This window comes from Dioscorea cayenensis, chromosome 6, assembly GCF_009730915.1.
Source record: "Dioscorea cayenensis subsp. rotundata cultivar TDr96_F1 chromosome 6, TDr96_F1_v2_PseudoChromosome.rev07_lg8_w22 25.fasta, whole genome shotgun sequence".
NCBI lineage: Eukaryota > Viridiplantae > Streptophyta > Magnoliopsida > Dioscoreales > Dioscoreaceae > Dioscorea > Dioscorea cayenensis.
This window is the reverse complement of record NC_052476.1, coordinates 12518757-12590845: the sequence shown is the minus strand read 5'-3', so window position 1 is coordinate 12590845 and position 72089 is coordinate 12518757. Positions and strand designations below refer to the sequence as shown.

The window sequence follows — 72089 nt, the reverse complement described above, 5'->3', positions numbered from 1 at the left end:
CCTAAATTCTGCAAACTTTTGCATCAATTCATGAAGCTTGTCTTAAGCCTTGCTATTGACCCTTATTACCATCTTGTCTTACAGGGAGTCAATAGAAATCTCTCCTACTATCTTCTGTGTGTGTGTGTGTGTGTGTGTGTGTGTGTGTGAGAGAGAGAGACAGAGAGAGAGAGATGAAACCTTTGACCTCCGGCGAACCCGATGATATTGAAGGGTTCTTCAGTGCAGGCCCTCTATGAGCTCCGCAAGAAGACCGTCACACATTCTTTTGCTTCTCCATCCCCCATTGCATCTGATAGCTTGTTGGTTTCTTGATTGCAATGGCTCCTAAGGATGTTGGACTCAAACAAGATAATCAGGAGGATGACAGAGGATAGGTTTTCTTTGGATCAAACCTTTCCAAGATTTTCCTTTTCATGAGCACATGGGATGATGGTTATAAGAAAGATTCTTTAGGGTTCCTTGCATACAATAGCATATGACTGGACTGAACCTCCATGCAACCTTAGTGGTGACCAAAATTTCTTTCCAGTGAAGCTTCTGGCCGGCCTTATACATATTGCCATGATTACCCATTCTCCAGTTTTGGTAGGTATATCAGTACATTTTGATTATCAGTTCCAATTGTATGTGAAGAGTAGAGGATTAAAACTAAGTTGATGAGGTTGCTTGAGGTTGTAAGATAGAAGTACTTTGACCATAGATTTACTACAATTATGAGTAGTGATACTTAATATAGAGACTAGCCTAATTCACCATAGATTTATAAAGTAACCACTTTTTCAGTTCAACCCTTTTAAATCTTGTGATTTTCTTATATCCTTATGTCTAGACTTGGAAGGGTGTTAATTTTCATTTCATGTCTATAGGACCTTTGCTGGAGGATGAAATTGGTGTTCGGATGGACTTTAGAATTTATTTGGTAGCAAGTAATTCACTAAGAACCTTGTATTTTCAGTATTGGGGAAATTATTCTTCGGCAAAATTATTATCTATTATTTGGTGGCACTTTTGCTTATTATTGTTAATTATAAAATCCTTTAATGTTGATTTAATATTTTCTTCTATTTCTAGTTACTTGTTTTTAATTGGTTTTTGAATTAGTACTTTTACTGGCCATTTGATTTTAATTGAATGATTATTGATTCTTTAAAAAAAAATAATAAATCATGGCCGTATTCAGGTGGTGAAATTCTTGGTTATTATTTTATGTTAAGTTATTTTCATTACTTACATATCTATAAAATTGGGTTGCTTTTATTTTGGAAATGTGATTAATATCTATGAATGATTTATTATATCATTTCCTTATTTTTTTATAAATTATTTTGTTTATCTATTTATCTTATCCCTAAAATGGCATCATGAAATTTATCAGTATTTTGGGGTATTTTGTGAACTTGAGAAATTCTGGACTCGTATCCTTGTAAATATTTTTGTATCTAAAAGTTTTGGTCTCCAAATGAGCAATATGCAACCCTGTTAGTGGGGGGTTAAACTCTGACCTTGTCGATAAGAAATTCTGAGAAAATGAGACTGCAGTTTCGCATCGTGCCGTTCGGTTAAATAATTAACGGCCACCTTATATTGAGTCTAGGGTCACCGAGGGTAAATAAATGACTTCTGTTATTCTGGCTCGGGTCACCGAGGATAAGCTAATGACCTCTGGCATCTACAGTGAATTTGGAGACATGCATTGGAATCTGTTAATTAATTTTTGTTTTATCCTTTTGATTCTGATTTTCTGCAAAAACACAAACTTTTTGTCCTGCCTTGAAGTTTTGTATTTCTGATATCACTTTTCTGGTTTTAATTTTTTTGGTGAATGACATACTTGGAAATATTCTTTTATTAGAACATTACACTCTATATATTGTTAAATTATGATTTCGGAGACTTGTATTATTTTGAAAATACGGTATATTTGAAAACACACTTTTATAAATTCTGGTTTAGCTAACTATGGTTTGGAGACTTATGCTCATAATTAGAAAATCTCTATATTTCTAATCAACTGTTATGAAATATGGTATTTTTTTATTTCAGTATTCTGGAATAGTGGTATTACTTGAGAACTATACCTCTATTCAATCATTTATTTTGTATTTGTTTAAACTATGTTTAAACTTTGAATTATTCTTAATGTCTGAAATCAAAGATTTATAAACTCTGTTGTTTTAAATCAATTTATGGATTACTTACTGGGCTAGTGAGCTGATCGATTTGTTTTGAATCCTTTTCAGATCACGAGTGATAGACCAGTGTGGACCTTGAAAGAATGTCTGTAGATGTTGTCTTGTTCTGTTGTAAAATTTGAATTCCTATCATTGTCTGTCCCGGTGTTCCTATATTTTGTATTTTAGACTTCTTGCATCCCCATATTATGGGCGATGTAGAGTCTGCAACCCAGTGACTAAGTTGGTTTGTTATAAGTTATCTGCTCTGAATCAGGTTCCGAGGCCTTGCAGGCTTATGGGGTTTACGCCCTGTGGGTTTGCGGCCGTTTGTTCGCGCACCCGGTCCGACCGGGCCGGGTTCGGGGCATGACAATTAAAGTGGTATCCGAGAGATTCGGTCCTTTTTTTATTTAGTGATCTTAGTGCATTAGATTGAAATGTTAAACATGAAGTGTTTTTTAGAACTTGAACCTATATCGAGTGAATGACATTGGAAATGGGTTTTGATCACTTGTTGATTCTATATTGTCACCTCACTTTCATATTTGCTCTCAATAGAGCGTCTTGAGTCTTAGTCTAGTTTACATGCCTTATATAGCTTTGATTTATATGCCCGATCCTCCAGCTTAAATGCACCTTTTGTTCTTAATGATTGCTTTGATTTTGGCCTTTTAAGATTAATCACTTTCTCCATCAGTCATTTGCATCGCCCATGATTGTGTAGCTTGAGCATTAATTACTTGTATGTTCAAATTTTCTAAATGTAAAGGAGAATCTTGTATATTATTTGATTCTTTGAGAAAGAGATGCTTCCTTTCTGTCCTAAAGCAGGTATGGTGCCATGTCAAATGATGTGAGTGATATCCCTCTTTTAGAAACTCCCTTAACGTGTCATTTTGCTTCTCGTATTTCATATGGCTCATGTGCTATACTATTAGTTCATTACCATCCTTTTAAATATCCATTTCACTAATTACCGATATGACATTGAGCTATGTACAATGTTATCCTCTTATGGGCATCATTTGTACATTTAAATCCATTTTCTTCAATGTTCTAAATTCTAAAAGGTTGCCTCTTGTACACTACTTTTAAGTCAAGTCTGTTTTATTGACATCTCTGGATACCAAAATAGCTTGTGAAGTTAAATTGTGCTTGTCCTTGCCACTTGTTTAAATTGGTTGTAGTATTGATATAAGCTTTGGGTGGCATGATTTGCTTTAGAAATTTTGAGGAACAACATTTTTATAGTTTGATGATGTTCTAATCCTACTTGAAACTGAGAATAATTTGGACTGCCATTTTGTTGCAATGTCTTCAGTTAATAATTGACAATTATTGGATAATCATCTTGGGAAGGTAAATTGAGCCTTATTAATACTATAGTGTTTCATCCAGATTATGAGAGGATTCCTGCCGATGATATTCAAGTGATTTCATTAATCTTATGCAATCATTGATGTATAGTTTAGAACATTTGGTTGTGGATAATTCAAGAAAATTTTAATTTCGGTGGATACTTGGTGATCATCAAGGTAATTATTATATTATTGCAATAATGGTGCTTTTAGGTAGGGAAATTTGTGTTTGTTAAGGCTTGAGCTCGATGTATGGCAGATACTATAACTTGTTTTAATTCGAAGAATAGTTTCTCCCTTGATTTTAGCGAAGTAATTGAGTAATGGTTTTGGCTAATTAAAAATATAGTTTTCAATTGATGAAGGATTTGAGACTGTTTTAATATTTTTGGGCTTCTTTGGTTTTGTTGATCCATAGTAATAATTTTGATGATTTCTACTATGTTCATGAGATGCGATCAGTGATATCACTTAAATGAGTGATCTATATTTTATATCCAGGTCAACATTTTGATGAGGTTATCTTATTATGCTTAAGAATTGCATAATTGGATCTTAGGTTTTCAAAATGATGATGATAATTATGATGATATATAAATGGGGATAGAAAGTTTGAGGATTAAATTTGACTATGATGACGAATTTAAAGGGTGATACCATTTCCAAAAAAAAAATTATATACTTGAACTTTGTATGGGACTTTTTGATTAATTTCTTACTAATTATTGAACAATTATTGGACATGGGTTTTGTAGTTAATGAGGAATACAAAGAGACAGATGTTTAACTCCTTTTTGGTGTAATTTTTATAAGAGGCAATATCCAGTTATGTCTTCTTCTCTTGGTGGTCATTAGTTGCCCTTATAACTTGTCAATAATTTGGATTTTGTTTAACCACCTCAGTTTGAAAGGTAGCCATTTCTTTTTCCATGGTCAAGTGTGAGTTTAGAGGTCTAAACTCTTTTAAAGGAGGGAAGGATTGTGGGCCCCGGCTTATTTGTCCCATTCATTTGGAAAAACCATGCAAGCCCTGGACTCCTGGCCTAAATTCTGCAAACTTTTGCAGCAATTCATGAAGCTTGTCTTAAGCCTTGCTGTTGACCCTTATTGCCATCTTGTCTTATAGGGAGTTAATAGAAATCTCTCCTACTATCTTCTGTGTGTGTGTGTGTGTGTGTGAGAGAGAGAGAGAGAGAGAGAGAGAGAGAGATGAAACCTTTGACCTCCGGCGAACCTCCGATGATGGTGAAGGGTTCTTCAGTCCATGCCCTCTATGAGCTCTGGAAGAAGACCGTCACACATTCTTCTGCTTCTCCGTCCCCCATTGCCATCTGATAGCTTGTTGGTTTCTTGATTGCAATGGCTCCTAAGGATGTTGGACTCAAACAAGATAATCTGGAGGATGACAGAGGATAGGTTTTCTTTGGATCAAACCTTTCCAAGATTTTCCTTTTCAAGAGCACATGGGATGATGGTTCTAAGCAAGATTCTTTAGGGTTCCTTGCATGCAAAAGCATATGATTGGACTTAACCTCCATGCAACCTTAGTGGTGCCCAAAATTTCTTTCCAGTGAAGCTTCTGGCCGGCCATATACATATTTCCATGATTACCCATTCCCCAATTTTGGTAGGCATATCAGTATATTTTGCTTGTCAGTTCCAATTCTATGTCAAGAGTAGAGGATTAAAATTAAGTTGATGAGCTTGCTTAGGGTTGTAAGGTAGAAGAACTTTGAACAAATGGATGTTACAAGAGAGGATAATGGCTTATGTTATACTGCAATTATGAGCAATGATGCTTAATATAGAGACTAGCCTAATTCACCATTAATTTAGAAAGTAATTACTTTTTCAGTTCAACCCTTTTAAATCTTGTGATTTTTTTATATCCTTAAGTCTAGACTTGGTAGAGTGTTAATTCTCATTTCATGTCTATAGGACCTTTTTTGGAGGATGAAATTGGTGTTCGGATGGAATTCAGAATTTATTTGGTAGCAAGTAAGTAATCCACTAAGAACCTCGTATTTTCAGTATTGGGGAAATTACTCTTAAGCAAAATTATTATCTATTATTTGGTGGCACTTTTGCTTATTATTGTTAATTATAAAATCATTTAATCTTGATTTAATATTTTCTTCTATTTCTAGTTACTTGTTCCTAATTGGTTTTTGAATTAGTACTTTTACTGCCCATTTGATTTTAATTGAATGATTATTCAATCTTTTAAAAAAAAATTTAAATCATGCCTGTATTCAGTGGTGAAATGTTTGGTTATTATTTTATGTTAAGTTATTTTCATTACTTACATATCTATATAATTGGGTTGCTTTTATTTTTGGAAATGTGATTAATATCTATGAATTATTTATTATATCATTTCCTTATTTTTTTATAAATTATTTTGTTTATCTATTTATCTTTTCCCTAAAATGGCATCATGAAATTTATTGGTATTTGATGTATTTTGTGAACTTGAGAAATTCTGAACTCGTATCCTTGTAAATATTTTTGTATCTAAAAGTTTTGGTCTCCAAATGAGCGATATGCAACCATGTCAGTGGGGGCTTAAACTCTGACCTTGTCTACAAGAAATTCTGAGAAAATGAGACTACAGTTTCGCACCGTGTCCGTTCGGTGAAATAATTAACGCCCACCTTATATTGAGTCTCCGGTCCTCGAGGGTAAATAAATGACTTATGTTATTCTTGCTTGAGTCACCGAAGGTAAACAAATGACCTCTGGCATCTACAGTGAATTTGGAGACATACACTGGAATCTGTTAATTAATTTTTGTTTTATCATTTTGATTCTTATTTTCTGCAAAAACACAAACTTTTTGTCCTCCCTTGAAGTTTTGTATTTCTGATATCGCGTTTTTGGTTTTAATTTTTTTGGTGAATGACATACTTGGAAATATTCTTTTATTAGAACATTACACTCTATATTTTGTTAAATTATGATTTCGGAGACATGTATTATTCTGAAAATCCGGTATATTTGAAAACACACTTTTGTAAATTCTGGTTTAGTCTAACTATGGTTTGGAGACTTATGCTCATAATTAGAAAAACTCTATATTTCTAATCTACTGTTCTGAAATATGGTATTTTTTTATTTCAGTATTTTGGAATAGTGGTATTACTTGAGAACTATACCTCTATTCAATCATTTATTTTGTATTTGTTTAAACTATGTTTAAACTTTGAATTATTCTTAATGTCTGAAATCAAGATTTATAAACTCTGTTGTTTTAAATCAATTTATGGATTACTTATTGGGCTAGTGAGCTGATCGATTTGTTTTGAATCCTTTTCAGATCACGAGTGATAGACCAGTGTGGACCTTGAAAGAATGTCTGTAGATGTTGTCTTGTTCTGTTGTAAAATTTGAATTCCTGTCATTGTCTGTCCCGGTGTTCCTATATTTTGTATTTTAGACTTCTTGCATCCCCATATTATGCGCTCTGTAGAGTCTGCAACCCAGTGACTCAGTTGGTTTGTTATAAGTTATCTGCTCTGAATCAGGTTCCAAGGCCTTGCAGGCTTATGGGGTTTACGCCTTGAAGGTTTGTGGTCATTTGTTCATGTACCGGGTCCGGCCGGGTTGGGTTCGGGGTGTGACATCTAACTATCAATGTTCTTGACCAATAAACCCACTGCTTGCTGCTGATCAAGTGGTTGTTCACATTTAATTCTCAAGTTCCTCCATCTCATAATCTAATTGACCACTTTTTCATATTTATTTTAGCGAGTAGCTGCAAGGTCAGCAATTTTGATTTTGTCACTTATTCCCCCGAACCCTACTCGGAAGGCATCTTTCAGCTACTGCCATGTTTGGATTAACTCAAGTTGCAGATTCACATGCCATTCAAATGCTACTCCTGTAAGACTTACAGAAAACTGTCTGAGGAGGATTGATGGCTTCGCACTTGTATCTTCATAGGCTGTCACAAAAGGAGCTAGATGTTTGTCAGGATTGCCAATCCCAGTAAATTACTTGAATTTAGGGATATTATATCCCTTGCGGTAGGGCACCAGTCATGGTAGCTGGGATAGGGCTTGTCTCTATCAACCCTTGTCTCAATTCCTTTGGATTAATTTAATTCAGCAACTACTATGCATGCGTTGTATCTCTTCTTGAGCAATTACAGCTAATTGTTCCCGAACAAGAACATAAGAGGTTCCCCCATGTTCTACCAGCCTGAAGGTCTTCTTTCGATGAGGTGTTGAACTTCTTCATCTCTACACATTCTCCATAGGAAACCGTGGGGTTACCCTTTGCTCAACTAGCCTAAGGGCTTCTTTCGGCTGTCTTATTGGACTCCTCAATCTTTCTACTTTGTTCGGGTCAATTTTCCATCAGGGTTTTGATTTGTTTCTACATTTTTAACATTGACCCCATCAACATTGCCATGTTGTCATTGAGTCTTTGATATTCAGCATCACGATGTCCCTTTTGAGGAACAAAAACGGGTTCATCCTCTTCATCTTCATTTAGAGGATGTACTTCTTTATGTTTCCTTGGCATATGGAGTGGTGGAAGGCTGGTCCCTATTCCTTGCTCCTCATGTGGTGGCACATGGCTAGAACCTTCTTCTCCATTCAGGGAATCTGCAGCTTTTCTGCAGGATCTTTAATAGGTCCCGGTTATTCTTGTTGGGGTGCAGAATATCCTCTTACTTCAGTGACCATCTGACAAGTGTGTATTTTCACATGTGCATCTGAAATTTCTTCATCTTTCATTTCCCTTCTCCATTGAAATTTAGACCGGGAAATCTTGGGTTGAGTTCTTGTAGGAGCTAAATGTTCAAAAACCGTCTTCTACGCTATTGAAATCAATTGTTTCTTCTTTTGATAAAATTCTCTTGTCCTTATTTTCTCTGACTGCAGATTCTTTGATGTTGTATAAGTCTTGTAAAGATTTTGACCAAACGAATTCTTGTGATAGGACTTTGGAGGTCTACCAACCTTCTTTTCATTTAGCTAGGGACGCAAATCTGCAGTGGTTGCATTCTTTTTCACTAGCTTAAGAGGTTCAAATGAATTGCTGGAGGTACCAATTTGATTATTTTTGTGTCCTTGGAATGTCACAAAATCTAACCTTTGTTTTGGAATTTTTACTTTCCTTTGTGTGAGCCTTGAAAACACGCTTTTCTTCTTTGTCGTGTCTTCATCAGATGAATGGAAAATTCCACTTTCCTACCCCTTTGTTGTAATGGTAAAGGTGGGTTCATCATCATCATCATTCATAGGAATTACCCTTTTAGGGTGGGATAAGCTTTTGAATGTAGATACTCTTGGTGACTCCCTGACAGCAACGTCTTCTCCAGTTGCAGGAACAATCACATTCGGGCAATGACCTTTAGATGGAAGCCGCGGAACTATCAGGTTCTCCTCCAAAGGTTCAGGTCTCCTTATGAATTACACTGACTCTGATATCCTACCAAAGGTAAGCTTAGCTCCTGCAACTCCCATGTTGAATGTGCAGTTGGGCAATTGAACCTCAGTTCCTTCGCCAAGGAAAATCATGAGTTTTTGGCTTCCAGACATGGTTGAGTTCTTGAGTGCCATTTCTTCTTCTTTTCCTACAAAATAAAAAGAAACATTATTAGATTCCTTTCACATGTTGTAGGAACAATGACTTTACCTATACTTTTGCCTCAAAAATGGTAGGAGAAATGGTGTACCCACCAGGCATGCCAGAATTTGTGGGATCGAAGATTCGCGTCTGCATCATGAAAAAGACACAAGATGGTACATTGAAGCACAAATATCATATTTGTTTCGTGAGTTTTTCCATTTCTAATAGAGGCAAGCCTCTATTATTAATTATCCCAGATTAGAAATCTTAGGAACCTCCAATTAAGGGCAAAAGGACAAGTAAAAGCAAGAAGATTTACAGACTATAAATCCTGTTAATTTTATTATATAAACACATTTATTACATCATTGATATATAAATATATACACATATTTTTTTATCATTGTCGCTGCCTGTGCCTTGTCACCGCGTTGCCTGCCTTGTTGCCATTTTGAGATGTATATGTCCTTATCGCCTTGAAATTCACCACTGCCTATGTTTTTTCATCACCGCATTGTTTTGCCATTTTGAAATATATCTCATTTTTTTATCTTTCATATATTTTCTAAAATCTGTCATATCGTTGATCATTCTTGTTATTGCTTCAAGTAATCTTGTTGTTGCTTGGTTTTTTTATTTGATGCATACCCCTTAGTCCTCTTCATAATTCGTAACATTGTAATCAGCATCACCAGCCTCTTTGCTGTTGCTAAACCTTATGCTAGTTTATATGCTGAAGCTCTTTTTTTTTATAAATGCAAGTGAGTATATATGCATTTTATTTATTCCTGATCATGCATATCTCACCATCTGTTATGCCATCAACTTTGAGGGTGCCGAAGACTTGTCTCACAGACTGGACATCTATGTAACGGCTTCCATATTTGGAATGCTTTATTGAATAATTTGGATAATTTTTATCACACAATCCCTTGGATGATACAGGAGGGTGGTCTTAGGTTCCTTTCAACACCTTCGCATCAGTATGCAAAGGTGGGGCCCACTTTTTTTTCTTTATTTATTTATTTTGCATGTCTCAAGACTACATGCTTTCCATCATTTTTTATATGTATTTTCCATTCCCATACACGTATGCATGCTTCTCTATTTTTTTATTTTTATTTTTTTTTTTTTTTACTTATGCATTATTAAAAAGATGTAAACAATTTTAGCTCCATGTATTTTCATGCATGTGGGCATCATGTAATGTTAGTTGTATTCCCAATGTTTCTCTTCTTTTATTTATTTATTTATTATTTTATTTTTTTGGAAATATGTCTGTGCTCCTCATTTTGAAAAAAATCCCACGTGCATGGTTCTCATTTCATTAATTTTTTTTTTACTTTATTATCAATATTTTAATGTCATGCATGCATGCCCCCCTTTTCCTTGTATACTTCTCATTATTTCATTCTCATGCTTGTCAATTTTATATCACAAGCATGCATATAATGAAGAAAAGATCTCAGTGCCTGACTTATTCTCTCAGGCTTCTCATTTTTATTTATTTATTTATTTATTTATTATTGCCCTTTTTTATTATGCGCATGTGCATGCTTTTCACTTTTTCCCCTTATTATTATTATTATTATTATTATTATTTAGCATCATCAAATTTTATTCCACCATCACATCAACCTATTAATTCAGCTGATCTGAAAGCTTCTAATACAAAGACTATAGAAAAAAATATTATTGACCAATAACCAGACATAATATTGTGCTTTGGTTAATGTCATTGTCTGTGATGATTTTATTTCTAAAGAAACAAATATTGAAGCCAGTGTTCTTCCTCATCTCCTCACGCAACCTTGCTGGTGACTCTCCGGCATGGATCCCAACATTGTACGTGGAGTAACTCTCCATATCAGGAGCATTAGGTGATATGGTTTCCAAGGAGTTTGATCAATACTTGTAATGCTTGTACTTTGGGTCATCTAAATTATCAGTAATACCATATGAAAAATGAGCACTTCCACGCGCGCTGCATTATCTTTGGAGCAACAAACAAGGAATCACCAGTGTATACATTGTAATCAGAAATTGCCTGGATTCCACCCCCTCCCATGTCATGGTATCCCTCCAAACATGACCAAAAAAAAAATTGAATGAGCAAGGTTGTTACCCTTGACTGCATCCTAGAAAATTATCATTTTAATCTGTGATAAAGGGGCCTCTGTCACATCTCTTCCAAAAGATATTATTCTCCTTGACATCTTGAGAAACAATAGAATCATTACTTCTTCTCCTTTTACTAATACAGTTGTAGCATTCGCAAAGATTGTAAGCCAAGAAAATCATAATCTAAGACACCAGGTGTAATGGCTCTGGCAATAGCAACATCTTTGGCCTCAGTAGAGAAAAGTCCAGTAACTTGTCGATCAGGTCTCTTGCATCACTAATTATAGACACGGATCTTGAGATCATTTTCTGACTCTAACTTTTGTGTTCTATTGAATATGATCTCCGTCAAGTCTGAAACATCCATTTCGTAGTATTAAGTCTCTCCAAATTAACGGAACATCTTCTTAAGAAATCAATGGTAATCCTTTTCACTGTTCATCATTTTGAGTCTCTCCTCCTCCCATGGCACTGATCATGTCTTCATAGTGAGAAAAAAGAAGGAAAGAAGGATGAGAGAGAGAGAGAGAGAGCGAGATACAGAGTAACACAAGCCAGTATGAAACTCTTGGTGATCTCAGCATCGAGGTCCGAGAGACTAGAGATGAACCCGTCTCATTCTTCTCAAACGGCACTGAAGACGAAGAAGAAGCAGCAGGCACTGGAGGTAGTAGCGGCGAGCGGCAGACAACGGCGATGAGCAACAGGTGATAGAGGTACCATGGTGATAATCGACATCCGGCATGATCGGTGGCATTATCTTGGCCACTCAATCAAGCCGGTAGCATCAATGATGAACACGGCGACAGAAACTGTACAATAACGGTGATTAGCAGGTGATAGAGGCACCATGGCGATAATCGACATCCGGCATGATTGGCATCATTAACTTAGCATCTCAATCACGCCTGCGCTATCAACGATGAACACGACGAGCAGCGGTCACGATTATATATATATTTTTATGTAAAATGTAAAAAGAGAAAAGACCTTGTTTTTTTCTTTGCTTTTCTACACTCTTTTTCTTGCTTCTTTCTTTTTCTCTGAAATTTTTTCCTCCCCCTTTTCCTCTTTGCCAGTCCTTCCCCCTTTTCAAAAAAACAACATGCATCTTATCTTTTCAACCAACCCCTCCTTCAAATCATAATGAAGTGATGAGAATAAACCCCAAACAAAAATTCAAAATTTAAATTCTTTTTAATATGTGATATCTTTTCAACGAACCCTCCGTCAAATCATAATTGGACCAAATCTAAATTTTTTATTTCTAATTTTTTTATTTCAAATTTGGAATTTTTTTAATTTCAATTTTATTTTTTTATTTTATTATTATTATTATTATTATTATTATTATTATTATTATTTATTAATTTAAAATTTTATTTTATTAATTTTTTTGTATTTTATTTAGTTATTTATTTATTATTAAAAATTCATTTAACCTAATTTGCCTCTAGATATCTGTTTGGGGTAATTCGGGATTTGCACTTTCTCAGGTTGCCTCGAGATCTATTCTCAGGCTATATGAATTTGAGATCGCCTCGAGATGCATATTTGGGCTACCCTAATATTTGAGATTGCCTCGAGATATGTGTTCTCAAGGGTAATCTTGTAATCTGCATTTTACCTCGAGATATGTTCTCAAGGGTATTTTTGTAATTTGCATTTTTTGCTTTGAGATATGTTCTCAATGGTAATCTTGTAATTTGAAGTTTTGCCTCGAGATATGTTCTCAAGGGCAATCATGTAATTTACATTTTTTTCCGCCTCGGGATTTGTATTCTTGTCCAAGACAACCAAATAATTTATTAATATTAAGATTAGGACATTTAAATTTTAAATCTAAATATATCTATGATTAGGATATATTTGAATTTAAATTAAATTGGGATTTGGTTTCCATTAGGAAATCGAGTTTTATTAGGACATGCGTTATATTATTTATATATAAACAAAGAGAAGAATGAGTTTTGCTTGGTTCATACGGCCTCAATGAGGCCACCATTGACCCCCTCATTGACCATGGTATTGACCCCCTCATTGACCTGGTATGGCATGTTTTTGTGGAGTTTTTGGTCTCTTTTGGATGGGACATACGGCCTCTATACGGGAGATATACTTAGGGGTTTATGAGGGCAGAGGGGGGACTTCTGGGGAGAGCTTTTTCTTTGGGGGGCGGGGAGCCAACACTTGGGTGGAGAAGAAGAATGAAGACACCTTTGGAGGGCTTTGGCTTGAAGCTTGGAGGTGATCAAGGGCATTTGGCTAGAGGAAGCGTCATTCGGCCGGCATTGCTCTTCTTCATCATTATTTGGACTAGGGAGTGCCACTTATGCATTTATTTCTTGTTTTTCTTGATCTTGCTATACTTGTTTGCATGATGGCACACTAGACCACCAAGGCCACCTGATGTAAGTGAAGCATTGACTGTTTTCCAGAGAGCACATAGGGGCGTGCGTCTGCCCCTATGGGCTCCCTTGTGGTGTCACATAGGCGTGGGTAATCTCCACACGCCCATGTGGATGTGTAGAAATTTTAAGGCTGCGATTTCCTTTGTAAACCTATCGAGCCCTTTTCATTTTCACACGTCCAAACGCTCAGAGAACACTCTCTCACACTCTCCTGATCTTGCAACGTAGGTTTAGAGAAGTTTCAAGCTAGTTTCCAGCTGATTTACAGATTTTCAACTTCATCTTGTTGGTAAAACTATTTTTCTCTGTTCTCTTCGCCATTTCTTGATTTTCTTTGATTTCTTTGTTTAAATGGGTAAATTTGACTCGTTTTTGTGCTAAAATGGTTGACATTTGTTTCGGACGGGTTTTAAAGCAATTGGGGGATGTATTTATGGATTTTTAGAAAAAGAAGCTTGCGGTTTCCACGCCACGTGGATCGACATAGGCGTGTGGAAATTTCCCCACGCCCATGTGGATTCCTTCAACATTGTTTTGTGAATGATTATGATTGATTTCTTTTCAATGCTGCAGGTATGGGCCCCAGAACAAAGAAAGCAGCTGGTAAGCCTCCTCGGGAGCCTACACCTAAACTGGAAAGCATGAAATTTGCTATTCTTGAACATCAAGCTCGGTTTGAGCAACTGTCGAAGCTCAAGTTCAATCAGACGTGGTCCTAGATTTGATTTCGCTCAGAGAGGTGCAGTTAGCAGATGCCATGGCAGATGAGGTTGAAGAGTTATTGTCGATGGGTAGTTGGCTGAGGCTGTTACTTATCCGTGATCCTGCTATTAGCTTGCTCACATTGGAGGTGCTCACCTCATTTGAGTTTGATCGCTGTTATTCCCATTTCGATAGCGTCGACGCTATTTAGTTTAGAGCTTTTGGACAACATCATAGTATGAGCATCACATAGTTCTCCATCAGAATTAGGTTATATGATGAGGCGCTCACTGAAACAGAAGAGTATGATCAGCTACCGACCGAATTTTCAGGTAGCTTGACCCCCCAGAAAGGTCATAGGATACTATGTGCCCATGGTTGGTATGAGCCGGGAGTGTCCAAGGGTACATGCCTCTCCAGACCTAGCTAAAGATATCTTCATGCCATCCTAAGTAGATCAATGGACGCCGTGGTGACAGTATTGGAGTCATGAGTAGACAGGAACTTCTATACCTATACTCCATGGTGTGAAGCGAGCCGATTCACTTATGACCCATCATAGCAGAGTACTTGAGGCATTAGGGACATTATTCTAGGATTGGAGTCATTTTCTCTGACCCATACATCACTAGACTCCTCATGGGGATGGGATTATGAGACACAATTAGAAGGCCCGAGAAGACGACAGTGCTAGCACCCCTAGGGTTAGAGACGATGAGGCTCATGGGTATGGTCAGGATGTATTTGGACGGGGTTTATGTATTGAAAGTACCCCCACCAGAGCTGTTTGTAAACGAGGGAGTTATAGTAGAGGGTTCTCTGCCATCGCTAGAGGTACAGCTTGAGCAGAATCGGACAGAGGCTTCCCCTACAGCGTATGAGCCCCCATAATTGATTTGACAGGCTCGAGAGCGCGGTAAGGGTATTGTAGGCAGATGTGGCCGAGGTTCGAGGGTGACACCAGAGAGGATTCACAGCCAGTGCTGGAGCTACAAACAGAGCAGGCACATGCAAAGGCCCCCCTACAGAGTAGGAGCCTCCACCAATTCGGCTATTTTCTCCACCTCGACCCCATGATTGATTGGGGAGGCTCGAGAGCGCTGTAGGGGTGCTACAGGCATACTTGGCTAAGGTTCGCGCTGCACACGCCGTGAACCACATGGAGGTGATGGCGCATTTTGATATTTTACAGCAGTTACTCGAGTGGGACACGTTTTCACCCTTCATTGTGAGACTAAAGACCCCTTCGGCTCCTCTAGCATCAGCATCACCAGATCCACCAGCACTATTTGAGCTATTTCCACCAGTAGCAGCAACAGAGCTGACTGTCGATGATACCGACGCTTGAGCCATCTTTTCTTTTGTTTCTTTTATTTCTCGTATTTTATCTTTTGCACTATCTTTTTTACTTGTATACTCAGAAAGGATTTTCCTTCTGGGTTTATCTTTTATTCTTGTCTTGATTTGTATTTCATTACTTCATCTTTGTATACTGATGCGAGATCCGCATGTGCACGGAGTCGTCAAGTAATACGTCTCGTGCGAGCACGAAAGGGTTGTATTCCCTGGGCCCAAGGATCTATCCTTACTTTCTCTTTGTGTATTGTCTAGCCGAAGGATTCAAAGGGTTTCTCTAATCTATTAATTAAAAAGAAAGAACTACAAGTGGAGTCTAAAATAAGGCAAGGATATAAAATCAGGGGAAAGAAATGGTCACGGATGCGGATTCCCTAGGGGTTACTAAAGTGTAAAGGATGCTAAGAGTGTCAAGCAATTAAGGGTTTGGACCTAGAGATTTCCTACATTAGATCAACCCGATGGTCACGGCAACTGACCCCTAATCCGGTATAAGTATTGATACGGAATTTCTTACGATCAAATCCTCATACGATTGCATTAACAAAGGGGGAAATCCCTAATTAGAGCCGGAACACGACTTGGTCTAGCCCTAATGTTGGAGGGGTACAAAATACCCGATGGTCACGGTGTATTCGTACATGAATCCCTTTCAAACTTGGTGTGTCTAGTACAAGGGCGATGGTCATGCTACCAAGTACAACCTAGGAGTTGGTTTACAGAGTTCTCATGTAAGCAACACATCGAATGCACCAAGAATGAATCACAAACACACAACAATTACAATAAACAAAACTAGATCATCCAAACACACAAGTTCACACCAAGGTTCACCGGCATCCGGTGACCTTGGGGTCTACTCGTCCATGCAAACAAATACAAATAATAGATCCATGAAAACAACTACAAATGGCATAAGAAAACTCCCTCAAACAATAGAAGTGAGATGACAAGCCAAGTGAGGTGGAAAGCTTCCACGGACGCCGCGAACGGGGCGGCTTCCCTTGTTGTCTACAAGCTCCCAAAGAAGAGATCGATGAATATCTGGCCAAACCAAGCTTCTGCCTTTGATTCCCCTTCTCCAAAACGTGTAATCTTGCCTCCTTTGAACTGGTGGAAGTCGGCTCCAAGAACTCCCCCCAAAAGCCTCTTCAAAAAACCTCCCCCCTTGCCCTAAAAGTTCAGCCCGAAATATATACCGTCAGGTCCATGCAGCCTCCATGCGGGCGCATGGAGCCAGTGAAGCTCACTGCCGTTTCGCCCAGAAAATATGCCGGTGCTAGAGTGCTAAGCTACAGTACTTTTGCTACAGTGCTGAGGGTTGTGAAATTCCAGCAAACCTCACGGGCACCCATGCGGGCGCATGGAGCCCGTGAAGCTCATAGCCAAATGCCCGCAGCATGAATAGTGATCAGCTACAGTAACACTACAGTGCTGGGACCCCAAAAATGCAGTTTTTGGTGTCGAATTCATCAAATTTGCATTTTTGAACTTCGTTCGGCTCTTTTAAGATCTGCAACACTGAAATAACCAAATTACACATAAACAGGCATCAATTCATTAAAATATACATAAGTAATACAAGATTAATACGTATAAAATACGTACATTTAGGCGTTTATCATATACTCAAGTTGTTATGTTTTTATTGAGCTTCACTGAACCGCCTTTTGTATGCGTGCAGATGGTCTTGTCAGTATCGGAATTGAGAACTAGTCATGGACACGGCCAATGTGGACGGTGTGTGCTTCACAACCCGTTGGAACTTTACTCCGAAGGATTTAGCTCCATCAAACGCAACACTAGGAGTCAGTGGAGTATTGCTTCAATCAGAACTCCCACATATTTGCTTCATTGCTATACTTTCTATTGTGCTTGCATGTGTACATTAAGGGCAATATACATCTTAAGTGTGTGTGTGTGGGTGGGTGGGTGGGTGGGGGGGTTCACTTTACATATGTTCTTTACACAAGTTTTGATTGACATACATGCTCACATAGCCAATGGCGGTTCACCTTAGTTGCATTGTCATATTCTTGAATTTAGGAGAATTTCTAACATTAAATGTTCTCATGCTCTAGTTTTCACTTGAATTTCTAGGAATTTTTGCCCGATTGATATTTATTGCACCACTCACCTTAGTACACCTTAGCAAGATTTCCTCCAAAATCGGTGCATTTTGATCCACATTGGCTTCTTTCCTTCATAATCGGCCTCCCAACCCTACCTGCATAAAAGTAACATAAAAACACACATATTAGTGTAAAAACCCGAGAAAGGTAATGCTTAACATAAGGAAAGAATGCTTCGCATTCATATCGCACAAGCACTTATCAAACTCCCCCACACTTAAGCTTTTGTTTGTACTCAAGCAAAAATTAAACATTTTGTGCATAGATGAAGGAAATATTGGAAGTGCTTAGCGTTAGGCTCACCAAAGTATGCAAAGAGAGCATTCTACAAGTAAGGGAAATTTCAACACTAAGCATAACAAAAATCTAAGCTCTAGCTAAAAACTTGAGTAAAAAAGGACAACAAACCTGAAATTGTGAAAGTGTGTGGACTCACTCAAGTCAACCTAAAGTATACTCCTCGAAGCTCTAAGTACAAGGGACTTAACAAGAAATCAACACCAATTTCAAAGACGCTAGTAGCTTCACATATTCTGTAAGGTATCCCTTTCCCAAGCGGCCGCTAAGGTGGCTTCCACACTTTCGAGGTGGTACCTCTTTCTACCGGAGTGGTAGCTTTCACACATCCTATGAGATAGCTCTTTCTCTCATTAGGGCATAACTAGTATCCGACTTATGAGAGTAGCTTCATACTTCATAGGTGGTAGCTCTTTCCACCCAAAATGCAAAATAAACAAGAAAACTATTTTGTTCCTTCTTTTCATTCATTTTTTTTCTTTTTTTTTTTTTAGAATTTAACACAAGAAACAACTATAACTAGTACCTTTAACATCGAACATGAGTTTCCAAAAGAGTTTAAAGAGTGAGTAGTGCAATGAATGTAAATTGGGCAAAAATTCCTAGAAATTCAAATAAAACTAGATCATGAAGACATTCAATGTTGAAAATTCTTCTAAACTCAAGAATGCAATCAAAGAAACTAAGGTGAACCGCCATTGGCTATGTGAGCATATATATCAATCAAGAACAATAGAAAAGATGTGTGCACTATGAAACTCCCCCCACACTTATGTTGTACATTGTCCCAAATGTACATATGCAAGCTCACTCATGATGTATATAAATCAAGAATATATGTAGGAGAAGCAATCAAAACAATAATACTCCCCTGACTCATAGTGTTGCGTTTGATGAAGCTAAATCCTTGGGAGTAGTGTTCCAACGGGTTGTGAAGCTCACACTGCCAAGTGCCGAAGCACTTTGCCAGTTCCCATGACAAAGTCTCAATTCCCAAGATGACAAGACCATCTGCACGCATACACGAGGGGGTTCAGTGAAGCTCAATAAAAACAAAATAACTCGAGTATATAAAAGATAGAACAATGAATACAACACGAGATGCAAAATGAAAATAAACTCAGAAGGAGAGTCCTTTCTGAGTGAACAAGTCCAAAATAAAGTGCATAAAAGTAAAGAAATGGAAATAAAATCAAATGTCGGAGTCGCGCTCTGGGTCCTCTGCTGGTGGTGGTGGTGAGGAAGTACATGGTAGGTCCACCAGTGCTGGTATAGGTGATTGGGAAGATGCTGGAAATACCAAAGGGGCCTGAGTAGTCCTCGGTTGCAAGACAAATGATGAGGTGACGTCTCGCTCTAAGATCTACTGTAGTGCGTCAAAACGTGCCATGAACTCTGTATACTGAGAAGCCTGCGTGGCCATGATCCTGGCAATCTCTGCTCGGGTCTCAACAACCTCTGTCTATATCACTCCTAAAGCACTCTCGAGCCTCTCAAAGCGATCATGGGCTCGAGATGGTGAAAACATACGTACGAGGGACGCGTCCTCTACTACGGGGGGGTGCCTCAGTCTCCATCAGTGCTGGCTGAGGCTCGGGAGCAGGCTGAGATGCCCTGGCCTCATCACCCTCATCCGTAGTTGTCTCTAGAGTCGGTAGAACTAAGGCGTAAACCCCTGTCCAAACTCTTCGTACCATCCCCATCAATTTCAGTGTTTCCATGCCCAAGGGGGCAGGTATAGTCACCTTCTCAGCCCCTCTAAACATGTCTCATAGACCCATCCCCATGATGAGTCTAGTAATGTATGGACCTGAGAAAATGACACCTAGCCTGGGATACTATCCTTGATGCTTCAGATATTCCGCTAAAATGTGTCCCAGATGGACCGGCTCGTTACATACCATGGAGTATAAATACAGAAGTTCTTGCTTGTTTATGACTCCCGTGCTATCACCGCGACCATTCACTGACCTACTTATGATGGCGTGAAGATATCTGTAACTAGGCCGAGAAAGACATGAAGCCTTAGACACCCTTGTTCATATCACCCCTTATCACATAGCATTTTATACGCCTCCTCGGGGGATAAACCCGACATGTCAATTGGGAGATTCTCGTACTTCTCAGTCTCAGTATACTGCTCATCATACAAAGCAAGTCTAACGGAGAACTGTGTGACGCTCATACTATGATGCTGCCCAAAAGCCTTGAACTGAATGGCGCCGACGCTATTGAAATGAGCATACGAGCTATCAAACTCAAATAAAGCGAGTAACTCCAAAGTGAGTGGGCGGATAGCAGGCTCAAGAATATTCAACAACTTTTGCGAACTACTGACCAATAATAGCTTCTCGACCTCATCAGCCATGTCATGTGCCAGTTGTACCGTCCTGAGTGAACTAACATTTGGAATTCGCATTTTCCAAAACTTAAGCTTCGCTAATCGCTCAAACTGAGCTCGATATGCAGGAAGTATAAATTCCAAGAGTTCCGGCTCAGGGGTAGGCTGTCTAGGACGTTTAACAACTGCTCTTTTCAATCTGGTGGCCATACCTGCATGCATTAGAAAAAGAAAATCAATCAGCCTCATTCAGTTTGTAAAAGAATAAAAACACACGGGCGTGCGAAAATTCCACATGCCTGTGTACATTCACGAGGCGGGGGAAAAACGCACAGCCCTTGTAATCATTCTTCCAGCTACACCTCTATCTCACTTCCAGAACTTATCAAAAATTATTCTAGCAAGAAACCAGTATGCATTATCCATTTTAATCGAAAAGTCAACTAGAATCACAGGAAATCGTTGATGAGAGAAAACAAGGATTTACCGATGGGTTGAAGCTAAAATCCCTTCAATCTGCACAATACTCAATTAATCTTCAAAAACATAGGAAGACGGGAGAATGTCAAAAAGTGTTCTTTGAGTGTTTTAGGGTCAGCTGAGGGACAGGGTCTAACTGATGTATCGGGAGAGAATACACTGTTTTAATTCCTTGAGAACCCCATGGGCGTGCGGCGTTTGCCCACGCCCGTGCGCCCTCACGTGAAGGTCTCACAGGGGCAGATGCACGTCCCTGTGTGCTCTCGGGAACACCTTTAACTATCTCTGAACGCTCTCGCACGGGCGTGCGGAAAATAACCACGCCCGTGCGCCTGTGGGTCAGGGAAAACAGCAGGTCCCTGTTGTTTCTCTAGACATCCGAGAAAATTCCTAAGTGTTCGGCACGCCCGTGTGGAAATGCTGCACGGGCGTGGACATTCACAGGTCCAACTCACAGGGGCAAGTGCACGCCCCTGTGTCTTCTCGGGATCAAGAGAGCTCCTCTACAGAGCTTCACATGGGCGTGCGTAAATTATCCACGCCCGTGTGAAGTTCACAAGGTCGCCTACATGGGCGAGTTCATGCCCCTGTGCGCTCTCGGGATAATCTGCCAAACTCTATAGGAAATCACACGCCCATGCAGAAACTACCCATGGGTGTACGATACTCGCATGGTCATTCACAGGGATAGCCACATGCCCCTGCGTATTCTCTGGATGAGCTTGCAGTGTAAGTCCATGGGCGTGCGGAAATACCACACGCCCGTGCGTTTTCCCCGGATACCTTAGAAAAACCTGCAGGCTCTGCAGAAAATTTCTGAACATGTTTACACACTCAGAGCCTGCCCTATTACGCAATTTTTACCGGTGAAAACATGAAATAAAGCTCAAACAAACCAACTTCGCCAAATCCACATGAAAACACACGATGAATACTCAAAACCTCAAATAAAATCAGAGCATAAGCATCTAAAAATCAAAACACCAACACTTAACAATAAAATTATGTAGACACTATATTATTTGACTATGAAAAATAATAAACACTTGGGTTGCCTCCCAAGAAGCGCTTGTTTAACGTCACTAAGCTTGACGTACCTTGTCTTACCTCACGGGGGCTTATGAAGGAAAAAATACTTCCCTGTCATCATTGCTAATCTCTCCGCCATAGTATGGTTTCAGCCTATGTCCATTAACCTTGAATGTGCCCTTCTCCGGCTGGGTAATCTCAATAGGTCTATGAGGTGAAACTTCAGTTATGGTATAAGGACCATACCACCTAGACTTGAGCTTCCCCGGAAATAACCGTAGATGAGAGTTGAATAGTAATACCTAATCGCCCGCTTTGAAGTCCTTCGGAATCTTAATATGCTTGTCATGCCACTTCCGAATTCTCTCCTTGTATATCCTTGCATTCTCATATGCGTTCATCCTCCATTCGTCTAACTCATTAAGATGTAATATTCGTTGCTCTCCATATTTGCACAAGTCAAAATTCATCACCTTGATTGCCCAATATGCTTTGTGCTCTAATTCCACCGGCAAATGACAAGATTTTCCATACACTGAATTATATGGAGTGGTCCCTATTGGGGTTTTGTATGCTATTCTATGAGCCCAAATTGTGTCATCTAACCTTTCCGACCAATCCTTTTTTCCTTGTTCCACGGATTTGGTTAAGATTCTCTTAAGCTCTCTGTTCGTGACTTCCACTTTCCCACTCGCTTGCAGATTGTAGGGAGTAGCAAGACGATGATGTACTCCATAACGCTTAAGCACTTTCGCCAACTGTGTGTTATAAAAATGGGTCCCCCGATCGCTAATGATGATTCTTGGACTTCACCACAGTTCTTGCATCATTAGTTGGAAGAGCCTGGGCCTCCACCCACTTGGAAACATAATCAACTGCTACCTAAATATATTGTTTGCCATTGGACTTTGGAAATGGTCCCATGAAATCAATTCCCCATACATCAAATACCTCACAGAACTGCATAGGATTCTAAGGCATCTCATCTCTTCGCGATAGGTTTCCAGCCCTTTGATAATGATAAACGTCAAAAAGTATGTATTTTGCATGTATTTGTTCTATATTATTCTTTATATTTATTTGTTGAATTGATGCCTTTTTGGTCTAAATTGTAGTATTTTTTGCATTTCAGGCCCTTTAGCAATTTCACTGTAGCACAGTACTGTAGCGGTGTTACGGTAACAATTCCACTGTAGCAATCACTGTAGCTCATCGCGGGCTTCTCGGCAGAAAACTGAAATTCACGAGGGGTCGGTATACGGCCGGTATACTGACCCATTTACCGGTCGGGATCTGGGCACTTATAAGGTCTTGAAGGGCATTTCTTGGGAATCTTCTTCTTGATTCTTCTTCTTCTTTGGGGGACAAGGCCGGCTTGGGTTGGGAGAATACTTGCACATCACTTGAACCCAAGCTTTAGGTGGACAAAAAGGGAGGAAATCCGAGCATTTTCTCGGCGGGTAGAGCAAGAACGAGGAGGATCTACTTCTAGGGCATCATTGTTTGGAGGTTGAAGACAACGGGAAGCCACCCCTTCGAGTGGCGTCTTCGGAAGGCTTTCTCCGGTGATTCTTGCGTCATTCGACCTTCATCATTTGAGGGAGTGTTCCTCATGTTTACTTTAGTTGTTTGTATGGATTATTTGGCTTTCTTGTTGAACATGAACAACTAAACCCCTAGGTCACCAGATGTAGGTGAAACCTAGGGGGTGAACTTGTGATGTTTTGGATTGTTTGAGTAGTTTATGCATGTTTGGCTTGTTATGATCCTTGTTTGGTGTTCTTGCTTGTTTTGGCACATTTGATTGAGTGATGTATCAAATTCTTGGTAGCACTTTGTAGCATGACCATTGCCTTAGTGCTGGACTCCACCAAACTAGGAAGGGTTCATTGTATAAATATACCGTGACCATCGGGTATTTGTACCCCTCCAATCATAGGGTTGAAAACTACTTGTGTTTCCACCCTAACTTGTGAAAACCGACATTCTCCTTGCAACCGTGTGAGAAGTTGGGCGGAAGAGATTCCGCGCTCAACACTTGCACCGGGTTAGGTGTCAATTGTCGTGACCATCGGGTTGACCTAGGTCTTGGTTTTCTCGGTCCAACTAGCCACGTGCTTTACTACTCAATTTCCTACTCACTATAGTAGCCCCCTTGGGAATCCGCATCCGTGACCGTTTTCCAACCTTGGGCATCTCATGTATTTTACTAGTTTCGTACTTCTTAAGATTTCATTTCGCTTTTCGTTTTGCTTTCTTTTCTTCTTTTCTCTTATCTTGGAATCGGTGAGCTAAACAACAGGTAAGAAGTGAGTAGGGTAGCTCCTCAGGCCCCTTGGGAATACGACCCATTTGCGCGTGCTTGAGTGGTTTATTACTTGACGACCCCGTGCGCTTGCGGGTGTACACACTTCGTGTCGAACAAGTTTTTGGCACCGTTGCTGGGGACCAATCACTGAGGAATATTTGGAAAGCTTTACACTTGTTGATTTAGCCTTTTCATTTTCTTTTGTTTTTGCTCATTTGTTTTGTTTGTCTTTTGTGTTTTTGGTTGTTGAACTTTTGTAATTATTGCATCTTTTTAATTTTCTTTCACACTTTTTACTTTAATCATGTGTATAACTAACAACTATCTTACGACTCCTTGTCTGCAGTATCCCCATCCTTTCTACTCAGACGAACCAATTCAGGGGGATAACATGGACTTCAATTACAATCAATGGAAGGAAGGTTTTTATGAGGACTCACTTTCGCAAATTGTTCGAAATCGAGGAGCTCATTCAGTCTTCAATGACTACCTTAAATCATAATGGGGAAAGAGGATAGAAGACACATTCTTATCCAGTAGTCAGCCCAATTGCATTCATGAAGAACTAGACAATGGACCGGAGGGACCACCCAAGTTAACTTGTTCAATTAATGAGGAGGTCATTCAGCCCACACTTGAAAGCCTAAAAGAGGTGAACTACGCCCTGAGAGATGATTCGAGTGAAGGAATATAGCTCGAGCAGTGATGGTGATTTAGAAGAAATGGGGGAGATAGAGGAACATGATTTTAAAAATTATGAAAGGGTAAAGTTGTCAATAGAAGAACCACCAGAATTAGAATTGAAACCCCTCCCTAAACACTTAGAGTATGCCTTCCTGGGGAAAGAATCGACACTCCATGTTGTCATCGCTTCAGATTTAACAAGGGAACAGAAGGATCAGCTTTTGAGCGTGCTTAGAAGGCATAAAAAGGCTGTTGCGTGGAAGATCACTGATATTAGAGGAATCAACCCATCTTTTTGTACTCATAAAATACTCATGGAGGATAATCACAAACCCACTGCAATTCCCCAATGAATGCTTAACCCCAACATGATAGAGATCGTGAAAAAGGAAGTCATAAAGTTGCTTGATGCGGGCAATATTTACCTGATCTCTGATAGCGCATGGGTGAGCCCAGTGCAAGTGGTGCAAAAGAAAGGAGAGATGACAGTCATCACTAATGAAAAAAATGAGCTTATCCCCACGAGAACCGTCACAGGTTGGAGAGTCTGCATTGACTATTGGAAACTCAATGATGCTACAAGGAAGGATCATTTTCCTTTAAAGTTCATTGACCAGATGCTCGACAGACTTGCAGGACATTCGTATTACTATTTCTTGGATGGATTTTTGGGATACTTTCAGATTCCTATCGCCCCAGAAGACCAAGAGAAGACTACTTTCACTTGCCCCTACGGGACATTTGCGTATCGTCGAATGCCCTTTGGGCTTTGTAATGCACCGGCTACATTCCAGAGATGCATGCTTGCAATCTTCGAGAATATGGTGGAAGATATTATGGAGGTGTTTATGGATGATTTCTCGGTCTTCGGAGATTCATTTGAGTTGTGCCTTAAAAATCTTGAGCGAGTCTTAAAAAGATGTGAGGAGACTAATTTGGTTCTCAATTGGGGGAAATGCCATTTTATGGTCAAGGAGGGCATCGTTCTCGGTCATAAGATTTCAAGGAGAGGAATTGAAGTAGACAGAGCAAAAATTTCCATCATTGAGAAATTGCCTCCCCCAAGCTCAGTAAAGGCAATCCGAAGCTTCCTGGGACATGCGGGTTTTATAGAAGGTTTATCAAAGACTTTTCTACAATTGCCCGACCGTTAACAAAGCTCTTGGAAAAAGATGCTCGTTTTAAGTTCAATGATGATTGCATGAAGGCTTTCATTTGTTTGAAGAAGAAACTTATTGAAGCACCAATAGTGGTTTCTCCAGATTAGAGTTTACCTTTTGAGGTGATGTGTGATGCAAGTGACTATACAGTGGGTGCAGTATTAGGGCAAAGGCGGGATAATCACTTCCATCCTATTTATTATGCAAGTAAGACTTTGAATGATGCTCAGGAAAACTACACTACCACGGAGAAAGAGTTGCTAGCGGTGGTCTTTGCTTTCGATAAATTTCGGTCATACTTGGTGCTATCCAAGGTAATTGTTTACGCTGATCACTCAGCACTCAAATACCTGCTGAGTAAGTCAGGCCAAACCGCGGTTGATTCGTTGGGTGCTTCTACTACAAGAGTTTGATTTAGAGATAAGAGATAAAAAGGGGGCAGAAAACTTAGCTGTTGATCATTTATCACGCCTTGAAGGGCCCAATGATGTGGAGTTGACAAGAGAAGGGATAATTGACACATTCCCTGTGGAACAACTATGTAGCATTCAATCAGTAACAGAGGATGAGATTCCGTGGTTTGCTGACATTGCCAATTATCTTGCAGCAAAGATCCTACCCAAGGGGCTTACTCATCAACAAAAGAAAAAATTCTTCGCCGATTTAAAGCACTATATATGGGAAGACCCCTATTTATTTAAAGTTTGTGCTAATCACATTGTCAGGAGATGTGTTTCGGTGAAAGAAGGATAGGATATTCTGCTGCATTGTCATTCGGGCCCGATTGGGGGGCATTACAGTGGAAGTAGAACAGCTAAGAAGGTTCTTGATGCGGGGTTTTACTGGCCCATGATCTTTCAAGATGCTCAAACGATGGTGCAGCATTGTGATAGGTGCCAAAGAGCCGGTAATATCTCAAAAAGAGATGAAATGCCGCAATCGTGGAATCAGGCTTGTGAGATATTTGATGTTTGGGGGATTGATTTCATGGGACCGTTTCCTAGTTCTCACAGTAATAAATTCATCCTTGTTGCAGTGGACTATGTCTCCAAATGGGTGGAGGCGCAAGCACTTGCATCTTGCGATGCGAGGGTCGTGGTGAAATTCCTTAAGAAATTGTTCTCACGATTTGGCCGAGGAAACAGGAGTTCAGAGAATCCACACGGGCGTGTGGAAATTATCCACTCCCGTGTGGAAATTGCACATGGGCGTGTGAAAGATCCACAAGCCCGTGTGGTCCCCTGATTCTAGCCCTATTTAAAGCCGATTCAGCCCCGATTTTAGTATTCTTTTCTCCATCTTTTCCCCAACTTGAGAGAGGGCTTCGGCTAGGGTTTTGAGGGGTATTGGCTAGGGTTTTGTAGAGGTCCTATGGCTCCGACATCACATTTCGTTTGGAAGAAGGTTATTAGGAGAGCTTTCGTCGGCACCGATCCGAGCGAGTTGTATCCTAGGCTGGACAAAGGATCCCTTGCAACGAGTAGAGGACTCTCCACAAGACCATCGACAAGACCATCGAGGGGTTTTTCTATGGATTCATTACTTTTACATTCTATTTCTTTGATTGTATTTAGCTCCATGGAGAGCTAAACCCCTAGTGGGTACTTGGGTATTTGTGAACCCTAGGATGTATTCGTTTTATTGAATCTCTTTATTATGATTTCAATTAATTGATGTTTATTGTGAGTTCCAACCTTGAATGCTTGATTGTATAAACATTTCCCCTAGAGTGACACTAGGGTTAAGAGTTCTTGTTGGTAACCTTGTGAGTGAGTGACACATCACGAGTGTTAGACAAAGCTAGGTTGGAGAGGGTTGAGAGCGTGAGTCGAGAGGTACAGGAGTGTCCCCTTTCCCCTCCGACGTGATAGATTCTACCTCCGTTCCTCGAGTTCTTTGCAGCCATAATATAGTGAAATGATCTATGGGATGACCTTTCGTTGAGGGCTTAGTTGCGAGTGCAATGTAGTGAAGCGTTGAGGTAATCTTAGTATCTATGGCTTAATCGTGGTTAGGGACCTTCCACCTGGACCAAAGGGTTAGGTCTATAATTAGGAAGAGATTTATCACTTGGAATCCCTAGAGCTCATTGCAACTCTATGCGAGTGCGAGGTGTTTAGATTGTTCGATTTCTCCTACGGGACATGCATAGAGTTAGGCATAGTTGACCTTAGATTTGGGACTATGTATTTAAGGATTTCCACGACTCATCATTGCATTGATTAGGAAGGATAATAGAAGGTTCTTGCAATTGAAACGATCGTCCTAGGAGGAGCATTATCCGAGTACCCCATCTTTATCGATTGCCTTACCTTCCTCCTTTACTCGTGCTCTCTTACTTGTTGATTTTACTTTTGAGAATTGAATCATTGTCACACTTATCACTATTGATCTTTCACATAGCTAAAAAGCGGATTAAGTGTTTTTATTCCCTACTCCTTGTGGATTCGATACCCGCTCACCCAGGATTATTACTTCGACAAACACGTGTACTTCTGGGATATACGCAAGGGGATCTTGTCAGGGATAACATGGTATATCTTGTACTGTAAATAGTTGAACTTTTTGCTCCACATTTTCAAACATTCCCGTGATAGTATTGAATGACTCAGGCATGTTAATCATTTTTTTCTGTAATCAAAAAGAAAGAAAGAAAAACCAAAACGATGATAGAATAAGAAGATATGAAATAGAATGTACGGTAAAATAGCTAAGAAAAAAAATGCAAAGTATCTCTAAACGCCTACTCCCCGGCAATGGCGCCAACAACTTAACAGGGTCCCCTTGCTTATATCTTGCATGTGCACGGGTTTGTCGAAGTAATAACCTCGGATGAGTGGGTATCGTATCCACAGGGAGTAGGGAATAAAAATACTTAATTCGCTTCTTAACTATGTGAAAAGTGAATAGTTTTATATGTGACAATGATTCAATTCTCAAAAGTAAAAACAACAAGTAAGAGAGCACAAGTAAAGGAGAAGGTAAGGCAATCGATAAAGATGGGGTACCCGGATATTGCTCCGCCTTGGACAATCGTTTTAAGTGCAAGAACCCTCTATTATGCTTCCTAATTAATGCAATAGTGAGTCGTGGAAATCCTTAATTACATAGTCCCAAATCTAAGGTCAACCATGCCTAACTCTATACATGTCCCGGAGGAGAGATTGGATAACCTCTCAACCTCGCACTCGCATAGAATTGTAATGAGCTCCAGGGATTCCAAGTGATAAATCTCTTGTAATTATAGACCTAACCCTTTGGTCCAGGTGGAAGGTCCCTAACCACAATTAAGCCCTAGATACTAAGATCACTTCTACGCTTCACTCAATTGCATCCGCAACTAAGCCCCAGTGGAAGGTCATCCCTTAGACCATTCACTCTATTATGGCCGAAAAGAACTCGAGGAACGGAGGTAGAATCTAACACATCGGAGGGGAAAGGGGACGCTCCTGTACCTCTTGACTCACCCTCTCAACCCTCTCCAACCTAGCTTTGTCTAACACTCGTGGTGTGTCACTCACTCACAAGGTTACCAACAAGAACTCTCAACCCTAGTGTCACTCTAGAGGAGTATTCAAACAATCAAGCATTCAAGGTTGAAACACACAATAAACATCAATTAATTAAAAGCATAATAAAGAGATTCAATGAAACGAATACATCCTAGGGTTCAAAAATACCAAAGTACCCACTAGGGGTTTAGCTCTCCATGGAGCTAAGTACAATCAAAGCCAATACCTCTCAAAACCCTAGCCGAAGCCCTCTCTCAAGTTGGGGAAAAGATGGAGAAAAGAATGCTGAAAACAGGGTAGAATCGGCTTTAAATAAGGCTGGAATCGGGTATCCACACGCCCATGTGGACGCTCCTGTGGATTTTTCACACGGGTGTGTGGAATTTCCACATGCCCGTGTGGATTCCCTGTTCTGTAGTTTTCTCAGCCGTCTGTGAACAGTGCTTTTACAGTACTTTACTAGAGTGTTGCTACAATGTTCTGCTACAGTATCTGGCCTGAAATACTTCCCAAATCCATACTTTCATCGAGGTAACGCAAACGGGCACATGTTCACGTCGTGGATCGTTTTGCTTCTTCAATGATGGAAAAGTTGGTGGAGATCTTGTTCTATATGCATAAATCGGAAAGCTTGAGTATGACTGCCCTTGTGCTCCTCCAAATGATTGTGCTAACTCAAATATGAGGAGGTTGGTACACACTCTAGCATCTCACACCCGACCTATGTCTTCGTGTTTGAACCTTAGCAAGATTTCCTCCAAAATCGGTGCATTCTGATCCACATTTGTTTCTTTCCTTCATAATCGGCCTCACAACCCTACCTGCATAAAAGTAACATAAAAACACACATATTATTGTAAAAACCCGAGAAAGGTGATGCTTAACATAAGAAAAGAATACTTCGCATTCATATCGCACAAGCACTTATCACTAAAACCCCTAGTGGGTACTTGGATTTGTGAACCCTAAGATGTATTTATTTTCATTAACCTATTATTATGCTTTCCTTAATTGATGATTTTAATTGAGATCCATTCTTGAACGCTTGTTGAATGATTTCTACCTTAAAGTGACACTAGGGTTGAGATTCAATATTGGTAATCTTTATGGATGGGTGACACGCCATGGTGGTTAGACAAAGCAAGATTGGAGAGGGTCAAGAGGATGAGTCGAGAGGTAGCGGAGCATCCCCTTTCTCCCTCAGGTGTGATTTATCTTACGTCCACATTCCAAGAGTTCTTTGCGGTGACAATAGAGTGAAGGGTTAAGGGATGAACTCCGCTGGGGCTTAGTTGCGCGAGCAACAGAGTAAAGCGCTGAAGTGACTTTAACACCTGGGTCTTAATTGTGACTAGGGGTCTTTTGCCTAGACCAAAGAGTTAGATCAACATATAGGAATAAGGTTTATCACTTGGAATCCCTAGAGTTTCTTGCAACTTTACGTAGTGTGAGGTGTTGAGAATGATCGATTTCTCCACGGGAACATAGTGTAGAGTTAGTCACGGTTGACCTTAGATTTGGAACCGTCTCCACCACTCATTAATGCATTAGTTAGGAAGCATAATAGTTAGTTTTGTAATTGAAATGATTATCCTAGGTAGAACAGTATCTGAGTACCCCACTTTATATCGATTGCCTTTCCTCTCACTTATTTATGCTTCTCTTTCTTATTCTTTTATTCTTGTTTACATCAAAACTTATCAACACAATCATTGTTCATCTTCACTTGGTTAAGTAGCAACTTAAGTATTTTTATTCCCTACTCCCTGTGGATACGATACCCACTCACCTGGGAATTTATTACTCGACAAACCCGTGCACTTGCGGGTGCACGCAAGGGGCATTGTAATGCACTTAAAACATTAGTCCTAGGGGAGCATTGCCCGAGTACCCCACTTTTATCCATTGCCTTACCTCTCACTTACCTTTGCCTTTCATTCTTGTTTTTTTTGTCTTTGTTTTCATTACATTTTATCTATATTATCACTGCTAACTTTCACGTGCTTAAGTAGCAATTTAAGTATTTTTACACCCTACTCCCTATTGATACGATACCCCACTCACCTGTGATTTATTACTTGACAAACCCGTGTATTTATGGTTCACACGCAAGGGGCGCTGTCCAGTTTTGGCACTATTGCCGGGGAGTAAGCGTTTAGAGATACTTTGCACTTTGCTATCTTAGCTATTCATTCATTCTCTTTCATATCTTCATATCCTATCATCGTTCTAATTTTGTTTTCTTTCTTTTGGTGCATCTCCAGGTTATGACCCAAGGGAATCCTTCGATACTAATTGAAGGAGATCTTGTACTTGAATGTACACTCAAAAAAAGAGATAAAGAATCTGTGCAAGAATCGCTGAATCTAGCTGATGTGGAAGTTAAAGGATCTGACAACATGGCAGAACAGAATGAACAATAGAGAACACTCTCTGATTATGCTAGACCATCAGTACTGGGGACATAATCTAGCATTGTGCGACCCCCGATTATAGCTCTGAACTTCGAGCTGAAGCTAGCATTCATCCAGATAATACAGCAGTTAGCACAGTTCAATAGTTTGGCCGATGAGGATCCAAACAATCACATTGAGAACTTCTTGGAAGTTTGTGACATGCTAAAGATCAATGGTGTTACGGATGATGCTATTAGATTGAGGGCTTTCCCATTCTCTCTAAAAGGAAGAGCTAAATAGTGGTTACATTCTTTACCACGAGCATCCATCACGACATGTAATGAAATGGTTGAAGCTTTTCTTACAAGGTACTTTCCTCTGGGGAAATCGATAGAGCTTCGCAATGAGATATCATCATTTGCTCAGATGCAGCTCGAATCCTTGTTTGAGACATGGGAGCGATTCGAGGAACTTTTGGGGAAGTGCCCACAACATAGATTCCCCGAATGGATGATCATTCAGACCTTTTACAATGGGTTGAATCCATGTACAAGACAACTTCTAGATGCTTCCATAGGAGGTACAATGGGGAATAACACCCTTGATGAAGCCCGTTAATTAGTAGAAGAAATGGCCATAAATAGCTATCAATGGAATGCAAGGGAAAGGAAGAAAGTGGCCAGACTTCATGAGATTGATGTGGTTACATCATTGTGGCCTAAGTGGAGGCATTGAGTAAGAAGTTAGACACTCTAAGTTCTCCTAGATTAGTGGCCGTAATGAATTCTGATTGATGTGGGGGAGGACATGCCCATTCGATTGCCCGATAGCCATTGGTGGTACTTCATCCATTGAGCAAGTTGACTTTGTGGGTAATGCAATGCGAAAAAAAGGCAATCCTTATAGCAACACCTACAACTAGTGGTGGAGGAATCACCAAAATTTCTCATGGAGTAACAAAGGGCAGCAAAAGGCGGTATTACAACCGGGTTTTAAACAACAACAACAATCCCCGAACATGGAAAGTAGACATTCAGGTTTGGAGACCCGGATGACCAACTTAGAGAAACCCTTGACCCGATTTATGTAATCATCGAATACACAGTTCCAATCGGTCGAGCTATACTTCGCAACCACACCTCTTTGTTGCACAACCTAGAAAATCAAGTGGGACAAATCGCGAAGTCTCTATCGGAGAGACCACAAGGAAGCTTACCGAGTAACACCGAAACCAATCCATGAGAGCATGTGAAGGTGATCACTTTGAGAAGTGGTTGTGAGGTTGAAGGTATGCTTCCAAGTGAGAAGACCAATACTGAAGCACCGGAGGTCATAGAGGTTGAGAAGGGAGCAACTAAGGAGAAGGAGGTGGCAACCCCACCTTACAAGCCAAGAATCCCTTATCCCTCTAGATTGAAGAATGACCAAAACGATGAGCAATACAAATAGTTCTTGGGTCTATTCAAGCAATTGCACATCTACATTCATTTTATGGAGACATTGTCTCAGATGCCTCGGTATGCTAAGTTCTTAAAAGATCTATTGACCAACAAGAGGAAGTTGGAAGAGAGTGCATCGGTGATCTTAGATGCCTCTTGTTCGGCAGTTTTGCAAAAGAATATGCCGAACAAGAAGAAAGACCTAGGAAGTTTTATTATCCCGTGCAACATTGGCAACTTGGGTGAAGAGATGGCATTGGCAGACTCAGGGGCTAGTATCAATGTCATGCCATACTCTTTCTTTCAAAATTTAGGCTTGGGAGAGCCTAGGCCCACTCGGATGACTTTGCAATTGACGGAATAAACGGTGAGACATCCGAGGGGCGTCATTGAAGACGTGCTTTGTCAAGGTGGAAAAATACATATTTCCTGTCGAATTTTGTAGTGTTGGATGCCGATGAGGATGTAGATGTTCTTTTGATACTTGGGAGGCCATTCTTGCGTACTTCCAAGGCATTGATTGACATGGACGGTGGGGAGTTGACACTAAGGGTTGGAGATGACAAGCTCACATGTCGCCTCGCCCAAGCCATGAGAAATTCTCTTGACTTTGATGATACTTTATATTTTCTTGACACTACTGATCAATTAATCGATGAATATATGCAGGAAATGTTAAATTCGGACCCATACGAGGGGTTGCTAGACCAAGATGAGGAGAATAAGGAACTAATGATGCTTGGTCTAGATGAGAAAGCACTACCCACTCCGGGGATCATGAAAACTATGCTCTGGAAGATGAGTGAACGAGAAGATGCCACAAGAAACGCCACAAGGCTGTTGGGGATGTGTATGAATGGAAAAAGGGTGACAAGACTTTATGTGGTAACAAGCTCGACAACTCTCCCTCTTCCTTCAAGAAGTTGTGCTCATCATGCTTTCAAGTCATGGGTAAGAGGAAAACCTTCATCTATGAACCCCCGTGAGGTAAGACAAGGTACGTCAAGCTAAGTGACGTTAAACAAGTACTTCTTGGGAGGCAATCCCAAGCACCTACTATTTTGTTAGTTGTTAGTTTAGTGTTTGCATGAATAAAATGTTGAGTGTTGGTGTATATATGTTTTGATGCATTGCTATGATTTTTTTGTGGATGAGTTGGTGTTATCATGTGCTTTAATGTCTATGTCAAAGTTGTTGGTCATTTGAGCTTGTTTCGTGTTTTTCTCTGGTATAAATAGGGCATGCTCTGAGTGTGTTTGCATGTTCAGGAATTTTTTACAGAGCCTGCAGAGTTTTCCAAAGCATCCAGAGAAAACGCATGGGTGTGTAAAATTTCCACACACCCGTGGGTCTCTACTGAGAGCTCATCCAGAGAAGGCATAGGGGTGTGGACTCGACCTTGTGAACGATATTGTAATATTCACACGCCCTTTGGTAATTTTTGCACGGGCAAGTGTATTCCTGCAGAGATTTAGAGATTTTCCCCGAGAAGACACAGGGGTGTAGACTCGCTCATGTGGATGACCCTGTGATAAACACATGGGCCTGTGTAATTTGCACATGCCCGTGTGGATCTCTACAGAGGAACTCTCTTCCATCTGGAGAATACACAAGGGCATGCGAGTAGCCCTCTGAACTGGCCTTGTACATGTCCAAGTGTGTGAAACACTTAGAGTTTTCTTGGGTTGGATGAAGAAGCCACATGGGCGTGGGGATGCCCCTGTGGGTCAGGAGCACGGCCGTGGTTATTTTCCGCACATCCGTGTGTATGCGTTCACAAAGATTTCAGTGTTTTCCCCGACAGCGCATAGGGGACGAGCGTCTGGCCCTGCGAAGCTCTCCTGTGAAGACGCATGGGAGTGGGTAATTTCCGCACGCCTGTGTGGATGTACAGAAACTCTAGAGTCGCAGGTTTTTTCTTTAAAATATATTCGAATTTCTCTATCTTCACAGTCTAAATTGTTCAGAAAAATAAAACACTCACTCGCCCGACCTTGCATCATCATTTTAGAAGGATTTTACTTGATTTTTTCGGCTGATTTTTGGCTCTACATCTCCAACTCATCGGTAAACCCTTTTCTCTCCTCTTCTTCGTAAATGTTTGATTTAATTGATAAACTAGTAAATATTACTTCATTTCTACAATTAGAAGGGGTATGCATGCTTAGAAAGAAGTTAGAGGCGATTTGATGATGTATTTGTGAGTTTTTATCATGCGCCTATGCATTTTTTCACACCCCGTGGATCCATACGGGCGTGTGGAAATTCCACACGACCGTGTGGATTTTTGTAACATTAACCTGTGAGTATTCTTGATCAAATTTCTTCTCAAACCATGCAAAAGTGGCTTCCCGGTCAAAGAAGCAAGCTGATAAGCGCCCGCATGAGCATTCCCCTAAATTGGATCACATGGAGTTTGTTATTCCCGAGCATCAGGCTCAGTTTGAGAGGCTGTCTAAGCTCAGGTTCGATCAAACCCGATTCCGGGACATGAACATTCTTAGGGAAGTTCAGTCAATGGAAGACATAGTAGATAATGTCGAAAAGATGTTGTCTGTGGGTAGCTGGAGGCGCGTATTGTCTATCTGAGAGCCAGTTATTCGTCAGCTCACTTTGGAGGTACTTTCATCCTTTGAGTTTTATAGATCTTACTGGAGCTTTGACAATGTCGGTGTTATACAGTTTAGAGCACTCGGCCATCATTATAGCATGAGTGTTACGTAGTTCTCCGTCTATCTGGGCTTGTACGATGAGGTTTACATGGATATAGAGGAGTATGATCGATTACCCACAAATTATCCCGGCAGTCTGACTCCCCAGAAGGCGCATAGGACACTTTGTGGGGAGGGGCAGTATGAGCGAGGAGTGTCTAAGGCTACGTGCCTTTCTCGGCCAGCATATAGATACATCCACGTCATTCTTAGCCGATCAATGAACGGGCGTGGTAATAGCACAGGGCTACTGAGCTGACAGGAGCTACTATACTTATACTCCATGGTGCAAAGAGAGCCGATTCATTTGGGGCTCATTCAAGCTGAATACATGCACTACCAGAGCCAGTATGTCAGAGCAAGAGTCATTTTCTCAGGCCCATATATCACGAGACTAGTCATAGACATGGGTCTTCTGGACGCAATTCGAGGGGCTGAGAAGGCAAGTATACCTGCTCCCCTGGGCATAAAAATGTTAAAGGCTAATGGGGATGGTTCATAGAGTCTAGTCGGGAGTGTATGCTTTGATTACACCTACCCCAGAGGCAGCAGAGAGAGATGATGATGTTATTGAGAGTTATCAGCTGCTCCCAAGCATCAGCCAACACCAGTTGAGACCGAGGTACCTCCTGTGACAGAGGAGCCACACCCAGTACTCATGTTTTCACCGTCACGAGCCTATGATCATTTTGAGAGACTTGAGAGTGTGGTGGGAGTGCTATGGATAGAGATTGCTAAGGTCTAGGCTATATATGTCGCACAGTATACATAGTTTATGGCATGTTTTGATACATTACAGCAGATTTTTTGTGTGAGATGTTGCCCCATCATTTATTCTGAGACCTCGAACCCTTACAGTTCCTCTGGCTTCACCATCACCTGATCCACTGGCACCTTTTGATTATCCCGTAGTAGCAGCAGAGCCAGAGCATGACACCGACACTTCATGTGTTGTTCTTTATTTATTTCTTGTTATCTTATTTTGTATTGATGTTAGACTTGCACTACTCATAAAGGATTTTCCTTCTGAGTATGTCTGTTATTTTCATTATGTTGTCTCGAGTTGTATTTATTGCTCTATCTTTTATACACTCGAGTTGTTTTTTTTTTTTTATTGAGCTTGACTAAACCCCCTCATGTATGCGTGCAGATGGTCTTGTCAGTATGGGAATCGAGAACTAGTTATGGATACAGGCAAGGTGTTTTGGCACTTAGCCGTGGGTGCTTCACAACTCGTTGGAACATCACTCCCAAGGATTTAGCTCCATCAAATGCAATACTAGGAGTCAGTAAAATATTGTTCCGATTTCCTTCTCCCGCATATATTCTTGATTGATTTACATTATTAGTGAGCTTGCATGTATACATTGGGGACAATATACAGCTTAAGTGTGTGTGTGTGTGTGTGGGGGGAGTTCACGTTGCACACATCTTTTATATATGTTTTGATTGATATACATGCTCACATAGCCAATTATGGTTCACCTAGGTTGTAATGACTGTATTCTTGAGTTTAGGAGAATTTTTAACATTGAATGTTCTTATGCTCTAGTTTTATAAGAATTTCTAGGAATTTTTGCCCGAATGACACTTGTTGCACTACTTGCTCTTTAAACTCTTTTGGAAACTCAAGTTTAATGTGAAAGGGACTAGTTAGTGTTAATTCTTTTGTTAATTCTGCTAAAAAAAAATTTTATTTGTTGTTTGTGCATTAGGGGTGGAAAGAGCTTACACCTATGTTGTATGTAGCTACTCTCATAAGTTGGATACTAGTTATGCCTTAATGAGAGAAAGAGCTATCTCATGGGATGAGTGAAAGCTACCACCTTGAAAGTGTGAAAGCCACCTTAGTGGCCGCTTGGGAAAGGACTACCTTAGAGGATTGACACACCTTATGGAAACTCAAGCTTAACACTTAAAGGACTAGCACACCCTTTGTGTGTGTACCGCAAGTGCGCAGGTTGTCAAAGTAAAGAGTACCCTGGTGAGTGGGTAGTCGTATCTACAAGGATTAGTGATCGGAAACACAAGAATTGCTATTTAACTATGATGAAGATGAATCAATGGTGGTGTGAACAATATCAATGTGAAAAAGAAATAAAGAAAACATGAAAGAGAGAGACATAATAAAATGATAGGAGAGGCAATCGATAGAAAACCGGGCACCCGGACATTGCTCCCCCTAGGACTATTGTTTCAAGTGCAAGACAAACTATTATGTCTCTTAACTGATACTTAATTAGTTGTGAAAATCCTAAAATACATGGTCCCAAATCTAAGGTCACCCATGACTAACCCGACACTATGCCCCAGTGGAGAAATCTCTCAATATCAACACCTCACACCATGTATGGTTGCTTAAAGCTCTAGGAACTCCAAGTGATAAATCATATTCCCTAATATAGATTAACCCTTTGGTTCAGACCAATGACCCCTAGTCACAATTAAGCCCCAACACTAAGTATTACTTCAACGCTTCACTCTGATGCTTGCGCCACTAAGCCCCAGCGGATTTCCTCTCTTAGCACTTCACTCTATTGTGACCGCAAAGAACTTTTGGAACATGAAGGTAGGATAAATCACACCAGAAGGAAAAAGGGATGTTCTGCTACCTCTCAACTCACCCTCTTAACCCTTTCCAATTTTACTTTGTCTAACCCTCATGGTGTGTCACTCACTCACAAGGATTACCAATGTAGATTCTCAACCCTAATGTCATTCTAAGGGAAAATCAATTCAAACAAACATTCAAGATTGGAATTCAATTAAAACATCAATTAGAGAAAACATAATAAAATGTCAATTTAACAAAATCATCCTAGTTACAAGTTCAAGCACCCACTAGGGGTTTAGCTCTCCATGGAGTAAGATAAAACCAATAATGAAATCGAAAGTAAAAACATGTAATCCATAAAGAAAACCCCTTTGTAGTCTGTATCGATGGTCTGTGGAGTAGTCTCGTATTCTCCAAAGGTTTCTCGTCAAGTTTAGGGCAGACCTCTCCGAATCGATGCCGACGAAAGCTTCCCCAATAACTATCTTTTGAAGGAACACGGTGTTAAAGGCTGTAGAACCACTCCAAAGGCCTTGCCAAAGCCTCTCCAAATTCTAGCCGCGAGCTCCTCCAAAGATGAGAAAATGATGGGAAAAAGATTGACAAGTGCTTGTGTATTAGTAATATGAAGTATTCTTTTCTTGCGTTGAGCGTTACTTTTATAAGTTTTAGTGCTAATACATGTGTATTTGTGTTACTTTGGTGCATGTAGGGTTGTGGAGCCAAATATGTAAGAAAAAGGACAATGTAGATCATGAATACACTATTTGATGAATTTTTTGAAGGAACGAATGTGAAGACACAAGTTGGGCTCAAAAATACGAGAATGTGTGCCAACCTCCATGTATTCAAGAAATTACAATGAGTTAAAGGGGCACGAAGACAGTCACTTTTGCGTATCTTGACTTATGCAATGATATCAAGATCTTCACCAATGAGGCCTTTTATTGAAGAAGTAACGCGATCTACGGCATAAACGTGTGCTCATTTATATTGCCTCGATGAAAAGTGTAAATCGGGAGTGTTTTGGCCGGTATTGTAGCAGGTTTGATAAGTGCTTATGTGATAAGAATGCAAAGTGTTCTTTCCTTATGATGAGCATTACTTTTATCAGGTTTTAGCGCTAATACTTGTGCATTTGTGTTACTTTTATGCATGTAGGGTTATGAACCTAAGTATTGAGAAAAAAAGCCAAAAGTAGATAGTGAGCACACTAATTGGTGGAATCTTGGAAGGAACAAATGCGAAGACACAAGTGTGGTCTTATGATGCGTGAATGTGTGCCAACCTCTGTGTGCTCAAACTATTACAATGAGTCAGAGGGCCATGAAGGCAGTCACATTTGTGTATCCTGACTTGTGCATTGATAGCAAAATTTTCACCAACAAAACCTTTAATTGAAGAAGAGTTGTGATCTACGGCATAAACGTGTGCCCGTTTATGTTGCCTCGATGAAAAGTGTGGAATTGGGAGTATTTTGGCAAAGTAATACAGGAGGGTATTGTAGCATATCACTGTAGCAAAGTACTGTAACTGTTCTTCTTCATAACTAGCCAGAAAACTGATTTCACAACGCCCGTGTGGAAATTCCACAGGCCTGTGGGAAGAATCCATAGGGGCGTGTGGATTCTCGATTCTAGCCCTATTTAAGCTGCGATTTAGCCCAATTTTAGGGATCTTTTTCCCTCTTCTCTTCAACTTTTCTCCATCATTTGGGAAGCCGTTGGCTAGGGTTTGGAGAGGATTTTGGCAAGTCTTTAGAGTGGTTTGAGGGATTCAACACCGCAATTTCGCTTGGAAGAAGGTTATTGGGGGAGCTTTCGTAGGCATAGATTTAGTGAGGTGTGCCCTAGGCCTGACAAGGGACCTTTGGAGAAAACTTGGCTACTCCACAAGACCATCGACATGACTACTGAGGGGGTTTTCTTATGGAACACTTGTTTTTAATTTTGATTTCATTGTTGATTGTATTGTGCTCCATGGAGAGCTAAACCCAGTGGGTAATTGGGTTTTGTAAACCCTAGGATGTTATTGTTTCATTGATCTTTTATTGTGCTTTCTTAATTGATGTTTCAATTGAGTTCAAATCTTAAGTGCTTGTGGAATGATTTCTCCCCTAGAGTCACACTAGGGTTGAGAGTCAATCTTGGTAACCATTGTAGATGAGTGACACACTACGAGGGTTGGACATTTCTTGATTGGAGAGGGTTGAGAGGGTGAGTCGAGAGGTAGAGGAGCGTCCCCTTTCTCCTTCGGTGTGATTTATCCTACCTCCATTTCCTTGAGTTCTTGGCGGTCACAATAGAGTGAAGTTTTAGAGGATGAACTCCGCTGGGGCTTAGTTGCGCAAGTAACAGAGTGAAGCGTTGAAGGGACTCTAGTGTCTGGGGCTTAGTTGTGACTAGGGCCTTTTACCTGGACTAAAAGGGTTAGGTCTATACATAGGAAGAGTGTTTATTACTTGGATTTCCTAGTACTCCTTGCAACTTTACACAATGTGAGGTATGGAGACTGAGCAATTTCTCCGCGGGGACATAGTGTAGAGTTAGTCATGGTTGACCTTAGATTTGGGACCGTGTGCTTAAGGATTTCCATGACTCATTAAGCATTGATTAGGAAGTATAATAGTTTGTCTTGCACTTGAAACATTAATCCTTAGGGGAAGCATTGCCCGAGTACCCCAATTCTATCGATTGCCTTACCTCTCACTTACCTTTGCCTTTCATTCTTGTTTCTTTTTTTTGTTTTCATTACATTTTATCAACATTATCACTGTTTACTTTCATGTGGTTAAGTAGCAATTTAAGTATTTTTACACCCTACTCACTGTGGAAATGATACCCCACTCACCTGGGCTTTATTACTTGATAAACCCGTGCACTTGCGGGTCACACGCAAGGGGCCGTTGCGTGTCACACACAAGGGACGTTGTCAAGGTTATTGTAGCAAATAAATGTAGCAATTACTGTAGCAGTTATGTTCATAGCCCTGCAGAAAATCAGACGTCCAGAGAATCCACACGCCTGTGTAGAAGTTCCACAGGGGCATATGGAAATTCTACAGGGGCATGTGAAAAATCCACAGGGTCGTGTGGATGCCCGATTCTGACCTATTTAAAGTCGCGATTCAACCCGATTTCAAGATCCTTCTTTCCATCTTTTTTCCAACTCTTAAGAGGCTCGTGGCTAGGATTTAGAGAGGTATTGGCAAGGCTTTTGGAGTGGTTCTACATCTTTAACACCGCATTTCTCTTGGAAGATAGCTATTAGGGGAGCTTTTGTCAGCACTGATCTGTCATTAACCTTTTATTATGCTTTCCTTAATTGATGTTTTAATTAAGTTCCAATCTTGAATTCCTATTGAATGATTTCTCCCTTAGAGTGACACTAGGGTTGAGAGTTCTCCTTGTGAGTAAGTTACGCACCACGAGGGTTAGACAAAGTGAGATTAGAGAGGGTCGAGAGAGTGAGTCGAGAGGTAGCGGAGCGTCCCCTTTCCCCTCTAGTGTGATTTATCCTACCTCCATTTCCTAGAGTTTATTCTGGTCACAATAGAATGAAGTACTAAGAGAGGAATTCGGTCGGGGCTTAGTTACGTGAGCAACAGAGTGAAGCATTGAAGTAATTCATAATATCTAGGGCTTGATTGTGACTAGGGGCCTTTCGTCTGGACCAAAGGGTTAGGTCTACATATAGGAATAGGGTTTATCACTTGAAATCCCTATAATGTCTTGCAACTTTGCACAGTGTGAGGTGTGGATACTGATCGATTTCTCCGACAGGGCATAGTATAAAGTTAGTCACGGTTGACGTTAGGTTTGGGATTGTGTATCTTAAGATATCCACGACTCATTGAGCATTAGTTAGGAAACATAATAGTTGATTTGGCAGTTGAAACGATAATCCTAGGCGGAACAATATCCGAGTATCCCACTTCATAACAATTGCCTTTCCTCTCACTTATTTGTGCCGCCTTTTCTTATTTCTTTTATTTTGTCTACATTACATCTTATCAAGACAATTATTGTTTCATCTTCTCTTAGTTAAGTAGTAATCTTGGTGTTTTTATTCCCTACTCCCTATGGATATGATACCCACTCACCTGGGATTTATTACTTTGACAAACCCATGCAGTTGCGGGTTACACGCAAAGGGGTGTGTCATGTTTTTGACGCCATTGCCGAGTAGTAGGAGTTTAGAAATACTTTGCAGTTTGCTATCTTAGCTATTCATTCATTCATTCTATTTCACATTTTCTTAGTCTTTTACCGTTCTAATTTGTTCTTTTTCTTTGATTACAGGAAAAATGATCAATATACCCGAATTTTCGACATAATCACGGGAATGGTTGAAGATATAGAACAGAAAGTTCAATTGTTTGTAGTATAAGCTACACCGTGTTACCCCCTGCAAGAGCAATGCACTATTAACCATCCCGTGGAAGAATCAGTTGTTGATTACATTGCCAAAATTCAGGATTGGAATTGCGAATTAGAAGTGTGCTAGATCAGTTTGAGAAATCTACATTGTCATCTATGAGTAATCACTTAGAAGAAAGTCTAGAGAGAGTCATTCCTTAGTTTGACTCGTCTTATCATGAACAAAGACAGCAATTTTTCTCTTTGGGTGTGTCAATGTCAGGGAAAGAAACTTGAGAGATGGAGGAATTGATAGTCATTGAAGACCATTCAGAAGCACATGCACATGTGGAAGAAGTGGAGAATGATTTTGAACAAGAGGCGAAAAATTTTGAGGAAATTGACATATTGAAGGAAAGTAGATTACGCCCATCAATTGAGGAACCACCTGAACTAGAGCTCAGAACCTTGCCGACACATTTGGAGTATGCCTTTTTAATGGAAGAATCAAAGCTCCTGGTTATTGTGGCTTCAAAATTTTCTATGGATAAAAAAAATAAGCTTGTTAGTATGTGGAAAAGACATAAGTCCGTTATTGCATGGAAGATTCCAGACATTAAAGGCATAAGTCCATCATTTTGCACTCATAAAATCTTATTGGAGGACAACTACAAATCTGTGATCCAACCCAAATGAAGATTAAATCCAAACATGAAGAAAGTCATCAAGGCAGAGGTGGTAAAACTTCTAGATCAGGGATCATTTATCCCATCTCTAACACTGCATGGGTGAGCCCAATTCAAGCCATTCTGACGAAAGTGGAAATGACAGTTGTGAGAAATGAAAAGAATGAATGAATTCCAACCAATACAGTTACAGGATGGCGTGTTTGCATTGACTATAGAAGATTGAATAACGCCACTCGAAAAGACCATTTTCCATTAACGTTTATCGATCAGATGTTAGAACGATTGGCAGGGCATCAGTTTTATTACTTCCTTGATGGTATGCCGGGATACTTTCAAATTCCCATCGCCCCAGAGGATCAAGAGAAGACCATATTTACTTGTCCCTATGGTACCTTTGCTTACCAAAGAATGCCTTTCAGGTTATGTAATGCACAGGCAACATTCCAGCGATGCATGACTGCCATTTTTGATGACCTCCTCGAAGACATTATGGAGGTATTCATGGATGATTTTTTGGTATTTGTAGACCCTTTCGACATCTGTCTAAAGAATTTAGAAAGAGATCTAGTGAGGTGTGAAGAGAAGAGTCTTATTCTTAATTAGGAAAAATGTCACTTTATGGTCCAAGAAGGCGTTGCCTCAGATATAATATTTCCCAAGTAGGTATGGAGGTGGATAAGGCAAAGATTGAAGTCATCGAAAAGCTTTCTCCACCTACAAATGTAAAAGGGATTTGCAGTTTCTTAGGACATGTAGGTTTTTACAAAAGGTTCATCAAGGACTTTTTTAAGATCACACAACTATTGACCAAACTCCTTGAAAAAGATGCTCCTTTTAATTTTGGGAATGACTATCTGATCGCTTTCAATTTGTTGAAGGAGAGACTAGTGCAAGCACCAATTTGAACCATACCAGATTAAAACGAACCTTTTGAGCTCATGTGCGATGCAAGAGATTATGCTGTTGGAGCACGTTTTGGGTCAGAGGAAAGATAAGTAGTTCCAATCGATTTATTATGCTAGTAAGACTCTCACGAGTGCTCAAGAGAATTATACAACCACCAGAAAAGAGTTGTTAGCAGTGGTGTTTGTTTTTGACAAATTCAGGCCATACCTCATCTTATCTAGGGTCACGGCATTTACCGATCACTTGGCACTCCGTTATCTCATGAACAAAGCTGACAAAAAATCAAGGTTGATTCATTGGATCCTACTATTGCAAAAGTTTGATATGGAAATAAAAGATAAGAGAGGAACCAAAAATGTAGTTGCAGCTCATCTATCGAGGTTAGAGGATTGTGAGGGATAAGAACCGGCAAGCAAGAAAATTAATGATTTCTTCCATGAAGAGCATTTGTATGTAGTGCAGGCTTTAGAGAAAGAGGACACCCCGTGCTTCATGGATTTTGCAAATTATTTATCGGGGGAAGTACTGATACAGGGCCTCACCTTTTAACAGAAGAAAACGTTTTTTCAGTGATTTGAAGAAATACTTTTGGGATGATCCATACTTGTTTCGTATTTGTGTTGAACATTTGGTTCGAAGATGTGTGTCTAGGAAGGAAGGTTGGAGTATTCTTGAACACTATCACTCTCAGCCAGTTGGGGGATACTATGCTTCAAGTAAAACTGCTGAGAAAGTTTTGGCTGCTAGTTATTACTAGCCGACCCTATTTCAGGATGCCCATTAGTTTGTTCTTCGATGTGAAAATTGTAAGAGGGTCGGGAATCTATCACGAAGGGATGAAATGCCTCAGAACCCGATGCAATTTTGTGAGTGTTTGATGTGTGGGGCATTGATTTCATGGGACCATTTCTGAAGTCCAATGGTAACCAATATATCCTGGTGGCAGTTGACTATGTCTCTAAATGGGTAGAAGCTCAAGCTCTTCCAACTAATGATGCAAGGACCATGGTGAAATTTCTGAAGAGGTTGTTTACTCAATTTGGACCGTATGATTTATCTTTAGTAATTGAGGGACCCATTTTTGCAACACACAACTTAGAAAAGTGTTGAAGCATTATGGAGTTTATCATCGCCTTAATAAGCCTTACCACCCACAAACGAGTGGCCAAGTGGAAGTCACGAATAGAGAGCTTAAGAGAATCTTGACAAAGTTTGTGGAACAAGGCAAGTAGGGTTGGTGGGAACAATTGGATGACACACTCTGGGCTCATAAAACGGCATACAAGACTCTAATAGGGACCTCTCCCTATAACTTGGTGTATGGGAAATCTTATCATTTGCCTGTGGAGGTAGAGCATAAAGCCTATTTGGCCATCAAGGCTATGAGTTTTGACTTGAGCAAAGCAAGGAAACAAAGAATGCTTCATCTCAACGAGTTAGATGAGTGGAGGATGAAACCTATGAGAATAGAAGGATATATAAGTAAAGCATTCAGAAATGGCATGATAAGCATATCTAGATGGTTTGGGCCTTACATGGTAACCGAAGTTTCACCTTATGGTGCAATTGAAATCACCCATCCGGAGAAGGGTACATTTAAGGTGAACGGACACAGGCTAAAACCATACTTTGGAGGAGAGGTTAGTAACGATGACAAGGAAGTGTTCTTTCTACGTGAGCCCCCATGAGGTAAGACAAGGTACGTCAAGCTAAGTGACGTTAAACAAGCACTTCTTGGGAGGCAACACAAGTCTTTATTGTTTTTCTAGTTTTTAATTAGTTTTAGCATGAATAAGGCTTTGAGTGTTGGTGTCTAGATCTTTTCGATGCTTTTGCTGTGATTTTCTTATGGACTATTTGGGGTTTTCATGTGCTTAAAATGTGTATGACGAAGTTATTGGTCGTTTGAGCGAGTTTTTCATGTTTTTCCCTGGTATATTTCGCATGATAGGATAGGCTCTGAGTGTATTTACATGTTCAGGGATTTTCTTTAGAGCCTATAGTTCTTTCTAAATCATCCAGAGAAAATACACGGCCATGTGGAAATTCCACACATCCGTGGGTCTCTACTGAGAACTCATCCCTAGAGGACACAAGGGCGTGGACTCGCCACTGTGAACAACCTTGAGACCGTCACAAGGCCGTGGGTAATTTCCACATGGGCGTGTGTATTCCTGTAGAGACTTAGAGATTTTTTTCCTAAGAAGACACAGGGGCGTGGACTTGCCCTTGTGGATGATCCTGTGACAAACGGGCATTGGTAATTTCCACACGCCAGTGTGGATCTCTGCAGAAGAGCTCTCTCCTCCATCCCGAGAATACACATGGGCATGTGGGTGGCCCTTTGAGCTTTGCCTATGAAGGTCTATGCCCGTGTGGAATTTTTGTACGGCCGTGTGTTATACTTAGAAATTTTCTCGGGTTGGACATAGAAGCCACAGGAGCGTGCGGCTACCCCTTTGGGTCGGGCACACAGGCAAGGAGAATTTCCACATGCCCGTGTGGATGCGTTCAGAAAGCGTTGAGTGGTATCCTGAGAGCACACAGGGGTGTACGTCTGCCCCTATGGGTCTCTCCTTTGGAGTCAGACAGGCGTGGGCAATTTCCACACGCCTGTGTGGATGTGCAGAAAGTAGAGGGCTGTGTTCTTCTTTATAAATCTATCGAGGCTTCTCCGTTTACACACTCCAAAACCCTTAGAGAACACTCTTGCTTTCGCGCCTGACCTCTAACTATGGGTTTAGAGAAGTTTCATTCGATTTCTTACCGATTTAAAGATTTATAACTTCATCTTGTCGGTATGACCCCCAAAACAAAGAAAGCCGCTGGCAAGCGCCCACGAGAGCACTCCCCCGAGTGCGAGCATATAGAATTTTAAATTCCTGAGCACCAGGCTTAGTTTGAGTGTTTGTCCAAGCTTAAGGATGGTCAGATGCGGTTCTCGGATTTGGACACTGTGCAAGAGATATAGATGGCCGACGATATGGCAGATGAGCTTGAGTAGATGCTAGCCATGGGCAGTGGGCATAGACTGTTATCTATTTGTGACCCTGCCATTCATTTGCTGACACTGGAAGTATTCGCATCATTTGAGTTTGACAGATCATACTCTAGTTTTAAAAATGGTGACGTGATACAGTTTAGAGTATTAGGGCAACATTACAGTATGAGCATCACACAATTTTTGACTCGATTGGGGCTCTATGATGACGAATTTACTGCCACAGAGGAGTACGAGCAGCTTCTTACAGATTATCTAGGTAGCTTGACTCCTCAATGCACTTATTGAGTATTATGTGGCTGTGGTCAGTATGAGCTGGGGGTGTCAAAGGAGATTTTCCTGTCTAGGATGAGTTACAGATACATGCACGCCATTTTGAGCAGATCAGTTAATGGTCCCCTGAACAGCACTAGAGTTCTGAGCAGGTAGGAGTTGTTATATATGTACTCCATGGTGTAGAGCGAGCCGCTTCACTTAGGACATGTCATGGTAGAGTATCTGAGATATCAAGGATAGTACGCAAGGATCGGTGCCCTCTTCTCTGGACCCTATATTACGAGGCTTATCTTGGGCATGGGCCTATTAGATGCTATTAGAAGGGTCGAGAAGGCAATCATACCTACCCCCTTGGGTATAGAGATGATCACATAGATGGGTATGTTGCGTAGGTATGGGCCAAGAGTGAATGTATTGATTGTGCTTAACCCAGAGATAGCAGGGGGAGAAGCTGATGCAGATGAGGGGTCACAACAGGCTTCTATGCCTCAGCCCGAGCAGATTGAGACTGATGCACCACCTGCAACACGGGAGCTACCTCTAGTGCGGATCATTTTACCATCTCAAGCCCAAGATCGCTTTGAGAGGCTCGAGAGTGCAGTGGAAGTATTGCAGAGCGACTTGGCTGAGGTGCGCACTACACATGTTGCGAACCACATAGAGATGATGGCATGTCTTGACATATTACAGCAGCTACTTGAGCACGATGTGACTTTGCCATTTGCTATGAGACCGAGGACCCCTAAGGCTCCGCCAGTATCACCATCGTTTTCTCCACCAGCACCATTCGATTTAGCACCAGCAGTAGCAGTAGAGCCGACACTAGATGACACTGATGCTTGATGCGTCCTTTCTTTTATTTCTTTTATGTTTTTCATATTTTATTGAAGTATTGCTATTTCAGACTTGTACACTCAAAAAGGATTCTCCTTCTGAGTTTATCTTTTATTTTGTCTCGAGTTGCATTCCATTGTTCTATCTTTTATATACTAGAGTTATTTTTGTTAATTTAGCTTCACTGAATCCTCTTGTATATGCGTGCAGATGGTCTTGTCAGTATAGGAATTGAGAACTAGTCATGGACACGTCCAAGGTGTTTTACACTTGGCCATGTGTGCTTCACAACCCGTTGGAACTACACTCCCAAGGATTTAGCTCCATCAAATGCAACACTAGGAGTCAGGGGAGTACTGTTTCGATTGCCACTTCCACATATATTCTTGATTGTTATAATTGTTAATGAGGTTGCATGTGTACATTGCGGGTAATGTACAACTTAAGTGTGCGGGGAAGTTACATTGCACATATCCTTTAACTGAACATACATGCTTACGTAGTCAATTGTGGTTCACCTTAGTTGCAATAATTGTATCCTTGAGTCTAGGTGAATTTTTAACAATGAATGCTTTCATGCTCTAGTTTTTACTTGAATTTCTAGGAATTTTTGCCCGATTGACACTTGCTGCACATCTCGCTCATTAAACTCTTTTGGAAACTCAAGTTCAATGTTTAAGGGACTAATTAGTTTTGTTTCTTGTTTTGTTATTAAAAAATGGAAAAAGAGAACAAATTTGTAATTATTTGTGTGCATTGGGGGTGGAAAGAGCTACCACTTATGAAGTATGAAGCTACTCTCATATGTCGGATACTAGTTATGCCCTAATGAGGGAAAAAGATATCTCATGGAATGAGTGAAAGCTACTACCCTGGTAGAAAAAGCTACCACCTTGAAAGTGTGAAGGCCACCTTAGCGGCCGCTTTGGAAAGTTCTACCTTAGAGAATGTGTGAAGCTACTACAATTCTTTTATTTTGTTGTGTTTTGTAGATAAATAAGTCCCTTATTACTTAGAACTTTGAGGAGTACACCTTAGGTTGAATTGATTGAGTTTACACACATTTACATGATTTCGGGTTTGTTGTCCTTTTTGATTCAAATTTTTAGCTAGTGCACTGATTTTTCATATTTATTGTTGAAATTTCCCTTACTTATAGAATGCTCTTCTTGCATGCTTTGGTGAACCTAAGGCCAAGCACTTTCAATATTTCCTTCTTCTATGCTTCAATGTTTTATTTTTGCTTGAGGACAAGCAAAAGCTTAAGTGTGGGGGAGTTTGATAAGTGGATGGGCACGAAGGCAGTTACATTTGCGTATCCCGACATGTGCATTAATATCAAGATCTTCACCAATGAGGCCTTTTATTGAAGAAGAGATGCGATCTACAGCATAAATGTGTGCCCGTTTATGTTGCCTCGATGAAAAGTGTAAATCTGGAGTGTTTTTGGCAGGTACTGTAGTAGGCTATTGTAGCAAATCAATGTAGCAATTACTGTAGTAATTATTGTTCACAACCCGCAAAAAATCAGAAGTCCAGAGAATCCACATGCCCGTGTGGAATTTCCACAAGGGCATGTGGAAATTCCACAGGGGCATGTGGAAAATCCACAGGGCCGTGTGGATGCCCGATTCCAGCCTATTTAAAGCCACGATTCAGCCCGATTTCAGGATCCTTCTTTTTATCTTTTCTCCAACTCTTGAGAGTGTTGTGGCTAGGATTTAGAGAGGTATTGGCAAGGCTTTTGGAGTAATTCTACCGCTGCGACACTGTATTTCACTTGAAAGATAACTATTGGGGGAGCTTTCGTCGGCACGGATTCGGTGAGGTGTGCCCCTAGGCTTGACGAGGAGACCTTTGGAGAGGATAAGACTACTCCATAAGACCATCAACATGACTACTGAGGTGGTTTTTCTATGGATTACTTGTTTTTACTTTTGATTTTACTATTGATTGTATCATGCTCCATGGAGAGCTAAACCCCTTGTGGGTACTTGGATTTATGAACCCTAGAATATATTTGTTTCATGAACCTTGTATTATACTTTCCTTAATTAATGTTTTAATTGAGTTCCAATCTTGAATGCTTGTTGAATGATTTCTCCCTTAGAGTGATACTAGGGTTGAGAGTTCATATTGGTAATCCTTGTGATTGAGTGACACACCATGATGGTTAGACAAACTAGATTGGAGAGGGTCAAGAGGGTGAGCCGAAATGTAGCAGAGCATCCCCTTTTCCCTCTGGTGTAATTTATCCTACCTCCATTTCCTAGAGTTATTTGCGGTTGCAATAGAGTGAAGTACTAAGAGTGGAACTCCGGTGGGGCTTAGTTGCACGAGCAACAGAGTGAAGCGTTGAAGTAATCCTTAGTATCTATGGCTTAATTGTGACTAGGGGCCTTTTGCTTGGACTAAAGGGTTAGGTCTACATATAGGAATAGGGTTTATCCCTTCGAATCCCTAGAGTATCTTGCAACTTTGTACAGTGTGAGAAGTTGAGAATGATCGATTTCTCCACCGAGGCATAGTGTAGAGTTAGTGACGGTTTACCTTAGGTTTGGAACGATGTATCTTAGGATGTCTACGACTCATTGAGCATTAGTTAGGAAGCATAATAGTTGGTTTTGCACTTGAAGCGATAATTCTAGGTGGAACAATATCCGAGTACCCCACTTTAAATCGATTGCCTTTCCTCTCACTTATTTGTGCCTCTCTTTCTTATTTCTTTTATTTTACTTACATTACATCTTACCAACATAATCATTGTTTTATCTACGCTTTCTTAAGTAGCAATCTTGGTGTTTTTATTCCCTACTCGCCATGAATATGATACCCACTCACCTGGGATTTATTAATTCGATAAACTGGTGCACTTGCGGGTCATACGCAAAGGGGTGTGTCAAATATCCTTTAAAATGGCTGAAATTGTGACTTAAATAGGGCTGGAATCATGCATCCGCACGGGTGTGTGGAATTTCCACACGCCCATGTCAATCTCCAGGAAATGAATTTCTACGATCTGTGAACAGTAAACTACTATAGTACTTCACCAAAATACTTCTGATTCCACACTCTTCATCGAGGCCACATGAATGGGCACACATCCATGCGGTAGATCATGTTGCATCTTCAATAAAAATCACCTTGACGATGATCTTGCTAACATTGCACAAGTTAGAACATGTGAATGTGACTTCCTTTGTGCCCCTCCAAACCATGTATTTTGTTGAGCATAATGGAGATTGGCACTCAATCACATGTCTTTAACCACAACTCATGTCTTCGCATTTGTTCACTTAAAGATTTCATCAACAAAGTGCATCCACGATCTACTTTTGGCTCCTTTTCTCCACTATTATCTCCATAACCCTATATGTACAAAAGAACACAAATACACATGTATAAGCGATAAAATCTGAGAAAAGTAATGCTCAATGTAAGAAAAAAATACTTCGTATTACTAATACACAATTACTAATCAAAGACTGTTTTAGATTCTCTTGGTTTAAATTTTTACAAAAAAAGAGTTATTTTTTGTTTGTGATTTGGGGGTGGAAAGAGCTGCCACCTATGAAGTATAAAGCTACTCTCATAAGTTGGATACTAGTTATGCCCTAATGAGAGAAAGAGCTATCTAATAGGATGAGTGAAAGCTATTACCCTGGTAGAAAGAGCTACCACCTCGAAAGTGTGAAAGCCACCTTGGAGGCCGCCTAGGAAAAGGCTATCTTAGACGATTTGTGCAGTTACTACCTATTCTTGTCGTGTATAAATGAGTCCTTTTTAATAAGAACTTTGAGGATTACATGTTTGGTTAACTTGAGTGAGTTTACACACACTTAGACAATATCGAATTTGTCATTCTTTTTTATTTAAGTTTTTAGCTAGAGCAATGATTTCTCTTTTTTGATGTTTGAATTTTCCTTGCTTCTAGAATGCCTCTTTTTCATACTTTTGGTGAACCTAAGGCCGAGCACTTTCAATTTTTCCTCTTAGATACTTTAATGTTTTATTCTTGCTTGAGAACAAGCAAAGGCTTAAGTGTGGGGGAATTTGATAAGTGCTTGTGTATAAGTATTATTAATTATACTTTTCTTACATTGACCATTGCTTTTATTAGATTTTATGGCTCATTCTTGTGTATTTGTGTTCTTTTGTTCATTTAGGGTTGTGGAGACAAATTCAGAAAAAAGAAAGCAAAAATAGATCACGGATGCCATTTTTGAGGAATCTCTTGTACTAAATAAGGATCAACAGACAAGTTGTGATTACCGGCATGTGGGTGTGTGCCAACCTCAAAAAGTGTACAAGTGAACCTACAAATTAAAGGAGCACAAAACACACACATGCTCCAACTTGTGTAATAATGCCAAGAGCTTCATCAATGTGTTTGAAAGTGAAGATGTGACATGATTTAATGCATGGATGTGTGCCCAACCATGCGGCCTCGATAAAGAAAATAAAATTAGGAGTACTGTAGTAAAAATACTGTAGTAGGTACTGTTCACAGGGTGCTAAAAATGAGAAGCCTGGAAATTCACACCCCTGTGTGGAATTTCAAAAAGGGCGTGTGAAATCCTAATTCCAGCCCTTTAAATACCGCCTCGCGAGTTTGTTTTAGGGATCTTTGGCCTATCTTTTGGAGAGAGTGTGGCTAGGGATTAGAAGGATTTTTGCTGGGATTTTGGAGCGCTTGTACAGTATTTGACATCGATTTCGTCCGTAGGAGAGTTATTGGGGGAGCTTCCGACAGTTTTGATTCAGCGGGGTGTACCCTAGGCTCGACGAAGGAATCTTCGGAGAAGAAGAAGCGGCTCCTTAAGACCATCACCACAGAAAGCAAGGGGGTTATCTTTATGGAGCTTTTGCATTCACTTTTGATTCCATCTTTGTTTTTCTATTGCTCCATGGAGAGCTAAACCCCTAGTGTGTACTTTGACTTGTAAACCCTAGGATGAATTTGTTTCATTGACTTCTATTATGTTTTTTAATTGATGTTTAAATGGAGTTTCAATATTGTGTGCTTGTTGTTGTGTTTTTCCCTTAATGTGACACTAGGGTTGAGAATCCAACTAAGTAACCTTGTGAATGAGTGACACTTCATTAAGTTGGACTTACTAAGATTGAAGAGGGTTGAGAGAGTGAGTCAAGAGGCAGCGGAACATCCCCTTTCCCCTCCAACGTGATTTATCCTACTTCCATATTCCAAGGGTTCTTTTTAATCATGATAGAGTGAAGTACTATTAGATCTTTTTCCATTGGGGCTTAGTTCCATGAGCAACAGAGTGAAGTCTTGAGTAATCTTTAGGGCTTCGGCTTAATTATGATTAGGGATCTTTCGCCTAGGCCAAAGGGTTAGATCTAAATTAGGGAATAAGGTTTATTACTTGGAGTCCTTAGAACCTAAAGCAGTCCCACATAGTGTGAGATGTTGAGAGCATCTTTTTCTACCGGGTATAATGTAGAGGGCTAGTCACGGTTGACCTTAGGTTTGGGACCGTATGTCTTTGGATCTCCACCGAATATGCATGTAAACCGCAAGTGCACAGGTGTCGAAGTAATAATTACCCCGGTGAGTGGGTAGTCGAATCCACAGGGAACAGGGCTACTAGTACTAACTTCTTCTCTGCTTTCTAGCCTAATGATAAATGGAAAGGTGTGGTGATCTAATGTGCGAAGAAATGAATACCAGAGACGAATATGCAAGGGTGAAATGGATGGAGATCTCAATCAGTAAAAGTGGGGTATTCGAGCAATGCTCCCCCTAGGATTCAGGTATTAGGTACCGAATGAGAAAAGTGTTTCTATGAAGAGTAAGTTAAGTCGTGGATATCCAAATATAATCGGATCCGGCCTCCCGATCACCGATACTAGTCCCCTACGAGGTCCCGGTGGAGAAATCGCTCAATCTCAACACCTCACACCACATATGACCACAAAGCACTCTAGGGATTGCAAGAGGTGCATCCGATTCCTAAAGATTGATCCAACCCTAATTCCCAGCGAAGGATCCTAACCCCCTACAAGGTCCCGGCGGAGAAATCTCTAAATCTCATCCCTCACACCAAATATGGTTGCATAGAGCTTAGGGAACGGAGATAGAATACACCAATCGGAAGGGAAAGGGGATGCTCACTATCTCATGACTCGCCCTCTCAACCCTCTTCAATCTTGAGATTCTAACCCTAATGGAGACCTCTCTCTCACCAAGGTAACAAATCATGCAAACCAAATAACCAAAAGATCAATAAGGCAAGCAAGCATTAGACAATCAAGATTAAAACTTAATCAAACTCGGATTAAATAGAAACACTAAGCAAATCCACAAAAGATGAGAATCCTAGGGTTCACAAGCCCAAATACCCTCTAGGGTTTTACCTCTCCATGGAGCAACATACAAAACACACCATCAATGAATGAAAGTACATTGAAAACCATAGAAATAAACCCCCTTATATATGAACCGATGGCCTTGATGGAGAGCTTCGACGTCTTGAAGGACCCACTCCGAAGCTAGGTTCATTGGTGGCTTCCTTGATGCTATGACGGAGGAGGAATCGATCAAAGTTGGTGATGAAGCACCTCCAAAGCCGCAAAGATCTCCTCTCCAAACCCTAGTCGTCTCACCCCTCAAGAGCCGCACAAAAGATGAGAAAGAATAGGGCAAAACGGCTATTTATAGGCCTTAGACCGCGTCTGTCATGAGCCCCCACGCGCCCATGTGGATTTTCCATGTGCCCTCGTGGGCTGCAGGAATTTCCACTTGGGCACTGTGAACAGTAATTGAGAATCCTAGGGTTCACAAGCCCAAATACCCTCTAGGGTTTTAGATCTCCATGGAGCAACATACAAAACACACCATCAATGAATGAAAAGTACATTAAAACCATAGAAATAAACCCCCTTATATACGAACTGATGGCCTTGATGGAGACCTTCGACGTCTTGAAGGACCCACTCCGAAGCTAGGTTCACCGGTGGCTTCCTTGATTCTATGACGGAGGAGGAATCGATCAAAGTTGGTGACGAAGCGCCTCCAAATCCGCAAAGACCTCCTATCCAAACCCTAGTCGTCTCACCCCTCAAGAGCCGCACAAAAGATGAGAAAGAATAGGGCAAAACGGCTATTTATAGGCCTTAAACCGCGTCTGTCACGTGCTCCCACGCGCCCATGTGGATTTTCCATGTGCCCGTGTGGGCTGCAGAAATTTCAACGGGGGCGCGTGAACAGTAATTTGCTACAGTACTTTTCACAAAACGCGGTCCAAATACTCTTCTCTTGAGGCCACATGTCCGGGCACACGTCCATGTGGTAGGCTATAAAACTTTTCTTCATCGACGTATCATTAAGAGGTCTTGCAATCTTCACAAAGAGAAGGAATATGAAGATGTGGTTGCCTTTGTGCCCTTCCAACTAGTTAATTGACTTGAATCTTCTTGGAAGTTGGCACACATCTCCACGTTTATGAACTCCCAACATTGTGAATTGACTTGAATCTTCTTGGTCCTTGAATTGAACAAGAACTCCCAACATTGTGTCTTTATAGCCTATCTTTGCTTCCTTTTTACTCTTCAAGGCATTCATAACCTATATGCATAAAAGAACACCAAATACACAATATGAGACATAAACCATAGTAAAAATGATGCTCAATGCATGTAAAACATATATAAAAATATGTCTACTCATGCACTTATCATTTGTTCTCTTTTCTTTCACTTTTATTTTATTCTCATCAATCGTTTGAATCACAATCACCAATCAATTTACACTCTAACTAAATAACAATACTATTTGTTTCTAGACATCTATTCCCTATGGATTCGACTACCTACCCGTTGGGTACTTTATTACTTCGACAACACGTTCACTTGCGGAACACACACGCAAGGGATGTGTCAGTTGATAAGTGCTTGAGTAGACATATTTTTCTATATGTTTTACATGTATTGAGCATCACTTTTTACCATGTTTATGTCTCATATTGTGTATTTAGTGTTCTTTTGTGTAATTATGTTTTGAATGCCTTGAAGTGTCAAAAGGAAACAAAGATAGGCTATAAAGACACATTGTTGGGAGTTCTTGTTTAATTCAAGAACCAAGATACAAGAGGAGTTAATGAATGTGGAGGTGTGTGCCAACTTCCAAGAAGATTCAAGCTAATTTGCTAGTTGGAAGGGCACAAAGGCAGTCACATCTCTATATTTCTTCTCTTTGTATAGTCTACCACATGGACTTGTGCCCGACCATGTGGCCTCAAGAGAAAAGTGTTTGGACCGTGTTTGTGAAGAGCACTATAGCTAAGTATTATAGCAAAACACGGTAGAAAAAACATTATAGCAATTTACTATAGAAGCACTACAGCTGAACATCGTTCACGTGACTGTGTGAAAAATTCCATTCGACCACGTGGAAATTCCTGCAACCCACATGGGTACGTGAAAGCACGTGACAGTCCTGGTTTGGGACTATAAATAGGCCGTTTGCCTTACTCTTTAGAGACATTTCGCGGGCTTTTTGTGAGCACTTAGAAGGCAAGGCATCTAGGATTCTAGAGGAGGTCTTTGGCGATATTAGGGGTCATTCTTCACCAACTTTGATCGATCTTCTCTCCATCATAGCATTCGAGTGGGCCTTTGGCAACTTAGCTTTGGATGTATTTGGTTTACATTGCTATTCATTGTATTAATCTTTGTTTTGTAACTTGCCCCATGGAGGGCTAAACCCTAGTAGGTCCCCTTTCCCTTCCTACAAGTGTTTTCTATCTCCGTATTCCCTAGACACTATGCAACCATATTTGGTATGAGGCATGAGATTGATAGATTTCTCCACTGGGACCTTGTAGGGAGTTAGGGATATTTCGCCTAGAAATAGGGTTAGATCTATTTTTAGGAATCGGTTTCACTCTTAGGTATCCCTAGAGCTTATTACGGTGATATGGGGTGTGAGATGTTGAGATTGAGCGATTTCTCCACCCGAACCTTGTAGAGGACTAGTACCAGTGGCTTGGAGGTAAGGCCCATTTGTTCTTGGATTACCTTGACTCATTAAACTCGATTTAGAAGCATTTAGCAAGTTTTGAGCTTCATGTTAGATCCTAAGGGGGAGCATTACTTGAATACCTTACCTTTATTGATTGAGATCTCCTTTACTTTCTATCTTGGCCGTTTGCTTGCTTATTAATACTCTTGCAATCAGTCCATTTCATCACATCCATTGATTTCGACTAGATAACTAAGAATTAGTTAATAATAATACTTTTGTTCCCTGTTAATTGGACTACCCACTCAACGAAAGATTTTTTTACTTCGACACCCGTGCACTTACGGTTTATACACGCAATTCAGATAGTGTCATCAGTGCTCTCATCTAATCCTGAGATTTGAAATATTTAATATCACCTCGAGGTTTGTGCTCTCGGCTGATCCTGAGATTTGTGTATTTTAGATTACATCGAGATCTGTGCTCTTGGCTGATTCTGAGATTTTGAATATTTTATAATTTTTATTTTGATTTAAATTAGGACATGTATTTAGGTTAATTAATTTTTTTTATAAGCAAACATGTGCACATGTTAAGACTTACTCCTAGCTCCGCGAATTGCCAAGAATGGAGATGTATGAAAAACCGTACAAAAAATGGAGTATAGATAATAAAATACAGAATAAATCATATCCTAAAATAATTAATTTCTGAAAAACATAGTACATGGCATTCTTCAGAATAAAATAGGAATACACATATAAATAAGTTTCCAAACATCTAAATTATTTTTAGTATACAAGAAATACATAGTGAAACAGGTGCGAGAGTCTACCAGATCTAATAATATGGTGTTTTACTTCTTTCCTTATGCCGCAGTTTAGGATTCTATCAACAGATCCACCCCAAGCTTTGGCCAAGAAGAAGAGGTCGTTGGAGAAGGTGACCAGAAATCGGTTCCAGCCAAGCTTGCTTCCCTCTCCTTGATTTAAAGAGACTAAGAAATCATGCTCAATTATGCAACTCAATCAAAGTAGTAGACAAGATCCATATTTCCCGGATGCATGTGAAAGCTTGTGGGAATTCAATTTCCAAGAAAATCCAATCAAAGAAGGGGCTGCCATTACAGTAGTATCACACACCTATACTTTTGTTATAAAAAAACATTTCCATTTTGATTAATACGTTAACTTAAAAAAAAGCACTTCTGGGCTTTTTAAAAGCCAATCCAAACACCCCCTAAATCCTACACCACTCTAAAACAAAACATGACTACTTACGTACCTTATCATGAAAAGATGGAAAACAAAATCATATTTCTCTAACTCCTCTTCAGACCTTGAGTATTAACTAAATAACAACCAAATATAAGCATCAAGAACATCTATATATATATAAGAGGGTTGTTTGTTTCACATGGTTTCTAATCTTCTCTTTGATTTTCACTCGTTGAGTTGTATAATATTTTGATGCAAGACTTACTAAAACTAGAAACAAATTTATATACCGATTGAAGTACTTAACACTTCATATCATGTCATATCACCTAAACTGGGAAAATATATTAAAAATATATCTAAGAAAAGATCAACATCTAACTTTACACAGGAATACACATAGCATCACCTATTTGAAAATTTTTTATTTAAATCAAATAGAAAGTTTGCCTATATCACCTAATAAGTATTTCTCTCAAAGTCAGCAAAGATGTCAAATGGAAAAATGAGAGAATGATGGATATTGTTTTGTTACAGTGTTGGCTACTTTAGTGATGAAATAAAAGAAGGAAATAGATGAAAAACTATATGAATCCTTAAAAGAACTTTGCAAAGTAAAGACAAATAGAACATCATATCGATGAAGCATGACTGATCACCACATTGATGTCATGACCCATAGAGACTTGATCTCTGCTTTCCAAGCTTTCTGCATGTCCATGATAGAACTAATGTTGTTACGTACAATACTACAATATAAATCAGATTGAAGATCATAAAATCAGAAAATTTAACAATTTAATAACAAATGACAGAGATGTCAGCACAATTAGCAACAAAAATTCATACTGATTAACCTTAACAGGTCATTCTACAAATTTACTGTCTGCTTGGAGCCATATAATTGAGATAATTACCCAAAGACTTGATCTCAAAGAACAATTTGGCTTGCAATTTTCTTCACAAATACACCTACATGAAGACATGGCAAATTTAACAACCAGCATCAATGTCATCCACATTTAGCAGCAGAAAATCTTTCCTCTTGAGCTTGATAGATCACCCACATACCAAGAATAATTTGTATTCCACCTCTTCCACCTACAATAAATGCACATCATAAACCTCAACAACTTAAACAATGTGAACCATGTTACCAACCATAATCCTCATTGGTGGCATTCCATCAAATTCAAACCAAAATCCTCTACAAATAAAACTCTCAAAGATCATATCAAACAAACAAACTCTCCAAAAAATCACCAAATCAAATAAAATCCCATCAAAACAGGGCCAAAAAGAGACTAGCGAAAGCCACACATATGAAAAATAACACTACAAGAAAAACAGGAATTTGGCACGGTAGATTTGGCACGGATTTTGGCAAAAAAACCGTGACAAACTGATTTTGGCACGATTTTTGCACGCGAAATATAACCGTGTCTATAGCATCGTGACAAATATAATTTGTCACGAATAGTAAAACCGTGCCAAATTTTGTCACGCTTTTAACTAAACCGTGCCAATTTTGTCACGGTTTTAGCACGCTTTTTGGTACTTGTTTTGGCACGCTTTTGTTTTGTCACGGTTTTAGGCACGGTGTCTTCTCACAGTTTTTGGCACGGTTGTATTTTGGCACGGTTTTTGGCACGATTTAGTTGTCACAGTTTTTGGCACGGTTGTATTTTGGCACGGTGTTTGGCACGATTTATTTGGCACAGTTTTTGGCACGGTTTTATATTGTCACGGTATTTGTTACGGTTTATTTGGTACCATGTTTGCTACGGTTTTACGTTGTCACGTGTTTTTGCACGATTTATTTTGGAACCTTTGTTGTCACGGTTTTGTTTTGTCACGTTTTTTAAGACTAGTTTGTTTGGCATTGTTTTTTGGAGCAGTTTTGCTTTTATCACGCTTTTTGTCAGCGTTTTATCATTTGTCAATTTTTATCACTGGTTTTAGCACAAAGCACAATTTTTGTCACATTTTTGTCATGATTTTTAGCATGCTTTAAATATAATATAGTTGTTGCACATGTCACATTTTTTAGAAAGCACGGTTTTAAATTTAGTAAGGATATTGGCATGGTTTTTGTCACGAAATTTGGAACAGTTTTCTTTAAAAAATTTATAAATAGATTTATTTAATAATAAAACCTGTATTTAATTTCATCAAAATATATATTGCAATATTTGTAAAATAAGCAAACTTGTTATTACAATTATAGCATGACAATAATAAGGTCCAATCTACATAAATCCACAAAACTCTAAACATAAACCATGTATATTATGAAAAATCCTACACATCATCCTCCATGTCTTCAAGAGAATTATCGGTAGATGGAGAAATACGAACTCTCTTTGGCATTGGAGAATGCTCATCGGCATGTGTTTGTGACTCTCCTGTCGGTGCTCGAGGGGCATGTGGCATACGAGCAAAAATAGGCATGCTAGAAAGGTCAATACCTTGGCCACGAAGTGCGGCAAGCAATGATGATTCAAATAACTCGCGACGAGTTGACTCGACTTTGTATCCCGATCATCGACCTCGACGACGAGCCCCGGCAAGCTCTTCCTCTAATTCCTTAACTCGCTATGGAAGTTGTTCATTTGATTCGAAGATCCCAAGCGTGGCTTGTAAGTGGATGAAGACATCCGCCTAACAATATTACCTTTTCCTATCACTCACTACGACTCCCCAATGGCTACCTCATCCCATAATTCGTCCCCGGTTAATAGAATTCTCATCCACCCCTTGACCGCATTTATCTACTAGTGCTTTGTCAAATTCCTCCTCGCATCCATTAAAAAAATAAACATATTATTAAATGATAGTGAGTTAAATTGGCTAATTAATTTGAGTTTATAAAACCATTTCTCAAATATTAAATAAAAACTAGATAAATATCAAAGGTTTTTCATACATTAGTCGACTTTTCCTAGGTTTTCATACCATTAATGTCCATTGAGCGGACCTTTTCCTCAAAACCACTCTCATTAATAATATAAATTTAATCAATCACTTTCTTTACATAGAACATGAAATGCATTCCCATAATTGAAAGTAGTATAATATTTGGACTAATTAAATAAATAAATAAATAAATAAATAAAAATGTGATAACGAACATACAAGTGGCGTCTAAATTTAATATGCATTCTATGGCATCTAAAAGAATGTACAGATGAAATCATGAATTGGATAATTGAGTCTGCTGCAAGACAAGGCTAACATTGTTGACTTGGTCCCACCAAAGTTCACAACTAAAACATACAAAGTTTAACTCCATGGTCCCACCAAACCAAAGCACAATAGACTAAACAATAATTGAAGCAACAAACGTCTAGCATGCTCTCATTAATTGAAGCCATCTTTAATTAATGAGACTTACATAACTTTTTACTTAATTATATTTGTTTTTAGTGATAATAAGAGTTTTTCCATAAGCAATCATTGTCCACAAACGTCTGCATGCTCTCATTAATTGAAGCCATCTTTGACAACGTGTGCAATGGGGACTATATCCGCTTAATTAAGTAATACATGTCACATGGCAAGTTAACTATAGTATATATCTATATATATATGTGTGTATATATATATCTTGCATATGGCCGAGGCTTTATTTATTTCTACAGGACACTTAGAAATCTGAGCTAAAAAATAGCTAATAAGAGGGGTAAATGAATAGTGTGGTTAGTTTAGATTCACATGCCATAGTTGTCTTGTTTTAAAGAACAAAATCTTAACTACAACAAACAGCTTAATGATATTCCCAAGGCATGTGCTTAAAAGAAAATATAAATTGCAACTCTGAAAATGAAACTCATGAAAATTAACCCTAGCTAATAACAAATCAGCTTTATGAAATGAGAATATGTTCCTTACTGGAGCATTAGTGCACCAAAACATTGGACTAAGAGTACTGAACCTAGACAACCTTGAAAGGTTAAAAATTTGACTTCGTTTAAGGAATTATTTTGATCAACCATTAGCACTCACATTTGTCCTTCTGAGATGCTACATCATCCTATGTCTACAAGCACCAACCACCCTATTTACTTTGTCTCTTTGATTCACTTTTGCTGTTGTTGCTTAGAAGTAATTAAATAATTACAAGTGTAATAAATTATCTCTATGTTTCTTCATTTTGGAAATGGTGGTTGTTAGGTGATAAATTTTTTTTTTAATTTATTATTATTATTAATTTTGATTGTTGAAGAGTACCAATGTGAAATATTTTTTTTCTTATTGGCTATTAAATGAAAATGAAATCTAGTTATTTTGACAACAATGTCTACATCATTAGTGATAAATTAGTAAACAATTTAAAAAATAAAACTAGAAATAATGGGTACCTAATTTGTCATTTATCAAACGGTGCATCAATAGTCAAGATTTAACATTTTAGGTAACAAATCAATACAAGTTCAATGTAGAATAAGTTTGGATGATTTAATATTGAAGATAATTAAATTATTATTTTTTAATAAGCAAAGGTTAAATCAAATAGTGCTTGATCTTGATTTAATTATTTAATAATTAAGTTTGAGCTTGATCCAAATCGGATTTATTTGTTTCTTATTAAAATTTAAAAAAAATGAAACTCCGGGTCCCTGCAAAAACCCTAATTAGAATAGGGTTTGACTAAAAAAGTAAAGGTTGCTTATTTTCCAAGTTGTGGGTTTTGGTAGGTAACCTAAAAAAACAAATGAATGACCTATATTTAACCATGTCATCCCTAACAATTAATGCCAATTTTTTTAATTTTCATTTTATCAAGAAATAAAAAACAATTAAAAATCATTGAATATATGAGATTTAATGTTTTGGAGAACCATGTTTATTATATATATATATATATTGGTTTTATTGAAGAGAAATAAAATAAAAAGGGAGTAATTATTTATAATTAAGAATTTCAATATGTCCGTATAAAGGTGCTAGTTAGCCTTTTATAATCATTCTTATGGTTAATGAATCACAAAAACCAAAATAAAAAGGCAAAATTAGTGCTTTGGTCTTAATCAACCATCTAATCTTGATTTAAAATCCATGAACAAACAATTAATGGGTCCTTTCTACCTCTTTGCCTAACAACCACCTATAATTAATTAATTTCAGCTAGATTTATTTTGAGAAAGTAATCTCATACTTACAACAATTTGTGTCGCACGACCAACCTCGAGCGTGCCATCCTTTTTTTTGTGCGTGTGGATAAAGCATTCTTTTAGTGTCGGCTCTCTACCTAATTCCTCCGCCTAAAGGAAAAACATATTAAAGAAAAGTTAAAAATAAAGGTAAATTATAAACAACAATATTAATGGTACGTATTTATATGAATTAGAAGCATTACCAATCTTAGGCGGTGCACAGCAGTACTAACAGATCCACCACGGTAAATAACAATGGAGGAGCTTACACTTTCTGTCCTATTCAATTTGTTCTTTTCACTTTTTCTCTTAAACTCATCTGACTCCCAATACCTCTGTAAACCTTCCCAAACTGCAGGAGCCATCCATGGAAATGGAGCCTTGTAAAGATTATGTGCAAGATACAAATTTTTCTTCAACCATTCACTCGCCTCATGGTTTAAATGCCGCAAGATTGAAGATTCATGTTGCGCCTCCCATGTGTATATGCCCTAAGAAAAGAGAAGGTTAACCAAGTTATTGTTTCTAAAAGTTCACATACATAATTAAAAAGCATTAATGAATTTAATGGTTAAAATGATATTTACCCTAAAAGCGGTGAATATCCGTTGCCTCACATCTTTGGGCACTTTTCCCCATCCGGTCCATGCCTCTTTATAATGACCTTTGACCAATTCATGGATTGTTCTCTTAACTTCATGATCTCTTGAAAAACCATGATATAAAAACACTTTAATTAAAATAGAGAACACTACTTAAAAAAAGAAAATTAAACACTAAATTGTAAAATTATCATAACATAGAATTTTACTTACATAATTACACTATCTGGGGTGATAACCCAAGGGGGCCCAGTGCTCACAGACTCATTAGAGGGCCCCTCCATTTCTATTGGTGGGTCCTCAGTGGCATGAGTAGAAGTCTCCATATATGGTTGTGGAGGGCTTTGTGCAATTGGCGCAACTATTGAAGGTTGTGGAATTGGTGTCAATGGAGTCATTGTCGTTGTTACTTGAATATTTGGATGTATACAAGGAGGCATTCCCAAATTTGCAGGTGTACTAGATACTACTGCAGGGTTAGCAGATGTTTGATGAATATTTTGTGTGCATCGGCCCCGGCCAGATATAGATCGGCCACCACGACTTGATGTTGATCGGCCACTAGATCGACGTCCAGACTGACCACGTCCTGAGCCTACCATAAATTAGTCTTGAATGGTAAAATTAAAAAACTAACTTGGAAAATAAGGAGATAAGTATACAAATATAAACAATTAACTTTGATCTAATAATTATACAAGTTTGAAAAAAAAAAAGGTGGGCATTACAAATGATAGTCAAACCTGATGTTGTGCGAGAATCTTGAGAGCGATCCATCATTCTTCAAGTTAATCTATCTATCCACCTACATAGAAGCACAAATGTAAATATAAATGGTTAATTTAAGTGTGTTGCATCTCTACAAAGAAATTATTTCGATAAACATTTGAAAAATATTAGATTCTTACGGTGAAACTACAAAGAAAAACTTATATTCAATACAAATGTATAATAGCCAATTTGGAAAACAAAATCATAGGTTTATATATAAAAAACAAGTTCATAGTGCATAATGTATTAAAAATCATGTTCATCATCATCATCATCATCATCATCATCATCATCATCATCACCATCAGATTGTTCATTATCTTCATCATCTGTCAATTCATCCCTCTCGCTCTCACCCTCTGATATGGGTTGTAATATATCAGATAAGTCAACAACAAGTTGTATGCCTTGTGGGTCAAACAAATGAGGAATGTCTTCCATAACATTGACGCCTGTTAAGGATTGAATTTCCTCCATTTGATATGCAGATCCATCCTTTTCTGGCCAAGTTGCCTCAACCATTCTCCTAGCTTTTAGTCTTGGACACGTACCAACCAATCAACCTTATCCTTTTTTGTACTTGGGTAGTCAATGTAGTTCACTTGAATAGCTTGTTGTGCCAACACAAATGGATCATACTTTGGATAAATCCTTTTCCGATTAATATCAACCAACTTATATATAGGATGAACTTTAGTGCCATTTATTGGGTCAAACCATGTACACTCAAAAAGAACGACATGATTCCATCTACTACCATGATACTCAAGTTGGACTATATCTTCAAGTAAACCATAGAAATCAGTAGATGAATCATCAGCATTGGTCCCTTGTACACAAACACCACTATTCATGGTGGCCTTCTCCATGCCATGTGTGACAGTATGAAAGTTATAACCATTAATAAAATATCCTGGCCATGTTGTTGCTTTCTTAGATGGACCCCAAGCCAAGCTCTGCAAGAGAGGATCTGTGACTTGATTGATCTCATTTGCAACCTACATCCCAAAAAATATTCGTGAACTTTTTCACTAATTTTTTATGTAGTTTCAACATATTCGTATCATTACTTACAAAACTTTCAAACCACTTTGCAAAATGCTTGTCAATCGCCTTATCAATAGCATCAGCGGGGTTACCTTGTAGATAATTGACAAATATCCTACGAATATGTAGTCCACTAATAGTTAAATATTTAACATGTTGTATGGTTATAAATTTTAATAATTGACTATAGCTTACTTGTAATATGGATGTACTTCCGGGCAATTTCGCAATATGTACGTATGCGCTACATGTAGCTCATTTTCCGATAGCCACCTGATCTTTGGACGACCTTGAGCTCGACCAATGTAATTGAATATGGAGAAAGGTGGGAAAATGTCATTACTCACACCCTCATCATTTCGTCGCAATCTCCTCCTCCTACATGATATGTGAGGTTCAAAGTAATGCTCTGCAAAAATGTTGATTTCCTGTGCAATATATGCTTGACAGATTGAACCCTCAACATGTGCTTTACTCTTTAAAGTTTTCTTTAGTTCTAGAAGAAACCTGCAGATATAAGAATGGCTAAACATTATATAAACTAAGCCTAAAAAAAATATATTATAGCAGTGTAATTAGATTATGGCTTGTATTACCTCTCAAAAGGATACATCCATCTATATTGAACAGGGCCTCCAATTCTAGCCTCATAGGGCAAATGAACAACAAGATGCTCCATAGAATCAAAAAATGCCGGTGGGAAAATCTTTTCCAAGTTACATAAAATCACTGCAACCTTTTCTTCTAAATCAATAAGTTTGCCAATGTCAAGCACAACAGAACATATACACTGGAATAATAAGCTTAATTCTGTTAATGGATTCCAAATGAACGATGGTAGCAATTCCCTAAAAGCAATCGGAATCAGCCTCTGCATAAACACATGGCAGTCATGGCTTTTCATACCAATCATTTTTAATTCATTCATGTCAACACACCTTCCAAGATTAGAAGCATAACCATCTGGAGACCTTAATTGGTGAATCCACTCACAAATAACCCTCTTCTGTGCTTTAGTTAAAGTGTAGAGTGCTTTAGGAATAGAACGACATGTATCTGCTTTGAAGGAACCGCTATCTCCTTACGGTCACAAAGAACTCCAACATCTTTTTCTTGCGTTAATGTTATCCTTGCTCTTCCCTTTCACATCCATCACAGTGAAAAACACATTATCAAAAACATTTTTCTCGATGTGCATCACATCAAGATTGTGTCGGATCAAATTGGTTTTCCAATAAGGAAGATCCCAAAAAATGCTTCTTTTTGTCCATTTATGATCTGCTCCATACCCTGGGGGAGTGTTAATTGGGTCCTCCACTGCTGTTGGGAACATCATAACTCGATTAAGAATTTCATCCCCCGACAATTTTGGTGGTGCACCATTTTTTTCCACACGACCTCGAATGAAAGACTTTTTGTCCTTACGGTACGAATGATTTTTTGGTAAGAACTTTCGATGACAATCAAAATAGCTTGCCTTCCGACCATGTTGTAGATGAAAAGCATTGGAGCTCTCCATACATATTGGACATCCTAAAACCCCGGCAGTACTCCACCCAGATAGCATCCCGTACGCAGGAAAATCATTAATTGTCCACAAAAGTGCAGCCCTCATGCGAAAATATTCACTTTTGGAAATATCATACGTCATTTCACCAGAAACCCATAAATTATTCAGCTCATCAATTAAAGGTTGTAGAAAAACATCTATGTTCTTCTTCGGGTTCTTAGGCCCGGGACAAATTAGAGTTAAGAACATATAAGGCCTTTTCATGCACATGCCTGGTGGAAGGTTATAAGGAGTCACAACCACTGGCCAACATGAATAAGTCCTCCCAAATTGTCCATGCGGTGCAAAGCCATCAGCACATAAACCCAAACGAATATTACGAGGTTCCTGGGCAAAATCAAGATAAGTTCTATCAAAATGTTTCCATGCCTCGGCATCAGATGGATGTTGCATTACTCCCTCGTTTCTTTCATGAGTGGCATGCCAGGTCATATGCGTTGCTGTAGCATTAGAAGCATACAACCTCTGTAATCTTGGAGTTAATGGCAAGTATCTCAGTATTGCTTGTGCAATCTTTTTATGAGCGTGATCATTAGGTAGCCTACGTCGACCCTTGACTTGCTTGTACCTCGGCTCATCACAAAATTTGCAAGAGACTTCCGTAGCATCATGTTTCCAATACAACATGCAACCATTTTTGCAAGCATCTATTTTAACCACAGGCAAACCAAGTTCATTCATAGTTTTCCTATGATGGTAATAATCAGTTGGCATTGTATTATCTGGACGAAGAACTTCTTTAATTGCGGTAATCATGGAATTGAAATCAGCCTCAGACATGTTAGCATCAGACTTGATAGATAACATCCTAGCAACGAAAGACAACTGGGAGTGATTCTCACATCCTTCATATAGGGGTTGGTCGGCAATCTTTAACACATTAAAAAAATCTATCGCTTAATTGACTTCTTTCATCAATTTGAAAACCAGAAGTTGGCTCATCTAATGGTGGTTGCACACTTGGACCAGCTTCATCATTACAATGAGATGGTGGCCATATCGGAACACGAGAACGCAAACAATCATACACCATTCTTTGGTCCCAAGTCATTTGCTCATATTCACCCCAGTTTGCCACATGTTCTACACTTTGGTCACGATTCTCATTTAGCTCCTCATTAATTGGGAATAATTCTTCCCCATGACAAGTCCAGTTCCAATAACATTGTTTAAACCCACGGCGATATAAATGCAAAACTACATCATCTGGAGCCAGAAATCGTGTGTTTTTGCACTTAAAACAAGGGCACCGAATATTCTCCCCATTTTTGTAAGAGTCATCTTGACTAACTGCAAATTGGATGAATTCATCCACCCCAGCAATAAATTCATCAGTCAATCCTTTTCGTCCAGGCAGATTTCGATTATACATCCATTTTCTTGACAACATTTTTGGACCTATGAACAAAATAATAATAATAATAATAATATTTGACAAAAATTTAATAATAATAATAATCTTTGACAAAATAATAATAATAATAATAATAATAATAATAAAGTTTTAAAAGTAAAAGTATAGGAAAGGTTGACAGGGACCAAAACTTACTTTAACAATAACAATAGTCCAATGAGATAGAATCTAAAAAGTCAGTAAGGATAAGCTTTTATCACTTTCATACTATATATGTATATGGACATGACCAATATCAATTTTATCAAGTATGAATTATAAATAAATAAATAAATAAATAAGCATGTTTATCAACATCTAGTAATAAAGTATTCATGTTGCTACGAAAATGCAGATATGCCGGCAAAACTATCAACAAACTATGCTAAGGACTAATTGAAAATTTAATTAAACAATACATGGGTTTGTCATCATATTTGGAAGGATAATAAAATGCACAAAAATACAAAGCACTTGCACTGTCATATACACACAAGCACACAAGACAATCTTAAACATAACAATAATAATTCAATGAATGAAGATTAAAGGCATGATAAACAAGTATTTGCATCATTTGTTTTCTACTAAATATTCTAAACCCTAATCAATCACAGAATCATGCGACGTGTAATCAGGATTTGGGAATAATATTCAATGGTTTTTAGGAGGAAACAATGCATTCCATGGTTTATTTTTGACTTTATTTGTCTCTTGGGCATTCTCACTTTTTTAGGACATTTATTCTTGTTTTTAATCATATATATTTAGACGGCAACAATTGACTTTTTTTTTAAAATATTGAGAATTTATTTTACCATTGAACATAAAGGCAAGAACTTAGAATCAATAAAAGGCATAACTTGGTGACGTTTGAGTTGAGGTTTTGGTATAGAAAACATATAATTAAGCTCAACTAATGAATAAATTCAACGTAAGTCTAAAATGACACTCCAAGCATCTGGAACTCAATGATGCTTTTTCCAACCTCCGTTTCTAACTTCCAAAAACTATGAGACATAAATTGACCCATTTCTTCTTGATCTTAGGTCATAGCATCATTTATTTACACATAAATATGTCTGAGTGTTCTTTTTTTTTTTAAGTTCCAGACAAACCAACGGGTGAAAAAATTTAAACCAATAATTAAAGAATAAAAAATAAATAAATGTAAAAGCAGTTAGTTGGGTTAGTTGAATGTTCAACAAACCATAACAAAGGCCTGCTTGGATGCTTTTGCCTTTATATATATATATAAAGGCAAAAGCATCCAAGCAGGCCTTTGTTATGGTTTGTTCATTTAACCTTATGATCAGTTTGGTTAAATTGGTTAATTTCCAATTTGTTCAAACATGCTTAGAATTACTCATGTATACAAGTTCATTGTTCAACAATGCTCAACTAGCTTGACACTGTTGGAGCCCAGAAATAGCTTGGATTCTTGAAAAATTTTCACAAGTAAATATGTGTATATATATATACATGTAATGAAACAAATAAATTAAAAAAATGAACTACTTTTGAATAGAATGAGAAGAGAAAAAGAGAATAGAAAAACCACTTCAACAGCTCCAAACATACAATTTCTTCAACCATCTTGGAGATAATGGCAAAATAATTAAATAAAGGAGCCAGATAAATTCACATACCTTTGTTTTGTACTTCATGAAATGAATTAGAGAGCTATATATATATTACTGCTTGCAAAATTTGATCAGCTGTTTTAGTTCGAAGGTTTCTTAGACCTGCTGTTGCTTGCATGGATTGACACCGAAAATCAAAAACAGAAATTGAGATTCATCAAATCAACATCAAAATAAAAAAAAATAGATATTAATTTGAGATTAAAACAATGACTCTCACTCCAAGTGTGACAGGTGTAGAAGGTTGCAATTCCACAGGAACCACACGCGCAGCTTTCTCCAAAAGAGAAATGAGTGAATTTGCAGCCTTTTTGTGGATCATTAGCATAGTAACTCAACCCAGGTTTTACCTGAATATATTTATGCAAAACCCTTAGAAGTCAAGAAACACCAAGAACAAAATTCAAAAAACATATATATATTTTAATTACCGACTCATAGACCTTGATATCATCACCAATTTTCAGCAAATTAAACTCCTCATCAAAGTGAAAGACATGAACCCTCTACCAGTGCTCCCGGCATCAAACACCACCCAAAGCCTTCACAAATGTGCAGTCCTTAGCCTCCCAAACCACTTCAACAGCTAACCATCGATCTTGAGCTCACCACCCAAAACTCACTTCAACGATGCCGTCCAGCAGTCCAAGATTTAGCGGCCGGTGAAGTTGAAGGCTTGTTCTTACACCCCGCCGAACGGCCACGGTGAGTCGGTGCCGTCGAAGTTCAAAGCTCGTTGATCGGCCGGGGGTGGGGATTTGGCGGCTGGGGGCGGGTGGAGTGAAAATCTGAGTGGGTTGTAAAACCTAGAATGTTCTTACATCCCTAGGTTTTACATCCACTCAAAAATTATTATTATTATATTATTATTATTATTATTATTATAGTGAAAACCT

At 39.2% G+C, this 72089-nt stretch overlaps 2 protein-coding genes and 1 non-coding gene across 10 annotated transcripts; all 3 read right to left on the bottom strand.

Annotated features, from left to right (window-relative positions):
- Positions 1-32437: 32437 nt before the first annotated feature.
- On the bottom strand, positions 32438-32544 carry LOC120264109. Its single transcript, XR_005537286.1, has one exon. It is a non-coding gene; the product is annotated as a small nucleolar RNA R71 (small nucleolar RNA).
- A 29166-nt stretch (positions 32545-61710) lies between these two features.
- Positions 61711-71959, bottom strand: LOC120263534. Of its 8 annotated transcripts, none has more exons than XM_039271478.1 (9): positions 71625-71959; positions 71414-71543; positions 71200-71304; positions 65513-65574; positions 64983-65364; positions 64755-64872; positions 64371-64658; positions 64174-64275; positions 61711-61807 (listed from the first exon to the last, which is right to left on the bottom strand). In XM_039271478.1, the coding sequence occupies exons 4-9, from the start codon at positions 65547-65549 to the stop codon at positions 61724-61726; spliced, it is 1011 nt and encodes a 336-aa protein (XP_039127412.1). In that variant the 5' UTR covers positions 65550-65574; positions 71200-71304; positions 71414-71543; positions 71625-71959; the 3' UTR covers positions 61711-61723. The 8 variants fall into 8 exon arrangements, with proteins under 8 accessions (XP_039127412.1, XP_039127411.1, XP_039127417.1 ...); XM_039271477.1 differs by having other exon boundaries at positions 71200-71298; XM_039271483.1 differs by having other exon boundaries at positions 64983-65358; positions 71200-71298.
- On the bottom strand, positions 66074-69547 carry LOC120263137. Its single transcript, XM_039271035.1, has 6 exons — positions 69085-69547; positions 67705-69002; positions 67184-67458; positions 66783-67094; positions 66615-66702; positions 66074-66538 (listed from the first exon to the last, which is right to left on the bottom strand). Exons 1-6 carry the CDS (start codon positions 69545-69547, stop codon positions 66074-66076), a joined length of 2901 nt encoding a protein of 966 aa, XP_039126969.1.
- Positions 71960-72089: the final 130 nt, after the last annotated feature.

Coding starts and splice junctions, on each gene's coding strand:
- LOC120263534 (XM_039271478.1), bottom strand. CDS start 65,549: ATGATGGATCGCTCTCAAGATTCTCGCACAACATCAG. Junction 64,276..64,370: donor CTGTGCACCGCCTAAGATTG/GTAATGCTTCTA, acceptor TTTTTCCTTTAG/GCGGAGGAATTAGGTAGAGA. Junction 61,808..64,173: donor GTCGTGCGACACAAATTGTT/GTAAGTATGAGA, acceptor AATGGATGCGAG/GAGGAATTTGACAAAGCACT.
- LOC120263137 (XM_039271035.1), bottom strand. CDS start 69,547: ATGTTGTCAAGAAAATGGATGTATAATCGAAATCTGCCTGGACGAAAA. Junction 67,459..67,704: donor AGAGCAAGGATAACATTAAC/GCAAGAAAAAGA, acceptor GTGTTTATGCAG/AGGCTGATTCCGATTGCTTT. Junction 66,703..66,782: donor GAAGTACATCCATATTACAA/GTAAGCTATAGT, acceptor ACATATTCGTAG/GATATTTGTCAATTATCTAC.